Source organism: Pinus tabuliformis, chromosome 2_2 (genome assembly GCF_031772625.1).
Source record: "Pinus tabuliformis cultivar Carrire ecotype Pingquan chromosome 2_2, CPIR1, whole genome shotgun sequence".
Lineage (NCBI taxonomy): Eukaryota > Viridiplantae > Streptophyta > Pinopsida > Pinales > Pinaceae > Pinus > Pinus tabuliformis.
This window is the reverse complement of record NC_142300.1, coordinates 880,687,523-880,759,611: the sequence shown is the minus strand read 5'-3', so window position 1 is coordinate 880,759,611 and position 72,089 is coordinate 880,687,523. Positions and strand designations below refer to the sequence as shown.

Below are 72,089 nucleotides of genomic sequence, written 5' to 3'. Positions count from 1 at the left end.
GACGGGCATAAGTCATCCATATAATAGCACATGGAAGCAGGTCGGAGGTATCAAACCAAAACAAGCACATGGGTGAACCAAAACGAATTTAAAATTTTCTTTGGAGTTCGTCGAATTTCGAACCTTAACACAGAAGCTTTACAACCCTATGACCTAGTCTTAAAATTAACATAGTATTATCAATAGAGAATTGGTGTGAAACTTCTAAGATTTTGAAGAACTTTCTTTTCTGTCAATACTCCATTATGATTCAATCAAGGGAGTCAAACAAAGCATCAAGCACCAAAATGAAGGTGTATAGCGATATGGTATGTTCGTTTCTTAATCATCTTGTAATTTTAAAAGCATGTTGTAGAAGTATGAATGATACAAAAAGTAAAATAGATACAACTAATGCTTCCAACACTTCTCTGAACCACGAGAAGTTAGACCATTGGATTTTCTTGCTAGTCCAACATTCCCAAAATTAAATTACATCTCACTCTCAAAATTCATTTCCAACAAACAATATCTTAAAACAACAAATTATCATATCATACCAAATAACCAACTTTGTGGGGATATGTTGCTCAAACAAGTGAAAGGGTTCTCAAGTCCATGTACTCATTCACATTAGACAAGAACATATACAATCATAGCTAAAAATTGGGACAAAACCAATCAAAATTTATGAAATGAAACAATAGTAAATGCTCATCAGATAAGATGATGGAGAGTATATATTTGTTTCCTTAAGAGATAATAGCTTAGTCGTGATAAAAATTAAAATCACATGCAATTTGAATTTTTCGTTGGTTGAAATTCTTTAAAAATTACATCCATCTTTTTCCTAGCAACTTCTTGAAGGCCATTGATCTTGTCCTTGCAATTCGACAACTACTTGTTGATTACAAATGGACTACGCCTATCTTTGATTTGAGGTAGGTGACTCTTCATGAGGAGCGGAAGAGTCGTCTCATCGCAGTCCATGCCCCTTCTGGCTTTTGTTTTCTCATCCATTTGACCTACAACAACTAAAATGTGCTTGAAACATGTCAAATTTAGTCCCTATTGTTATGTCTATTTCTAAAAGGTAGTTTTTGGCTGCGAAACTGTGCCAAAACCAACTCGACCAATATTTAGGTTCAAGTTGGCCCTCAAACCAGAGGGGGCTCCCTCAAGTGTTACGAGGCCTTTTAATGCTATTCACTATCACTAGACAGCGTCAAGTGAAGCACAATGGCTGGATCTAGGAGTTTGTTATAGGGTGGTTGTTGATGAGTCAAAAATCTTTGTTTACAAACAAATCCCTCTCTTGCAGAGGCCTGATCAAAGTGTCAGTGTTCATCTATGGAAGAATAACATAGTGTAAAAGGTTAATGATGGAGGAATGGAGGAGAAATTAGATAATCAAGTATCCTCCCTGAATACTTAACCATCTAACAAGAGCATATGCGTATAGAAGAATCTCTACTACCGACATTAATACATTTAAGAGATGACAGAAGGAAATAATTTAAGAATGTAGAGGTATTATTCCAAACAAATTGTCCAATTAACTAGTCTCAGTGTAGATAATAACTTTGCAGTGGGTTGTTAGGGAGGTTTATACTCAACCTAGCCTTGCCCAGTGCTTCTAAATTACCCTAAACATACGCAGAAACAGATTATGAAACCACTGGAAAAGACATACATAAGAAACAGATTTTGTCATGAGCTGGAGCTAGAAAACTTTAATTAAAAATTCTGCAATAGAAGTATTTACAAATATGGCAAGGTTTTGGCATCAAAATCCAACCCTTTTACATTTAAAATGATACAATATATAGGAAAAAACAATCCTGAAAATGTTACTAGTCTATAGCAAATAAATTCTAATAATAAACCTAGAAATAAATAAAATATTTGATTTATTGTAGGAAATATGGTGTTGATTGAAAGTGTTGTGCCTCCAAATCTAAGAATTGGCCCACTAATTGTTGATTGATTGCCTTTATTCTTGAAATTGATTGCTCACTTTCTGTCACAAATCTCCCTTAATCTTCTGCCTATTTATCTTTTTCCTTAGAATCTGGAGGTTGTTGAATTTTCTCCCTAAAACTCATTTAATATGCCCATAATCTGTGGTGAGCTCTGGTATTGCACCAAGAATGTTGCAACTACCAAGGGCTCCTCAACTCAAAATATCAACCCAGGGTTCGTACAAACTTAGAGGTGACAGTGTTATATGCACAGTAGATTGGATTCTACTCATGTCGCCCTCAATCATGACATTACATCAAAGTGCTCAGGGACCATTCCTCCTATTGAACTATAGTGAAAGTTTTTTTATGAAAGTGCAATTGAAAACTAATTATAGCTATGAAAGTGGAAATGCCATTTGCTCAACTTGTAGATGCTAATTAATCATTTCATGAAAGGACAAGAGCTAATCTACTTGCAGAAAGAAAGATATTTTATCTTTTATAAGTCATCAAACTAGAAACATAATTGCATGTGTCATCTACCTATTTCACACTTGCTTGAAAATTAGAAACCTAATACTTGTGAGTGAAAAAAACTAATTCTACTTTGTTTTGCAATGAGGAAAAGAAATGGTTGGAGTGGTCTAGGAGCTTCCATGATCATAAAATCACAACTTGGGGTCATTATTCATCTTGACTGAGCTAAGGTTGAAGTGGAGATCAAAACTGGTGAAGAAAAGTGGTGCTGCAGGCCTACTACTGGTGCTGCTACAGGAGGGCTTGTAATGCTACAGGAGGGGTTCCGAGAGGCTTTTTAGGGTGAAAATGATGTCTTGAGGGCATGAAGAGGTGGATGGAGGTTAGAGAGAGTGAAGGAAGGTTGGGTTGAGCCCCCTAGCCAAGCCCAAGACCTCTCATAGGTCTGTCTTGCACCAGGATGAATGCTCACGGTGTCCTAAGTTTACTAGGAAAAGTGATTGTGGAAACAGAGTTTTGGGACAAAATTGAGGGATGGAGAGAGAAGATGGAGGTGGAAGAGGTGACCTCCCCTGCATATCAACACAACCCTGCAACCAGCCACATGCATACATCCATTGATCATTAACAAAGTGATATAAATTATGATGGAAAAGATGAGTTGAATTTAAATAACATCTATTTTATGCCATAACATTACTTTAATCACTAAACTGACTTCTAAGCTACAAAAATAAAATGTGAATAAGAACAACTAACATTCATCTATTTCCAAGAAATCATAAACACAATATTTTTGGACTGAGATTGTGAATCCTTCCAACCATTCTCCCACAAGAGAGGTGATGTAGAAGCTTGCAATCACAGGTTTTTATAGCTTAACCTCTACTGAAATGAAAGAAATCTATGAAATGATTGGAATCAAGATAAAAACACAAATACAAAAGAGGGACCAAAGCCTATGGGTTGGGTCCAAACCCAAGGGTCTCATCCCTTTGAAACTAACTCAAATACATCTTAATAACCAACTTCTCATTATCATAAAGTAAAAGTCTCATACATCACATAAAAGTTAAAAATGACAATGTCAAGTTTTGAGCTCAATAGCTACACCTAGTTGAATCAAAACTTTGAATCCTAATGAGATTTTCATCTTGTTTATTTATAAAAAAGGGTAGTTTATAGCATATCCCTTGAAAATAGGAGTGATTCCCTCCTTAATCTCAAAAATGGCGGATCTGATCCCTCTTGGGCTTCACTTGTAGTAGGAGTTACTCAATTGCCAATGAATTCAAACTAGTGAGAGAGGATGTTGTGATCCCAAGCCGAGTTAGGGAGTTAAGGAGGTGGACAAACCCCCTAGTTTCTCTCCTCGTTGTCTCCATTAAACCCCTGCATAGTAATTGCCTCAAAAATTATTCTTTTTCCTGCAATTAAATTACATTAGTCCACATACTATGAAAAACACATTTTACTCTTCTTACTAAGCATAATATAACAAAAAATGTGAATTAATGTGAGAAAATAATAGTTTTAAGGCTGGAGGATGACACGATGATCTTCAAAATATACCTATTGATGGCTCGTCAATATGGTTGACTGATCTTTTTATAAAATTGATTAATCCCCTGTCCTTTGATAATTCAATTAATTATCTTTCATGTGATGAATCATTTTCGTAAAACTTGAAAATGATTTGGAAATCATTGATTTTTTGTCTCTTTAATTTTCAAAAATAATAATTCTAAGTTTTTGGGAATAAGATATTTTGATGAAAATGTTTCCCAAAAATCTATAAAATAATATTTACATATTTCCATGTCCGCTTCGGATAGCTCAGTTGGCAATGGTCGTGGAAATGAAGTCTTATCAAACTGGAAGTCTTGGGTTCAAATCTTGTGTTATCCCTCCGATCGGTGTGAGGAGTTGGACATGATGAAGATGCAGTCCTACCAAGCTTACAAAAAAAAATCCATATTTCCGTAAAAATAATAATTATTGCCTGTGGTTTTGAAAAACCATATCTTCAATAGAAAAAAATGTCTTTTTTTGACCTATATAATTGTTCTTTTCTTCATGAATTTCATAAATCAAATCCCGAAGAAAAACATGTCTTGTTTTGACTTGTAAAATTGTTCTTTTCTTCACGAATTTCATACATCAAATCCCGAAATATTTCTCTGTAAAACCATCTCTTGTAATACTTCTACATTGTAGCATTTAATTTTATTTGTTTATGAATTCCATAAATGAAGTTTAAAACCACCAAAAACTTATATCTATAGGAAAAAACATTTATTTCTCTGCTTTGTAAAATTTCATTTTCACCTCTGTTAAATTATTCCACTAGGAGAAAACATTTATTTATAGTATTGGAAACTCCATTGTTTGTATTGAAACGTACCTCTGGAACATGTACCCTAATTTTAGCTCAAGCTTTCACCTATAAGCTCATTCTAATAAAATAGGACTATAAAAATCTTCCCTCCATTATCGCCTTCAATGGAGACTTTATAATTTTTTAAATGTCTCACCTCACATTTACAAATTCAAACCAATGTGGTAAATGGTATGTCAACGATATTGCGGGGGGTAGTAGGTGGTAAATGGTTTAGGAGGGGAGGGTCTGCAATACATGATATGGAGACAACTATAAAAGGTGGTAAAATTAAACAACTTTGCGGAGAGGATAGGTTAAAGGTTGGATAGGTAAGGCCCCCGCAAAACATTGATTATTTACTTCACACATCTCGAGGTATTCTAAATTATGGATTTTATAATGTAATTTGGTAGTGGCTTATTGATTTGACTTTCGACCCCTTGGTAATTTATGGTAACAAATGTGGTTCTCGTACTTAGAGATTGCAGCTAACCCAATATTTTTAACATAAGTTTAATATTTTAAATAAATTAATTAATAAAATATATAATTATATAATTATATAATTATATTTTTATAAATTTTATTTATTTAAAATCTAAACTATTATAAATAATACCCAAAAAACTTGTATAAAAACGAGTTTTGCAACTGAGGTTCACATATACTTGAGATTTTGGTTAGGAAACCAATTGGAAAAATTTAGAAGAAAAAAAATTGTAACTTTTCTTGGACAAGAAAAAGTTACAATATCGGCTCCAACTGGGGACTGCTTCCCCCTATGGGATGCCGAAAACCAATAGACTTGTGCCTTGAATCTGTTGGGCATGGAGTCTTGCCATAAGAAAATTAACCAGCTGCACTCTCAAATCTACAATCTGTGGCCTTAAACCTATAAGCTACCAACTAAAACCAAACTATCAATTGTTGCAAGTAAAAGTAAGTACAACGGTGATTAATCCATTGGGCTAGTGGAGTCAATAGTCAACAAATGTTCTTCTTCCCATCTCCTGCAACTTATTGCACTTCAAGCAAACCAAACTACATACTACAACTAGAATCCAAACTGAAACAACTACTGATCTAAACTAAATCAATCCATAAACTGCTGAAAATAAAACCCATTTATAAATTGCACACCAAAACTAAATGATCTACTACACATCGAATCTGAAAATAACTATTTCAATCCCAAACATCCTCTATCTAACTGAGTTGGCAATCTTCATTGTAAGTTGTAGCCATGCTTCCAAAGCAACCATGGGAGGACTAGATTGACTAGGAGACCACCTTTTATGCAGCTAAAAACTTGAAAAATATTTACAATATGATATATTAATTCCATAGGTAACTGATACTTACAGGGGAACTTGGAAAGATGCATCCTTTGTAAACATCTGAGATTTCTGATCAAATCCAAGAGGAAGAAAAATATGTTGTTGAATGCAACCATCAATGAAACTTGATTTATCACATCATTGGATGCAGCTGAAATCTCAAACCATTGAAGTCAGTAACCCTATGGAATCTCCATATAAACAAAGTGGAGCCATTAGGTGAAGGAAATGTAACCAATAATTAATGTCTAGTTCTTGTTCACTAGTAAGGATTATATCTAGTCTTGATCGTTCTTCAGAGAAATATTTCTTCGTTACTTTGCTCCCTGGAAACAGCGCCAAATGTTGTATATGTTTCTTGAAAGCAGTTCTTGGCTATGAAACCACACCGAAAAACCAACTCGGCCAATATTTAGGTTCAAGATGACCCTCGAACCAGAGGGGGCTCACTCAAGTGTTACGAGGCTTTTTTATGTTGTTCACTGTCACTGGACAATAGCCTATGAAGCACAATGGCCAAATATAGGGGTTCGTTATAGGGTGGTTGTTTATGAGTCACAAATTCATGTTTACAAACAAAGGCCTCTCTTGCAGAGGCCTGATCAAAGTGTCAGTGTTTACCAATGGCAGAATAACATAGTGTGAAAGGTTGATGATGGAGGAATGGAGGAGATATTACATAATCAAGTATCCTCCATGAATACTTAATCATCTAACAAGAGAATATGCATATAGAAGAATCTTTATAGCCAACATTAATACATTTAAGAGATGACATAAGGAAATAATTTAATAATGCATAGGTACTAACCCAAACAAATTGTCCAATTAGCTAGTCTTAGTGTAGATGATAACTTTGCAATGGATTGTTAGGGAGGTTGATACTCGACCTATCCATGCTCAGTGCTTCTATATTACCTTAAACATATGCAGAAACAGATTATGAAATCACTGGAAATTATATACATAAGAAACAATTTTTGTCATGAATTGGAGCCAGAAAACTTTAATTAAAACTTATGTAATAAAAATCTTTACAATAATGCCAGGGTTTTGGCATCAAAATCCAACCCTTTTACATTTCAAATGATAAAATATATAGGAAAATCCAATCCTAGAAATGTTACTAGTCTACAGGAAACAAATTCTAATAATAAACCTATAAATAAATACAATATTTGATTTATTACGGGAAATCAGGCGTTGATTGAAAGTCTTGTGCCTCCAAATCTAAGAATTGGCTCACTGATTTCCGATTGATTTCCTTTATTCTTGAAATTGGTTCCTTACTTTTTGTCACAAATCTGCCTTAATATTTTGTTTGTTGATCTTTTTCCTTAGAATCTAGAGGTTGTTGAAGTTGCACCCTAAAACTCGGTTAATATGCCCATAATTTGATTGACTGGTCTATTTTATAGAACTGATTAATCCACTATCCTTTGATAAAATCCTTTAATAATTCAACCATTGTCGTAAAATTTGAAAATGATTTGGAAACCATTGATTTTATGTCACTTTAATTTTCAAAAAAATTAATTCTAAGTTTTTGGGAATAAGATATTTTAATAAAAACATTTCCCAAAAATCTATAAAATCATATTTCCATAATAATAATAATAATAATTTAAAAAAAAATATTGTCTGTGGTTTTGAAAAACCATGTCTTCAATAGAAAGCCATCATTCTTGTTTTGACCTGTAAAATTGTTCTTTTCTTCATGAATTTCATAAGTAAAATCCTGAAATATTTTCTTAAATAATCTTTGCTCTGTAAAACCATCAATGGTTTTAAAAACCAAGTCGTGTAATACTTCTTCATTGTAGAATTTAACTTTATTTGTTTATGAATTCCATAAATGAACTTTAAAACAATTTACATAGACCACCCACCATTTTCATATTTTAATTTTCCCACTTATGGTATACTTATGAATAGATGAAAATTCATAAATAATTTTCATTTCTCTATGAAAACCATTTACTAGTTAGCTTCCCATGGTTTTGAAAACCATTTTTCGACCATGTTTGGTAAACTATGAAAATATATTTTCATTTTCCCCTTTATACTTCTGTAAAAACTTTGGATAAGAAATTATCCAAATTTTCTCTTCACGTGCATTTTCCTCTTTATAATTCCTTTCCTCCTTATAATTATAGCAAAAAACATTTATTTGTCTGCTCTGTAAAATTTCGTTTTCACCTCTATAAAATTATTCCACAAGGAGAAAACATTTATTTATAGCATTGGACACTCCATGGTTTGTATTGAAATGTACCTCATTTTACCTCAAGCTGTCACATATAAGCTCATTCCAGAAAAATACAACTATAAAAATCTTCCTTCCATTATCGCCTTCGATGCAGACTTTAAAAAAATTTAAACTTCCCACCTCACATTTATAAATTCAAACCAATGTGGTAAATGGTATGACAATGGTATTTCTAGGGGGTAGTAGGTGGTAAACGGTTTAGGAGGGGTGGGTGGAGGTGTCGCAATACATGAGATGGAGACAAGTGTAAAAGGTGGTAAAATTAAACAACTCTGCGAAGGGGTAGGATAAAGGTTGGATAGGCAAGGGCCCCCGCAAACGATCAATTATCTACTTCACATATCTCGAGGTATTCTAGATTATGGATACAAGTGTAAAAGGTGGTAAAATTAAATGACTTTGCGAAGGGGTAGGATAAAGGTTGGATAGGCAGGGGCCCTCGCAAACAATCGATTATTTACTTCGCACATCTTGGGGTATTCTAGATTATGTAGTTTATAATGTAATTTGGAAACTACTTATTAATTTGACTTTTGACCCCTGGTAACAAATGTGGTTATCATACTTGGAAATTGTGGCTGACCCAATATTTTTAACATAAGTTCAATATTTTATATTAACAATTTTATAAAAAATATATAATTATATTTTTATAAAATTAAAATTATTTAAAAGTCAAACTATTATAAATAATACCCCATAAAGGTGTATAAAAACCAATTTTTCCACTTGAGAGTCTGGCTAGGAAACCAATTGGCAAAATTCAAAAAAAAATTGTAACTTTTCTTGGACAAGAAAAAGTTACACACCTATCTTTACGTAATTTTTTGAATCAAAAAAATATAATTAGTAGCCCTAAAATATTTAATGTTTTTCTGTACTTAGTGACTAACATATATGATGTACTAGAGATACATTACTGAAAAGTCCATCAATAAAGGAGATGGTCCTGTGATAACTAAAATGCGTGAAACATGTCAAGTTTAGCCTCTAGCTTTACATGATTTGTTGTATGAAGCAATATAATTGGTATGCCCAAACCAAAGTATTCAATGGTTTGGCTCTATTTGATTACCAACATAGCTTTTGTAGTGAATATTCCTTATTGAGAGCTCCATCAATAAAGGAGATGGAAATAGAGAGGTAGAAGGTAGAGAAAACATGCATACATCTTTTTGCAAACTTTTGGTGCACAATATTAGTGATGAATGCTTCCTCGGAAGTAAAATCATTGAAAACTTAAACCCTCAAACTTTAAATCACACTTTATCAAACATAATACATGGTACAATTTGTAAAAAATTGGATTACATTTTGAAACATTAGACACATCACAATGCAGCCTCTAACTAAATGATGTTTTGGCCTTTCCTAGCAGATTTACTAGTCGATTTTCCCATAATCCAGTCAAAAATTGGAGAAATTGTAGTTTTAAGTTGTTGAGTCATACGAGTGCCCCATAAGTTTTCCAAGGCATTGAATCCATTTTTGCAATTAAAACAACAAATTAAACAACAGAACATTGTAATCTCACCAAGAATCGTGTCGCTCAATTTCAGTAAAAAAACTAAAAAGTCACCCTGTTAAACTACACCCAATAGAGTTTTTTTCAACTATATACTACATGTTATATTATAGCTACTTGAAAATTTGCAGAAATATTGATCAAGAGATTCTGGAAGAACTACAGGGGGTGTTGAAAAAATGGTGCGAGACAAAATCCCTATCTCATATGGTTGGTTAGTTTATTTTTTACTCCACTTCATTGAGCTCTTAAGCACAGACCTCTTGGGACTAGTTGAAAAATCATGATGTATGGGCTATATTTCAAGTTCTATAAATGCTACTCTTGTCATTCTCATTCCTAAAGAGTCTAATCCTTCTTGCTTCTCGGATTTTATACCAATTTATTTATGCAATATTATATATAAGATGATCTCAAAATTAATTGCAAATAGAATTAAGCAATCGTTGTCTAATCATATCACGTCGGAAATATTTCAGCTTTTTAGTGAACAGACAGATCCAAGATGTCATGGCTATCTCCCTGTTAGGTCCCTATACTACTAGTGTAACCCCTTATTTTTATTAGTGCAACACCCTTATTGTATTATTGTGCCCATATAGTCCCCATGTTGTTATTATTGTGCCCCATGGAAGCCCACTATTGTTATTGTTGTGCCCCCACAATATTATTGTTATGTATGCTCTGATTGTATAGGGACCCCTTAGACTCTATATAGAAAGGATGCCTTGTCATTTGTAGCATCCAAGTATTGTCCATTTGTGTAATTTAAAGGAGGTTGCCCCCTCGAAGAGGCTGATTTTGAACTCGTTGATCTATCTTTTCTATCTTTTTGTCAGCTGGTTTCATAACATTTGGTATCAGAGCTTTGGATTCTATGGTTTCGCTACTCCAAACAGTTCATCATGGCATTTTCGCAATAATGTTTTTTCTACGATGTTTTAGACGCTGAAATTAAAACCCATTTGAGCCAAAATCTTGATAAACCTCGGATCCGAATTTAGGTCTTTTCTCGCTTAATTTTCAAAGATATGGTCCAAGGAAGTTAGGGTTCTTACAAGCTCCTGAATTACATCCCAAACAGGTGACCTTGGGAAAATCGTCATAAGAAGTTACAGAAAGAGGGTAGACTATAGTTTTTTGTGTATCAGTTTCAGGTCTGAAGGTTGAAACAGTGACATGTGGAACTTCGTACAAGTTCGCTCTACTGAAAAAATATATAATCATGTCATATGGGGAGATTGGGCCTAACTCTTTCTCGGAGAATCCAATTTCGATCAGACTGGTGGCATTGGAAAGAGGACGCAAAGGGCTACTAGATGTCGTAATTTGAGGCCTTGAGGATCCGAAATTTCAGAGATACAATAGATTCAAGATTGAGCTCTTAAAAAAAGAAAAAGAATGGCTCAAATCAAGAAAATAGAAACACCTAGTAAGAAAACTTGGAGGGATTATTTGAAGAATGTGATCAAATATATGATCAATAAGATAAATGGTATAGAAGAAAAAGTGAATGGCAACTTGGAATATTTGAAGAAATACATGGAAGGTTTGAAGGAAGGTGGGACAAAGTCACTACAATAAAGGCTTCCTAATGTCGAAAAGGTAGTAGAGGAAACTCATGATGAGAACAAAAGAAATGTTAACCATGATTTCACAGACTCTAACGTTGGATTGAAGACCCACCATATTCCAAATATAGATATGAGGAAATTTGATGGCAAGGATCCGGTAACTTGGATACTACAAGTGAAGCAATATTTTGGTCTATATGATGTGCAATCGCCACAAAAGGTACATATTGCATCTTTATATTTAGAACCGAATTAGTTTGTATGGTATAGAGGGATTTGTTCTCGTAAACCACTTGTCACCTGGTCAATTTTCACAGAGGAAATGATAGCACATTATGAGGATACAAAGAGAAACACCTTCTTTAGCCAATTGATAAATCTCAAAGAAAAGGGTTCAATGGTAGAGCACATTGAGGACTTCCAAAATTGAATATAAGCGTAAATGATATTCTAAAGAAGCATAGGATTTAAGTCTTCATAGGGACTTTAAATTATAACAGCCAACATGAGGTTGGCCTTTGGGAACTTGATTCATTGGAGAAGGCATACAAGTTGGCAAGAAAAATTGAAAGCAAAATTATGGCAACAAAGAAGCCTACCACTCATAACTATAAAGATGGAAGTGTTGTTGCTCCTAGTCTTTCACCACCTACAAGGTTGACGCCACAACAATTGCAAGAAAAAAGAGCAAAAGAGCTTTGTTACAATTGTGATAGAAAATACACTAAAGTTCATAAGTGTGCTGAGAAGAAATTAATTTACATAGTTAGGGAAGAAGAGCAAGAAAAAGAACAAGAAATGTCAAAAGAAGAGGATATACACCAAGAACCAATCTCAGAGATAGAAGAAATGACTCTGACTATATATTGTAATGCATTGACAGGAATTACCACTCCTCAAACTCTCAAGATAAAATGGAATATCAAGAAGAAAAAGGTAATAGTGTTGATTGATTCAGGTAGTACCCATAATTTTATTCATTGTAAGATAGGCAAGGAATTGAATTTTTTCCTATATCCAGCACCAGATTTTCAAGTAATGGTTGCAAATGGAGGAACCATATATTGCTATGGAAAATGCCATAAATCAAGTTATCCATGGGAGAATATGTAATGAACAGTTCAATGCTTTCCATTCCAATGGGTGGCGCTGATGTTGTACTAGGAGTCCAATGGCTACAATCTTTGGGTACGATAGCTTTTAATTTTTAAGAACTTTTCTTGAATTTATTTTGGGAAGGAAAGGCAGTTGAATTAAGGGGTATCGCAAGGAAACTGGGAAAAATAATCATCTCTAACATCGTGACAAAGCTTCTAAATAAATAATAACATGGTGCAATTGCACAATTATGTTCACTAGAGGTTCCCACATCGAAATCATCTATTTCTCGAGATCTCCAAAAAAAATTGGACAATCATTCCAAGGTATTTGAGACTCCCAAAGGCCTCCCACCTATTTGTGATCATGATCATGCTATTCATTTGATTCCAGGAAGTGTTCCCCCAAACATCAGGCCTTACAAATATCCATATGCCCAAAAGAGTGAAATTGAACGTATGGTTGCAAAAATGCTAGAGGTTGGTATAATTCGACCTAGTCAAAATTCTTTCTCCGCTCCAATGGTATTGGTACACAAGAAGAATGGATCATGGCGCATGTGTCCAGATTATAGGGAGCTCAACAAGCTTAATATTAAAGATAAATTTCTCATTCCTGTCATTGATGAATTATTGGATGAATTACATGGAGTAATTTACTTCACCAAATTGGATCTTCGTTTAAAATATCATCAAATCAGAATGAAAACTAAAGACATTCCAAAACCAACATTTAAAACTCATAAAGGTCATTATGAATTTTTGGTCATGCCTTTTGGCCTTACCAATGCACCTTCTACATTTCAAGATTTGATGAATTCCATTTTCAAACCCTTCCTTAGAAAATTTGTGTTAGTATTTTTTGATGATATACTAATCTACAACAAGTCTTGGAATGATCATGTTCAACATGTTGACAAGGTGATCAAACTATTGGAGTTGGTTTCAATGGATTTTATCACAAGTTTACCCAAGTCCGAAGGAAAGAGTGTCATCATGGTGGTAGTTGATAGACTTACCAGGTATGCACACTTTTGTGCATTATCTCATCCATTTAAAGCCATTACAGTTGCTACTGCATTTATGAAAACAATTCAAAAGCTACATGAAAACCCAAATATTATTGTAAGCGACAGAGATCCCATTTTCACTGGAAATTTTTGGGCAGAGTTATTTTTTTGTCTAGGTACTGAGTTAGCTCATAGCTCATCTTATCATCCTCAATCTGATGGGAAAACTAGGATAGTGAACAAATGTTTTGAAGGATATATTCGTTGTTTTGTATTTGATAAACAAACACAATGGGTCAAGTGGTTGTCTCTGGTTGAATGGTGGTATAACACTCCCTTCCCTACTGCAGCAAAAATGATCCCATTTATGGCACTTTATGGATACCATCCACCGTTCATCACATCATCTTTAAAAGAAAATTCTAACGTTCAAGTAGTGGAAGATCACATCGAGCATCAACAAGAAGTTTTTAAACTCTTAAAAGATAACCTCACTTTGGCGTAGAATAGAATGAAACAACAGGCAAATCAACATCACAACGAAATAAGTTTTGATGTAGGTGACTGGGTATTCCTACAAATACATCCATACAAACAAATGTCCATCAAGCAAGCTAAGAAGGATAATAAATTATCACCAAAGTATTATGGTCCATACAAGGTGTTACAAAAGATTGGTACTATGGCATACAAATTGGAGGTTCCACCGGGAGTGCACTCAGTTTTCCATGTTTCATGCTTAAAGAAGGTTATAAGTGAGAATGTCTCAATTCAAACAATATTGTCAAAACTTGACGAGGAAAGAAAAATCATTTTGGAACCTGAAGCAGTCACAGAAACAAGAAATCAACAACTACGAAATCGATCAATTTCAGAGTATCTCATCAAGTGGAAGAACTTACCCGCTAAAGATTCCACATGGGTGAATGAAAACTTTATACAAAAGCATCCAGAACTACTCAAGTGTTGAAGACAACACTTTTTGAAGGAAAAGGGCATGTTAGGTCCCTATACTACTAGTGTAACCCCTTATAGTTATTACTGCAACCCCCTTATTGTATTATTGTGCCCATATAGTCCTCATGTTGTTATTATTGTGCCCCAGAGAAACCCACTATTGTTATTGTTGTGCCCTTACAATATTATTGTTATGTAGGCTTTGATTGTATTGGGACCCCTTAGACTCCTATATATAGAAAGGATGTCTTGTCATTTGTAGCATCCAAGTATTGTTCATTTGTATAATGTAAAGGAGGTTTCCCCCTCGAAGAGGCTGATTTTGAACTAGTTGATCTATATTTTCTATCTTTTTGTGAGTTGGTTTCATAACACTCCCAAGAGTGTATGCACTCAATCAAATCTAGCAGGCAGGCAGTATGTCCAATGCAAATCGATCTAATTAAGACATATGATAGTGTTGATTGGAAATTACTTAGGCTGATTTTACACAAAATTGGCTTTGCTCACAAGCATATTGATTGGATTATGGCACAGGGTTGCGGGGAGCGCCCCCTCCCCTCCTCAAACCCACTCTCGAAGCATGCTCCGAGCAGGAGCGACCCCAGGAGTGCGCTCCCTAAAAAAAATCAATCCCTGTCAATTTAGGAGTGATATAGGGAGCTATTGAAGATTGGTAACAAGAATTTGGCCCTAGTGTTGATATGCAGTTCATGGTATGGTAAATTCTTAAAGTAAAAGTGACATTCTCCTTTATATTTCATTTTCATCCTTTTACTTAAATTTTTAGCATTATCATGACATGACTCAAGATGTTTGAGAGTGGTTTCGACCTCATTGGATTTCATATGCAGAAAGTAGAATTTCAAATCTCATTCAAAATCTAGCAAACTTATCATTTTTTCAAGATTTCAAGATTGGGGGATCGCAATGTTTCCATTGGATTTTGTCATATACTAGGGTATGGAACTTGTAGTTAATCAAGAGCACCAAGCTCTTTATGTTGGGGGGCTCCCAATAATCAAGAGCGCCTAGGGTACTAGGGTATGGAACTTGTATTTAATCAGGGAAACCAAGGTCATTCGACTATGCAGGAGGAGACTCTCAATAAAACACAAGACAAGAAATTAGAAATTTCTCGTCGCAAGAGGGTCAAGCAGTAGATAATAGATTTACTTGTTTTTTCTAGTTTCCAGTACTTTTTATAACTATTGACTCTTTCATATTTATTATGCTATTTTTTGCAAACAATATATGACAATTTAAGTTTGATGATTGAAGTTGGCATTTATAACTCATAGGTAATGAATTATGAATATGATGCTTCGTGAGAGTTGAAAGTTGAAACATTTCATTTCATGTTAGATATTTTTTGTTATCGTTTGGTTACTTGATAATGGTAATAGTTACAAGTACAAGTTACAACTTTTGTGATCAATGATGATAAATGTTATATATCGAATTTTGAAAGCTTGAAACTTTAAGATTGATGAATCATGAGACTCGATATGTTGTATGTTACTAACTTGTGGGCATGGTTGATGAAGATTATAACTTCTAGATGATTGATGGTATATGGTTCAATCCATGTTTTTATGCTTTTTATATCTAATTCATTATTTTACATGTTTTTGTTGACATATATGCATCAAAATATATAAAAATTCGCCCCTGATTCGCTCCCAAACTGGGAGCTTTTGAAAATGTCGCTCCCCGCTCTCACTCCCAAGTAACCTTGTTATGGCATCATAACCTCTGCAAACCTGGTTTTCCTCATCAATGAGATTCCGACATATTTCTTTAGGATCACCAAGGGTTTACATCAGGTTTGTGCATTATTGCCCTTACTATGCATTTTGGTCATTGTTGGTTTGAGTAGAGGGATCAGTGTTGCCAAGGCACGAGGATCAATTATTGGTTGCAAGGTCTCCCGACTTTCTAGAATCTCACATTTCATGTTTGTAGACGATGTGCTCTTAATTGGGGAAGCTAACATAGTTGAATGGAGTACATTTCACCAGATACTTACAAATTTTGGGTAGCATCGAGGCTTATCATGAACAAAGAGAAGTCTGAATTGATCACTAATTGCTTCGATGTGGAGGTAACATCGGAGACTGCAATTCTATTCAAGGTGAAAGTGATTTCGATGGTCATTGGCTTTAGGTACTTGGGATTTCTTTTGAAGCCAAATAAATACAAATGTCAGGATTGGGATTGGCTCATTAAAAAATTTGAGAAGAAGTTGTCCCTATGGGAAAATAAGTGGCTCATGTGGGGGGATGGTTGATTATGATCAAAGTTGTTCTACAAGGCATATCCATCTACTAGATGCACCTGTTTAGATTACCTAACGTTGTTACTAAAAGGATAGATGTTATAATTGAAAATTTCCTCTAAGAAGGAGTTGGAAAGTCCAAAGGACTTCACTTGGAGTGTCTTGAAATTATATCCAGATATGAGGCAGACGAGGGTTGGGGCATCAGGAACATAGAATGCTTTAATCTTGCTCTTCTTGTTAAAAACCTTTGGAGAGTGTTCAAAGGTGATGGATTATGGCGACAATTCATAAGGATAAATATCTTAACAACCTAAATCTCGAGGATTGGGTTAGTGCAGGAGCTCTAGAAAAGAGAGGCCTTTCATATATGGAGAAGCTTGATGAAGGCTAAGCATTGGCTCTGTGGCAATCTGAGGTGGGAGGTTGGCAAGGGAGACAAGATTTCCATAGGGCTTGATGCAATCAAAGGTATGGAGGGAGCTCATATGCTCTCGACACCCATTATACATTTTCTTAATCTCTCAGGTCACCATTTTCTTAATCAAATAAGTTGTTTTCGGCAATTAATGCTTGTTCCACAAAATTGGTCGCATGTTATAGATCTTAGGCTTCTAATGGCATTTGAGGAAGAATGGGAGGGGTACAGATATTGGCTTCGCCACCCTAGCATTGTGCCATCAGAAAAAGAGGACATTTTGGCTTAGGGAGGGCGTACTTTAGAAGGGAACATTTTGGTTAAAGAAATATACACATATATCACACAAGGCCATGGGAATCCTCTCTTTTTTTAATGGATGGCACAATTGTGGCGATGGGAGGCTCTCATAAAATTAAAGTGTTTTATGGTTGGTGTTACACAACTGGATTCTTCCAGGGGCCAAATAGATGCCCCATGTGTGGTAGGGTAGAAGAAGTAATTTCTCACCTCTTTCTCACTTGTCCAATTGTTGTATCAATCTAGGACAAGGTTCTCATGTTGCTCAAAATTCACACAGATGTGGACATATCCTCTATTAGCATGTCTCTCACAGTGATTCGATGGACAGAATGAGTTCAAGGTGCTCCTTCTTTATATCTTTTGGGGAATATGGCAAAGTCAAAATGTTATCATCTTTGAACATTTTGTCCCTGAAGTGAGGTCCATTAGCTTGAATATTGTGGCATATTTCCAAGAGATTGGTCCTTGGAGACCAAAGTCACATAGGAGAACAATTATTTTCAGGGAAATTGGGTTGTCGTCACCAGTGGGCTACTTTGATGGAGCTTCATCAAAAGGGGTATGTGGGTGTGGGGTGCAAATTGTATTGAACTTTGCCCAGCCCTATCAGTTCTACTAGTTTGGGGGTGATGGTTCCAATAGCAGGGCAAAATTGTTAGCTCTATGGGGTGTGTTGCAGTGCGCTAGTTGGTTGGCTATTGAGGAGCCTCTGGTTGTAGGTGACTCTAAATCAGTCAATGAGTTGGCTCAAGGTCAAATTGATTTCGGTCTACCTTCCCTACATCACTGGAAGCAACTGATCAGAGACTTGTCAATGTCCTTCAAGCTCATCAGCTTCTCCCACATATACATAGCAAAATTTGGTGGCATATCACCTCTCAAAAGGTGGTCGGTCTGCTTCATTAGGCGAATTCTTCTATAAATCCTTCATCGCTAGTTCTCTCTGTAGCTCTAGGAGTTTCAAGATCTGAAGGTTTGCGTCTTTCAACTTCCCTTTTGCAACTTCAATGACCAATCAAGCTTTGGGTTAGTTATTTGGTAGAAGGTGCTCATGGTTCTCTTTTGTTTTTTTCTCACAGGTCTATTCATATATATGTAGTCATTTTATGTTTTTTCTCACAAGTCTATTCATATTATGTAGTCATTTTATGAGAGGCTTTTGGCAATTAGTCCTGTCAGATAGGAATTAGTGTAGTGAAGATTGTAGGAATTTTTGAGGGTTTCCAGTAAGGTTGTCTATGAGATTTCCCTTCTCTTGTTTTCCTTGTTTTTCCTCTCCCCTACAGACTATTGTTTCATATATAAATCAGGAATCACTAGATTGTTGAAAATGTAACAACTTTTGAATTAGGGTAGTGAAGATCACATGCATTTTTCAGGGTTTCTAGTAAGGCTCTCTATGAGATTTCCCTTCTCTTGCTTTCCTTGTTTGTTCTCTCCCCGGCAAACTATTGTTTCATACAGAAATCAAGGATCACTAGAGTGTTGAAAATGTAACAACTTTTGTTTCTTAATGAAAGTTTTGTTGGTTTTTTCTTGTGCAAAAAAAAAAGTACAGAAAGGAAGTACACTTGTAACCCAGAAAGATCAGATGTGGTTCATGGGAAAGTTGAATAGATCATAACTAAGAATAGCATCAGGGACTACATACAACATCTTTGGCATTGGACCTTGGATAAGAACAATCTAGAAACAAGTACATAATGATGTAGTGAAACAAAATATACCTGCGCACAAACCAAACAAAAGTGGAATGTGTTGACAAATCCCTTGTTCTAGAACAATTGCTCAGATGTGATGAAATGTCCCATATTGAAAGTATGCAATATCATGTAGACACGAGCTAATTATTCTTTTATAAATAAATCTCATAATAAGAGGAGATACAGATCCTTGAAAGACCAAAGAAAATATAATAAGTGATCTTAAAGATATTAACTTGAAATAAAGGAAGACAGAGATCAATTCAACAATGCAAGAATACAACTACGTGTACTTGTGAAATCAATATATCCTATTTTTTAGATCAATGACATATTTCAGAGTTGTTAAATTTAGGTTAACATATCCTTTGCTTAGGACAGGGATTTCAATGATCCACATAGCCCGATTTCACTTCAATTCATTTCCATTAGCAATCACATAAGACATTACTACATTCACTAAAGAAAGAACATAGATGATAAATGCAGGAGACAAGTCAAGACAAGATAACATATGAAATTGTCTCGAGCCAGGGAAAAACCCCAAGATGGGGAAAACCCTTGATCAAATCTTCTTATTATCAATTTATCAAATGTTCAACAAAAAGAGAGAGAAAAGAGTACAAAAATGTAAAGTCAAAACAAACTTGCCAATTTGGTCTAACATCGTAACCCTTAGACAAATAGATGGCCTATTCAAAAATTACAATCCTGCCATGACCTGGAGACATATTATTGAAGAGGGTTGATCTAGTTAGGGTTGTTTGTGAATCACTGATGTCCCTTCTATCTGCATTAGAACTCCTCTTAATCGCGGCTTTGCAAGACAATAAAGGTGTTACCCTTCATTGGCCCTTAGGGATAAACTATGACCAAATTAACTTCAAACCTATGGCTCATCTTGAAGCAACATTGTTCTAGAAGGTTGCAGCCTTCCTCCCTTAGACTCTGAATCAACTTGCAACAAAATACAAAATCAAGACACCATGTATACCCTCCTGGGCCACACTACAGCTCATCGATATGTTACAATAAAGAGTTATGACCACTATTCCAAGGGTTACACCCTTTATCCAGGCTGCGGTGTACTCCTATGCCTGTGGTTTAGAGAATAGAGCCAACACTAGGCCTCTCGACCCTCCAACAAGTGACTCCAACCTTCTTGTAGCTACAGCGAGCTCTGTGGCCCTAAATAAGAGATAAATAACACTTAAAACAAGCATAGAATTGCCCACACTTGCCTTAGACATCTCAGCCCGGCTCCTCCAAGGGATCTGCACCAAAATCATCAAGACAATCCTCCCCAAACTCGTGTTTTGGGTCTACCTCGGTCTTGCGTAATTCCAGAGGTAGATATCTAGATGTGATTGCTCTTTTTGATATCTCAAATGAGGTTGGAGGACACCTCTATATATACAAATTGGTGAGGGTTAAGAGATATGACATTTAAGCTTATGTGGAGGTGAGGTTGACCTTGATAATTTGCATATGAGTGCGCATAAATTCAAAAACCCATTTCTCCTTATACAAATTTGATGATCTTGAGGTCAATTTTGGTCCTCTCAAAAAGAGGAATTCAATGTCATACTTATCTTCTTCAAAAGTCTTGTCCAAAGTGGAATTTGGTTGCAGTTGCTAATTTTAACACTCCCTCTCAACTAGGGAGAATCAACCTGTCAATCCATCAATCATCATGTCATCCTATCATCATGAACCATTTTTGCATCTCGTCTCAACTTTGTTGAACACTAATATAGATAATGAAGAAGAATCAATTGAAAGTGAGTCACATGACCTTGCCACTCTTCACTGACAAAAGCCAGTTCACATAACTAAGGGTCGAACACCAATCGGATTTGATCCCATGTGGTCAAATTGATTGACCATCATGCATCCTAGACATACGGAGTACACCAGTACACGATGTGTCCATCGGTAGTGCTATGGTCCCTAACCACTTTTCCCAACTCATTGGCCATATGAGAAGTACTTCCGATGTGTCCCAGACTACATGGGTAGGATGATGTCAGGGAAACAAGAAGGAAAGAATAAATCACACCCTTCTCACAACCACACGTAGGGAAAGGATGAACCACATCCTACAGTCACATGTCACAACCATCGTAGGGAAAGGATAAACCACATCCTACGCGCATGCAAACAACCGAGAGTAGGAAAAGGATGAACCACATCCTACATGCATGCCAACAAACAATCGTAGGAAGGATCCTACACATAGGGAAGGATGAACCACGTCCCACAGAAATGTCAACCATTGATCGTAGGGAATGAGCATCCTACATGTGGGGAAAGGATGAACCGCATCCCACTGACAGGTTCACATGTGACGAAAAGCAAGTGCCTATATGCATCTCTCACCAAGGTATCTACAAGAGAAGGTGAACCACACATCCTACTCATATGCCACAGGAGAAGGTGAACCACTCTTCCTATGCATATCTCATTAATTGTAGGGGAAGGTGAACCACTCACCCTACATACATGACAACCACCATAAGGGAAGGTGAACCACTCACCCTGTACCTAGTGGTACTATAGGGGAAGGTGAAGCACTCACCCTATGGTCGCTCATAGCATCAAGAAATACCCCAGGCCCCCAGGAGCTCCCAGAGCTCAATGTTTAACCAAGATCCTCTTAATAAGGTCTATCCATGACTTCCAACCTCTTCCTGAAGGAAGATCTTACCAAGAGGCTATGTAAGGATGACAGTAATTTGCTCATCCAATCAATAATGATGAAGCTTGGTAGCTCTCCAATGTACTATATCAAAATGGCCCACTGAAGAGTTTTATGTCTTCATAAGCTATACTTGTTGCTATATACATTCAACGTCAATAGTGCTTCCAGAGTAACTGAATCAAGAGATATAGCACTAGATGTGCTCTTTCCATTCATCACATTACCAACCAAGCCAACATCAGAATATTCATGGAATCTTAGATTCCAGCAGTGTACCTCACATTATAGATAATAGAATCACAAAGATATTTCAATAAGCAGCTATCTAATATATGAGGTTCATCCATAGGTCGATTTAGAGTCTTCATAGCAAGGCATATAACTGATTGGGTATCTATCAAGAACACCAAGGATCCCACAATATATACATACATTAGAGGAAAATTCAGCCTAAAAGTGGCCTCTTAAGGAAAAATAATAAAATAATAGGAAAATAATAAAATAAGAGATGAATTTTGAAGGAAAAAAAAAAAAAACAAACAAAAAACAAACAAACTATTTTTCTTAATGTATCTTCATTTTTTTATCAGTGTGGGTCTTCTTAGAAGTATGCATAATGGGTACTCGTTGGATGTGAAATTTAATTCTGCATCCAACAAGTGTCTACACTTGTAATATTCCTAATTAGCTATGGCTAACCGGAATATTCGATTTTGCTCAATTTTTCCTTGTATAGTTATTAATAAATAAAAAAAAGTGAGGAAAGAGGGGACATAACTCACTTTATGAATAAATTCACTCCCTAGTAGCACAACATTGTAACTTAAAAGGGAAGCCAAGGGGGCCCAAGGACCACGTAGAGAAGGGACCCACGTAAACACTTGGAGGGACTGCACAGATGAGAAGGAACACGTGGCAAGAGAGAGGCTACGTTGGAGGAGGTGGCCTTAGGGTTTTGAGAGAGGCCGATGCTATAAAGGAAAGAGGAGCCTCCTCATTTTGATCATTCGATTATGTTGCATTTGAGCTTGTCACTTCGACTTAGAGCACGCTGGCTGTTTAGCCTGTCTGCAGCACTGTTTAGTGCATCGAGTGTCTCCATTCGGAGATCTCACCCTTAGCCCCGGGGGACTTCGAGTGCCTGCTCGGGCAAGGTAGCTTCAGCGGTATTTTGCAAGAGGAGTGATTTCTGGAATTGAGGAGGCGCTGAGCATTTTGATGACTACGCAATCTTGAGAGGGGAGGACACAGTTACTTTTGGTAGGAGCTCCGGATTGGGGTTTTGTGAAGGATTTGAGCTTGGAGATTGAACAAGGAATCAACCCTTGCATATTGGAGGATTTTGGCAGAGTTTCAGGTAGAGTTTTGAAGGATTCTCTTCAGGAGTAGCGCAGAGCCTTGAGGGATTACGTAGATCCCCAAGGGGGTGATTTTTAGGGTCAGTGATTTTAGAAAAGCTTTATGGGCTTTTCTGGATTTATTGAGCAGAGGCTAATTCTAGAGTTTCAGCATTTTCTGAGGAGGGGAACAGCCCCAAATCCTCATTTGATTCCAGCAGCACAGTTGTTCTTCGGCAGTTTGGAAGCAGTTCAGAGAGAGGCCATTTCCTTACCATTTTGAGTGTATTTCTTCATTTGCCTTGTGTAAGTCGAGGTGTTAACTGAATGATCACCTCTTGTACTCTTTCTATTACTCAGTATAATAAAATCGCTTAGCATTTCTCTCTGCATTTCTCCAGTGTCTGCTTATATTCCATGTATATATTATTGTATGTTGCACTACTGTTATTTTTGTTTTATCTCTTTGAGCACCCCGACTACTATATTGCTTGTGTTTGAGGGATACCCCTGATAGGGGATATTACAGTGGTATCAGAGCATAGATCTCGCTCAGCTTGTGGAGCTAGCAGTCTATGACACTGAGGGCGAAGCCCTACATCTATTACAAAGGTAGGAAATACAGAGATATTGAGCGTAGATTGGAAAACACCTACGGAGAGGGACACTGTGTTCGGGTGGTGGACATAGAACAGGAGGAGCCTGTAGTGAACACAGAACAGGAGGAGCCTGTGGTGGACGCAGAGCAGGAGGATCCGATGGCAGATGATGACGAGAAGAAATTTGCGGACATGCTCCTCAAATCAGTGCAGGATCTGTCGACGCAGAGCGAGGTGATAGGGCAGAGATTCACAGCGGTGGAAGCTAGATAGCGTGAGAGCCCAAGGGTTTTCCAGGTTGGAGAGGGATCGGGTGCATCTCACCATTTTCCAGAGCAGGGTGACACTCAGCGTGATACTACTCAGCAGGTGGCCTCACATGCCCCTATACGCTCTACCATGCCCACTTTCCTAAGAGCAGACAAGGGGGGCGGAGCATAGCAGGAGGCAGAGCTCGGTCATATGGACGATCATTTTGCGGAGTACAAGGCCTATGGGCAGGAGTTCAGGGATGCTCTCTCATTCAGAGACTTTGTTCAACTCCAGCGGGATAGTAGACCCTGCGCCCATCACAAAGGATACCGGCATTATCATGATGGAGACACCCACCGCACAGCTAGTAGATTTCACTTGCCTATGTTTGATGGCTCATCAAACAATTCAACAAAGTCTTGGGTGGAGGAGCTGGACATTTATTTCCAACTTAACCAAATATCGGAGACAGAGGCCATCAAGGTGGCAACATTACATTTGGATGGTGAGGCCCAGGACTGGTGGTTCCATGGGTTGGTTACACTCGGACATTCCACAGTGACGACATATGCCGAGTTCACCAGGAGATTGATGGAGAGGTTTGACCGGAGGGATCTGGAACAACACTTTGTTGAGCTGACGAGGCTCAAACAGACCGAGAACCCAGAGACCTACATTGCAGACTTCTTGAGGATTTCAGTGATGGTGCCAGATCTATCAGCAGCACGGAGGATCTACATGTTTGTTGAGGGGTTCGTAGAGCCACTTCGGGGTCTAGTCAGATCCACTAGACCAGCCACACTCCAAGATGCTATTAGTATGACCCGGGACTTACAGGATGCCTTACCCAAGACCCGGACACCTTAACCCTAAAGGCATGCTTTCCAAGCTAAGGGGAAGGATTTGAGGATTCCGCCTCCAAAGGGGAACCCAGGACGAGCACAGATTGATGATGATGCCAGGAGGGAGTTGAAGAAGAATCGGTTGTGCTTTACCTATCAGGAGCCGTGGGCACTGGGACATAGATGTGCTGCTAGCAAAGCAAATTTTATTGAGGTCTTCTCCGAGAGCAGCGGGGAAGAGGATGAGGGGGATGATGTGGAGGTAGGAGATAGTCATGTCATGCAGGATCCTTTGCCACCTCCACCACCACCAACAAGTGGTGCAGCCTTTGCACCTACCAGAGGGGCCCTTGCAGCATTGCAAGGAGTTCCCAAGTATCTGACGCTACGCGTACGGGGGACAGTACGTGGCCAGCGAGTATCAGTTTTGGTTGACAATGGGGCAACCCACAACTTCATCGATGCACAAATGGTTGAGCGGAGAGGTATACAGACAGAGAGCTTCGATGGCTTTTCAGTTTTGGTCCCAGGAGATCAGACCATGGTGTGTGCTCGTTATGTTCCAGAGTTATCAGTGACGATGGGCACCTACACACTGACTGACCACTTTTTCGTGGTCGATATTCCGAACACCAACATGATACTGGGTGTTCAGTGGCTTATCACTCTAGGGAAGGTCACAACAGATTGGAAGGCCCTAGAGATGGAGTGGGATGATGAGAAGACAAGGAGGCATGAGAAGATACGGGGACAGCACACATATCCGCCTCAGACTGTTTCGGCTCATCGGATGGAGGCAGTCTTCCGGAAGGGAGACGTAGAGTGGGCAGTGGAGCTAGTTTGAGCACACCATTGAGCTTGAGCAGGGCATACAGGCAGTGATTACTACCCCCTATAGGCATCCCAAGGCCTATCGGGATGAGATTAAGCGGGCCATTCAGGAGTTGCACCTACCGGAGTGGCCCTTGCAGCATTGCGAGGAGTTCCCAAGTATCTGACGTTGCGCGTACGGGGGACAGTACGTGGCCAGCGAGTATCAGTTTTGGTTGACAATGGGGCAACCTACAACTTCATCGATGCACAAATGGTTTAGCGGAGAGGTATACAGACAGAGAGCTTCGATGGCTTTTCAGTTTTGGTCCCAGGAGATCAGACCATGGTGTGTGCTCGTTATGTTCCAGAGTTATCAGTGACGATGGGCACCTACACACTGACTGACCACTTTTTCGTGGTCGATATTCCGGACACCAACATGACACTGGGTGTTCAGTGGCTTATCACTCTAGGGAAGGTCACGACAGATTGGAAGGCCCTAGAGATGGAGTGGGATGATGAGAAGACAGGGAGGCATGAGAAGATACGGGGACAGCACACATATCCGCCTCAGACTGTTTCGGCTCATCGAATGGAGGCAGTCTTCCGGAAGGGAGACGTAGAGTGGGTAGTGGAGCTACGTGCATCAGAGGTAGGGACTACAGGGCAGACGGTGCACCCAGAGATACAGTCCATCCTTGACCAGTATGCCACAGTGTTTGGGGAGATTCCGCTGGGACAGCCACCGGACCAGGGGTTTGAGCACACCATTGAGCTTGAGCAGGGCATACAGGCAGTGATTACTACCCCCTATAGGCATCCCAAGGCCTATCAGGATGAGATTGAGCAGGCCATTCAGGAGTTGCTGGCTCTTGGGCACATTCGGTCGAGCATGAGTCCTTTTGCTTCTTCCGTGGTGTTGGTGAAGAAGAAGGACAGCACATTGAGGATGTGCATTGACTACAGGGCCCTGAACAAGAAGACCCTGAAGAACAGGTACCCCATACCCAGGATCGATGAGTTGATGGATGAGTTGAGAGGAGCACGGTTCTTCTCAAAGATTGATTTGAGATCTGGGTACCATCAGATTCGCGTGAGGGAGCAGGACATTCCCAAGACCGCCTTCAGGTGTCACTATGGGCACTTTGAGTTTTTGGTGATGCCCTTCGAGCTAACCAACGCCCCAGCTACATTCTAGCCCTGAATGAATCACATCTTCTGCAGTCACTTGAGGAAGTTTGTGTTGGTGTTCTTTGATGACATTCTCATTTACAGCAAGACTTGGGAGGAGCATCTCCAGCACAATGAGACAATGTTGCGCATCTTGGAGGAGCAGCAGTTCTATGCCAAGCTCTCCAAGTGTGAGTTTGGGTTGACGGAGATGTTGTACTTGGGACACATCATAGGGGTAGATGGAGTGAGAGTCCACGAAGAGAAGATCAGGGCCATCAGAGATTCGCCAGAGCCGAGGAACGTGACAGAACTTCGGGGATTCATTGGTATTTGTACTTACTACCGGAAGTTCGTCAAGAGTTTCTCACAGCTTGTTGCACCCCTGATAAATTTGACGAGGAAGGGGGCATTCAGTTGGTCAGATACAGCACAGCGAGCCTTTGACAGGCTCAAGGAGGTTATGAGCAGCTGCCCAGTGCTTGTATTGCCGGATTTTTCACAGCCATTTGTTTTGGAGTGTGATGCGTCGGGAGAGGGGATCGGCGCAGTGTTGATGCAGGGAGGTCACCCTATAGCCTTTGAGAGTCGGAAGCTCCTTCCGCATGAGAGGTTGTATTCTATATACGACAAGGAGATGCTGGCCATTATGCATGCATTGGCCAAATTCCGACAGTATTTAGTGGGTAACAGGTTCAGGGTGAGGACTGATCACAACAGCCTCAGGTTCTTTTTGGAGCAGAAACAGCTACAGGAGAGGCAGCAGAAGTGGATAAGTAAGATCCAAGCGTATGACTTTGACATTGATTATGTCAAGGGTAAGAACAACGTGGTAGCAGTTGCCCTTTCACGTAGACCAGCCACATTGTCTCTTATGAGCTTGGACACAGACTGGAGGGCTCGACTCTTAGTAGAGTACTCCAAGGACAGATTTGCATGTGAGATTCTGGATGGGCAGGTGGCGGATGACAAGTACAGGGTGAGCGATGAGATCATCTACTATAAGGACCAGATCGTCTTGACTGAGGGATCGCAACTCAAGAAGAAGATACTTCAGGCATCACATGATTCACCATTGACCGACCATCAAGGGTTTACCAAAACCTACGGGCCATTAGAGAGAGGTTCTCATGGAAGGGCCTCAAGGAGGACGTACTCCAACATATCCTGGAGTGCGATGTTTGCTAGAGGAACAAGGGGGAGATGAGCCATCTTGCAGGATTATTACAGCCTCTTCCCATTTTGGAGGGGAAATGGAAGAGTATTTTGATGGACTTCATCACAGGGTTGCCCATGGTGCAGGGCAAGGATTGTATCTTTGTCGTCGTTGATCGACTGACAAAGTACGCACATTTTTTTGCCATATCCGCACACTACACAACAGCACAGGTGGCCGAGTTGTTCTTCAGAGAGGTCTTCAGGCTACATGGTCTTCCTAAGACCATCATCAGTGACAGGGACAGTCGTTTCATAGGCGGGTTTATGCGGGAGCTTTTCCGGTTGGTGGGGATGGAGTTGACACCGAGTACCAGTTATCACCCACAGACGGACGGGCAAACGGAGATAGTTAACAAGTGGTTGGAAGGCTACTTGCGTAACTATGTCAGTGGGCAGCAGCGAGCATGGCTGAAGTGGCTGCATCTGGGGGAGTACTGCTACAACACTACACATCACATGTCCATTGGTATGTCACCATTCTATGCTTTGTATGGATATCATCTTTTATCTTTTGCTGACGTGATGTTTGGTGCTAGCAAGGCTCCGAGAGCCAAGATTTGGATCTAAGAGAGTCAGGATATCCTACGAGCTCTCAAGGATAATATGGCTACAGCGCAGAACCAGCAGAAGTTGTATGCTGATAGCTACCACCCACGGATGATGAGGGGCATTTGGTGTTGCAACCAGAGGTTATTATTGATACCAGGGAGAGGCAGCTACAGAGCAGGACAGTCCGGGAATTCTTAGTGAGGTGGAAGAATTTATCGGATGAGGATGCCACTTGGGAGAGTGAGAAAATTTTGCAGCATCCATCACTTCAGTTGCTTGAGGACAAGCAACATTTTGCTAGGGGACACTGTAATATTCCTAATTAGCTATGGCTAATTGGAATATTCGATTTTGCTCAATTTTTTCTTCTATAGTTATTAATAAATATAAAAAAGTGAGGAAAGGGGGGACATAACTCACTTTATGAATAAAGTCACTCTCTAGTAGCACAACATTGTAACTTAAAAGGGGAGCCAAGGGGTCCCAATGACGACGTGGAGAAGGGGCCCACGTAGACACTTGGAGCGACTGCGCAGATGAAAAGGAACAGGTGGCAAGAGAGAGGCTACGATGGAGGAGGTGGCCTTAGGGTTTTGAGAGAGGCCAACGCTATAAAGGAGAGAGGAGCCTCCTCATTTTGATCATTTGATTATGTTGCATTTGAGCTAGTCGCTTCGACTTAGAGCACGCTGGTTGTTTAGCCTATTTGCAACACTGTTTAGTGCATCGAGTGTCTCCGTTCGGAGATCTCACCCTTAGCCCCGGAGGACTTCGAGTGCCTGCTCGAACAAGGTAGTTTCAACAGTATTTTGCAGGAGGAGCAATTTCTGGAGTTGAGGAGGAGCTGAGCATTTCAATGACTGCGCAATCTTGAAAGGGGAGGACGCGGTTACTTTTGGTAGGAGCTCCGTATTGGGGTTTTGTGGAGGATTTGAGCTTGGAGATTGAGCAAGGGATCAGCCTTCACATATTGGAGGATTTTAGCAGAGTTTCGAGTAGAGTTTTGGAGGATTCTCTTCCGGAGTAGCGCAAAGCCTTAAGGGATTGCGTAGATCCCCAAGGGGGTGATTTTCGGGGGTCAACTATTTTAGAAAAGCTTTCTGGGATTTTCTGGGTTTATTGAGCAGACGCTGATTCCAGAGTTTCAGCATTTTCTGAGGAGGGGAACAGCCCCAAATCCTCATTTGATTCCAGCAGTAGCAGCAGCACAACAATTCTCCGGCAGTTTGGACGCAGTTCAGAGAGAGGCCATTTCCTTACCATTCTGAGTGTATTTCTTCACTTGCCTTGTGCAAGTCGAGGTGCTACCTGTCTGATCACCTCTTGTACTCTTTCCATTACTCAGTATAATAAAATGGCTTAGCATTTCTCTCTGCATTTCTCAAGTATCTGCTTATATTCCATGTATACATTATTGTATGTTGCACTACTGTTATTTTTGTTTTATCTCTTTGAGCACCCCGGCTACTATATTGCTTGTGTTTGAGGGATACCCCTGATAGGGGATATTACAACACTTGAAATTTGAGTAAACCTATAAAGAAATACGCCAAAAATACAATTAAAAAAATGGATTTTTTATTTTCCCTCCAAAATAATTACATGTACCTCTTTTTAAATTTAAAGGATTTTGATTGGTTTACATATTATGTACATGAAAATTTCATGGACACCTTTAGGTTGAAATTTCCTCTAATGTACAAACCCGTAGCTTCTCCATCTCATCAGACCTTTAAGTGCAAGGATTAGTGCATCAAGGCTAGGTCTTCTATATTTACTTTTAAAGTCAACTCCCTCTTACATTGATAAACGAGAGAGTCATTAACCTATCATCATCAATAGTTGTATCTTTACAATCCAATCAGCGTGTCTTGTCCATAACTCCCTCTGAATATAGGGAAAGTGACCATGCCAAAACATAATCACTAAGCCACCGATGCCGGTCATTTTTCCTTAGTTCCATGTGTAAAATTCATCAACCATAATTTGTTGCCATGACTTGCCTTTGTCAACAAACATTGGGCAGGAAGAGTCATCGGGACATACTGTCAGGTATTCTATGGCTTCCTCTAAAGCCTTGCTTCATATGATGAGCTTTTCATGTGAGAGACTTTCCACAAGGCACCTGCAACAACAAACTTCTAGGAAGCTTGCCTCAAAATAGAGAGAAAACTTTGAAGAATCATCATGGTCCTTCAACCAGAATGAAGAAATAGTTGCATTATCCTCCTTTGCTAGATGACTGTGACCAACGAATTAAATTACCCAATTCATGATTCATGCATCTATATCTATAAGATCATTTTTCCAGGACACCAAGAACAGGGTCTAAGGCACCTCTGATTTCTTGCTTATCAGGGTTGATACAAGGAACTGCTCCAAAGAGCCATACACTTCTTTCCCCGGCACCAGACTTCTAAAGGTACCCAAAAGGTGCCAACATGAGCTTCCATTGCTTCAGCTGCTAGATAATGAATGACTGCTAATTACCATTGTTACAAATGTCCAAAGTCCTTGCTCCTCCATTTCTCCTGCATTTCACTGCCTAAAATCTCTCTGTTGATTGCTTAACTCATCAAGTTAGGAACTGCTCCAAAGAGCCATGCACTTCTTTTCCTGGCACCAGACTTCTAAAGGTACCCAAAAGGTGCCAACATGAGCTTCCATTGCTTCAGCTGCTAGATAATGAATGACTGCTAATTACCATTGTTACAAATCTCCAAAGCCATTGCTCCTCCATTTCTCCTGCATTTCACTGCCTAAAAACTCTCTGTTGATTGCTCAACTCATCAAGTTCTCTTAGACATTAAAGTCAGAGTTACTGTCTTATTGATTATTGTCATCATCACTCTCAGTGGTGCCTCTAACGTCTCTGTTCAAGTTAATGCATCTGAAGCAACCTGCCGACTATTCTCTGATTTGTTTGAGTCAATGGGAATTACACCTTAAGAGTGATGATGCCTTTTGTTCTTGAAGTTTCTAGTTATTAGCAGTGAACCACAAGGTTTAGGCTTGTTGATGCCTTTTAGGATCCCTTCAAGTTGATGGCCTTGTTCTGCAAACTACTCATTCAATATCATGCCAGCAAACTCTAGAAGATCTTTGTGCTTAGCGAAACTGTATGATCTTCAGAGCTTCCTTATCGCAGGAATTCAATAGTTAGGCCCACAGGTGGACTATCATGAAAACTTTAGGATTACAATTATATAAAAGGTTATTATCACAATGGTGATGTGTCAAAATGATAGTCTTAAGCAACTGTTATAGGGCAATGATGAATTTTCTCTTCCCTTACTACTGTTAAAGGATGCTTGACCTATACTGCTATTGTAGTATCACTGCAAATATTGATGAAGCCCTGTCACAGCTATAATATTGCAACTATCATTTAAGTTTCTTCACTGTAAAGGTTGTATCAAGGATACATATACAGTCATGGTGATGAGCCTTCAATTTTGCCTTCTACCAAAAGTGCACTATAGCTTTCTTCAGGAAATGCTTGTTCAAATTTTAGGCGAATGCCAAGAGAATGACTTCAACAAGTCTCTTACTTTTTATAAGGCAGATACTGCAACAAGTATATGCATGAGCGACAACTGCATAGAATGAAAACAAATGAAATGAAGACTTTTATCGCAAAAGAAGCAGGGCCAAGAGTACTACTTGGATCTGAATCACCTCACTTTCCACGCTGCTTCTCAATCAGAAATTCTGCAATGAAGACCGAGCTTGGAGAATGCCTTTCAATGGCCTGAACCTTCAAGCTCTTTTCAGAATCGGTGCCCTAAACTCTTTGCTACCCAGACAATACAGAAGACTTGTCACAGATCCTTCACAACTGCACAAGAATGATGTCATATATATAGTCTTGCGATGAACCTTCAGAAGTTGAGTTAGATCAAGAGACCTGTAACGATCCTTCAAGACTTGTAGTATATTCTCAAATCCAAACCCACAGAAATTAGTCACAAACTTTGTTCTTCACCTTGCAAAATAGTTGCCCATAAACAAGAGAATTATGCCGTGAATTAAGTCAATAAAATATTTAAACCAAAAAAAAAAAAAAATCGGTGTTCTGTAATTGATGCCCTAATGAGGGTTTGTCAATGAGACTTCTTTCTTCTACCTCAACGATGACCATAACCCAATTGGATTGCTTGATCTTCTTCAGTCTTGGGATATACATGAGGATGTCCTCAAAATACTCGATTATTTACCAGCAAGAGAAAGGAATACTCAGCAAAATATAAGGCTGCAAAATATACATCTCCTTGGTCTAAAAGAAAACAAAGGAAAACTTTTGTTGTGCGTTAGAACCCCGGGACCACAAATATTTAGAGAGAATCGAATTCTGTGTCTTAGACCATTCACTTTGATCAGAATGCTCTGAAATAATGCACTTGGATCTTGACTTGTAATAGGAACTTGGTTCTAGGTATGCTACGGTGAAACTGACCTTCTCCTCTCTGAAACTCTGAGAAACCATAGATCTGCTACTTCAACTGTGGCTATTTCCATACATATTCTTCAAGAGAAGGAGCTCTAAATCAGACCTTGTAGTGACTCGGTTTGGTACAAGGTTTCTTTGATTTTTGATTCACACCAGATCCAAAACAAAGGAATCCATCATTCTGTTGTTGATCAACAAACTTCTCTTAGTGATTTTTTCTCTCTCTCTTGCTTGGGCTTGTCCTCACCTAGGCTCTGAAACCATTTAGGTTAACATGTTATTTGCTTAGGACAGTTACTTCAATGATCCATATAGCCCGATTTCAATTCAATTCATTTCCATTAGCAATCACATAAGACATTATTACATTGACAGTAACTGAAGAAAGAACATAGATGATAAATGCAGGAGACAAGTCAAGACAAGAGAACACATGAAATTGGCTCAAGCCAGGGAAAAACCCCAAGATGGGGAAACCCTTATCAAATCTTCTTATTATCAATTTATCAAATGTTCAGCAGAAAGAGAGAGAAAAAAGTACAATAATTTAAAGTCAAAACAGACTTTCCAATTTGATCTAACATCACAGCCCTTAGACAGATAGATGGCCCATTCAAAAATTGCAATCCTGGCATGAGCTGGAGACATACTACTGAAGAGGGTTGATCTGGTTAGGGTTGCTTGCGAATCATTGATGTCCCTTCTAACTGCATCAGAACTCCTCTTAACTGCGGCTTTGCTTGACAAGAAAGGTGTTACCCTTCACTGGCCCTTACGGCTAAACTATGACCAAATTAACTTCAGACCTGTGGCTCATCTTGAAGCAACAGTCTTCCAAAAGGCTACGGCCTTCCTCCCTTGGACTCTGAATCAACTTGCAGCAAAATACAAAATCAAGACACCCTATATACCCTCCTGGGCCACACTACAGCTCACCGATCTGCTACAATAGAGTTTTGACCACTGTTCCAAGGGTTACACCCTCTGTCCAGGCTGCGGTGTACTCCTTGTGCCTGCGGTTTAGAGAGAAGACCAACACAAAGCCTCTTGGCCCTCCAACAAGTGACTCCAACCTTGCTGTAGCTACAGCAAGCTCTGCGGCCCAGAACAAGAGATAAATAACACTTAAAACAAGCACAGAATTGCCCACACTTGCCTCAAAAATCTCAGCCCAGCTCCTCCAAGGGATCCACACCAAAACCGTCAAGACAATCCTCCCCAAACTTGTGTTTCTAGTCTACCTCAGTCCTGCGTCATTTCAGAGGTAGATATCTAGATGTGATTTGCTCTTTTTGATATCTTAAATGAGGTTGGAGGACACCTCTATATATACAAATTGGTGAGAGGACACCTCTATATATACAAGTTGGTGAGGGTTAAGAGACATGACATTTGGGCTTATGTGGAGGTGAGGCCAACCTTGATAATTTGCATATGGGTGGGCATAAATTCAAAAACCCATTTCTCTTTATCCAAATTTGATGATCTAGTCGATTTTGGTCCTCTCGAAAAGAGAAATTCAATGCCATACTTATCTTCTTCAAAAGACCTGCCCAAAGTGGAATTTGGCCCTAGTGACAAATTTTAACAATAGTCCATTTGACTGGAATAATTTACGCCTAAATTATAACCAACCTCTGTTAACCTAGCAAAATACTACAAGGCATTTTGAAAATCAAAAGCAAAACTTACTTGGATATTTGCTTCCCTTCTCCAAAATGATCAGTAATATTTGTGATTTCTATCCCAAAATGGTGTAGAGGTCAGCAATGTAGCAATATAATTTAATTTCAACCAAAAACTTTTGAAAAAAGATCTAGCTTCCCCCACTACATTTTGTTACAATCTCTGCCTTCAAAAAGTGGGAGCCTCCTGAATTGGATACTAATGTTAATCCCAAATGGACCTTGTCGACATGTGATGAACTACGTAATGTCAGCCGAATATGCATGGGAACACCAGAAACCAGCAAAATGAGAAATGGGCCAAAAGTGAATAGCACGTGATTTTTTCAGTTACAATTATTAAAAATTGATAAAGTCCAGACTCCAAATACATGATGATGGAATACAAAGTCTTTCTACAAAATGAAGTGCAACATTCAGTACTTTGATACAGCTTTAGGAAAATGTACAACATAAAAATAAATTTCTAAAGCCGGGTACATGACCAATCAAAATCTCTGGTGCAATTTGCACAATCCAAGAACTGCGAGGCATTTGAAGCCGGGTACAGAACCAATCAAAATCTCTTGTGCAATTTTCACAATCCAAGAACTGAGAGGCATTGCACACAAATGCTAATTCGCACATACTATAAAATTTAACATAAATTTTCATTCAATGCAATGACAGGAACTCTTTCATGGGTATTCTCTAGTGCTTTAATGGACCCTAGCAGCCACTTGCTGATCAGAAATGGACTACACCCTGCTAGGATTTGAAACAGATGCATCTTCCTGAGGAGAAGCAAAAGGGCCATGTCATCTCAGTCACTCCCTGAATCTCTTTCCTCGTCAACTTGACCTATGATAACTAAATTGCACTTGAAACATGTCAAATTTAGTCCTTATATTTACATAATTTACTGAATCAAGAATTATAATCAGTACTCCCAAAGTATTTAATGTTTAGGTAAATTTGATAACTAACATATTCTAACATATTTTCTGTGCTAGAGATACTTTATTGAGAAGTCCATCAATAAACGAGATGGTAAATTGTAATACGGAGACAGAAGATAAAGAAAAGTAGCATACATCTATCTGAAACCCTTTTGATGCAGAATATTAGTGATAGATGTTTCCTTGGAAGTAAAACCATTGAAAACTCGCAGCCTCAAACTTTGAACTACACTTTATCATACATAAGCCATGATACGATTTGTCAAACTTTGAATTACACTTTACACTGAAGCAAGTTGTTGAAATATTTATTACACGCTGTATTATAACTACTTGAAAATTTTGCAAAAATAGTAACCATGAGCTTCATTTAAGTCCAGCAGCATTACGAAAAGGAACTAAACTCATAACCCTGGATGCCCAGAAGCAGTTTGTGGAAATGTTGAATAGATAATAAGTTAATAACTAAGAACAACGTGAGGAACTGGGTACAGCATCTCTTGCCTTGGACCTTGGACTAGAACGGTCTTAAAAAAGGAAAGTACATAGTTGATCCTGCAGTAAAAGAAGTCAAAGCACCTGCCCACAGATCAAGCACAAGTGGAATTCGTGTTAATGAATCCCTTCCTTCTACTGTAACAAATGCCCGCATACAGTGAAATGCCCTGTACTGAAAGTATGCAAGGCTATGTAGGCACAAGCTGATCATTCTTTTACAAGTAGACCCAATAACAGGAGAAGGGAAACTGATTCTAGAGATACCAGATAAAAGACCTACAGAGAGTTTCTTTAAGTGAAGATACAAAATTGAATAGAGCGAGAGGTTCAACAGTGCAAATATACAACTGCATGTGCTTGTGTTGTGAAATCAGTATATCCTAAGTTTTAGATCCATGACATCTATTAGAGTCCATTTGAGTGGCAAATTTAGTGTTAAATTATAACCAACCTCTGTTGCCTCCCAAAATGTTTCAAAGCATTTCGAAAACCAAAAGCAAAACTTACCTGGATATTCGTTTGCCTTCTCCAAAATGATCACGTACTATTTGTGAATTCTATCCCAAAAGGACGAAGAGGTCGGCATTGTAGCAATATAGTGAATTTCAACAAAAAACTTTTGAGGGGAGATCTAGCTTCCAGGACTGCATTATATTAACATCCCCGCCTATGAAAAGAGGGAAACTCCGGAAATGGGTGCTCATATTAACCCCAAATACCCTTTGTTAACAACATATTTCAGATACCTAATACACAATATGAGCTAAATACATATGACAAGTCGCAAAACCAGCAGACTGAGAATTGGGCCAAGAGTGAATAGCACATGGTTTTCAGTCACAACTATGAAAAATTGATGAAGCCTAAATACATGATGACGAAATACAAAGTCTTTCCGAAAAAATAAATCAATTGGTCCATAATTAAGTGCAACGTTCAGTACTTTGGTACAGCCTTCGGAAAATGTATAGCATACAAATAAAATCCCTAAAGCCGGGTACAGGACAAATCAAAATCTTCTGGTGCAATTTGCACAATCCAAGAACTGAGAGATCTCTTGGTCTCAACATTGCTGACAAATGCCAATTCATACATACTACAAAGATTTAACACAACATTCTCATTCAATGCAATGACAGGTACTATTTCAAGAGAATTCTCTAGTACTTTAATGGAACCTAGCAAATCTCTTGAATACATCAGACAGAGAGCCTTGTTGTTGGTAGCTACGACGTCAGCTGGATCACGATCCAATGCTTCTTCGTACTCTCTGATCGCTGCCGTATAATCTTTTGCAACCAAATGCTGAAGGCCTCTGTTACGGTTTACCATATTTTTAAGCCCTTCCAAGCTTGAGGTAGGTACTTGACCTTGATTAACCATGGCCTCAATTCGAGAAAATGTATTTTTTGCGCCATTCAAATCGCCAAGCTGCATTTGAATCTGACCAAGCTTCGACAACAAGAAGGGATCTGATGGGTTTTTCTGCAGCAGCTTCTCCATCCACTTCATAGCAATATTATATTCCTTTTGGCTTAGATGATAGCCTACAATTGAGCTTATGACAATCTCTTCTCTCCTTCGCCACCGTCCAAGGCTCGTCGAAAGGGCACAAAATTGGTTATCGGTTTTCGATTCTAAGGTCAGCTTCTGATCAAATTCATGTGAAACTTCATCCACATTATTCAACACAATATCAACATCCTTAGCCCCTACCACAGGTAAATCTTCTGTCGACATTTTCTGATCCAGGGTCCCAACATGGCCAGTCTCCGAGTGTGGTTCATCTAGTCTCAAGGACTCAATGGGGATTGCTCCATCACCGACCTGTCCATCGGGAACATTATTCACAGAATTGAAGGGATTGACCGAAGAATCCACAAAACTTCCAGTGCCATCAATCCCCAACGGATTCACTGACACACCCGCATCCCCCTCTGGATTGGCAGGCAAAGGAGATGAAAGGGTTTCTGTATTGGAAGATTCCACGGTCTTGGGGGGTTCAGTAGAATCAAGGGATTGGGTTTTGGGGGATTCAGTGGAATTAAGGGATTGTGTTCCCAGCTCATTTTTTGCGGATTCATTGGATTGGGCACCCACTTTATTTACAGATTGTGATTGGGCGATTTTAATCTCAACAAAATCAAGCAATTCATAGAGACGATCTAGGGTTTCCTTCTTCTTACCAACCCGATAGGGCAGTTGGGCGCGAAGCCATCTCAGTGAAAAAGGGACCATGGAACCAGATTTACCGCTATAAAACAGAGGATGAGATTCATACTTGTATTGAGGGCTGTCGAAGTCCTCCATGGTGGAAAGCTCGTCCATCGCGTCTCCATATCTTCTGAGCTTAGCGAGGGCGAGAACATTGTAGGCAAGATAAGCGAGATGCTCATGCGGTTGCTGAAGAAGAGCAAGCTTGCGGGCAAGGCTCACTTTTTCGAGGATCGGACGCCAGGAGCCCTGCCTGGCGAGGTCCTGAAGATCGGTGATTTGGTAACAGAAATCGTTCAGAGAAGTCGGAAGCCAAAGCAGTGGATCAGAACGGGAAGCTGGGGATTGTCCTGAATTTTGATCTCCCGAATCCATTCTGTGAGGAAGTAATGCCAAAACAATGATTTCGTTGGGTTTTTCTCCCTGAAATTTGTCGAACGAGAAGGTAATTTTGTTCGATGGTTTCTATCGTGCCAATAGTTCTGTTTGACTTCGGAGAATATGCTTCCTTTTAACTGTGTTATAACCATTACCAATTTCTTCTTTACAAAACGTAAAAATAATAATTACGTAAGGGTTAAAATCACAGGTAGAATTAATAACTTCTTTATCGATTTTGCCTTCAAAGTTTCGGAAATTCATGTTATAGTTTGAAAAAATTTAGTAGGGATTTTGGTAAATCTAAATAAAAGCCGTCAACTTCATAATTTTAAGTGTTAATGGGATTTTTTTTGTTTTTGATGAATCCATTTCCCCCATAAAAACAAAACATAATTGGAACCATGCATTTACAAGATTTTTTGAAATTTTTTTACCCAAATTCCATCGATTGCAATTCCTCCATCTCCAACTCCATTCATTTAGTTTCATAATAATTAAATATTTAATAATTTTTAATATTTATACTTTGAAATAATTAATAAATTTTTTCATGTTTTGAGAGACCCTTTGAGTTCAATAGAGAAGACATGTTGTAATGTAATGTCTTGTTCAATCCTATAAACATTTTAACTTGGTCAAATTATATAAAAGTAAAAATTAAAATTAAATATAAAACAAAATTAATAATGTGAAAATATTTTCTCAGTGAAAAATAAAATATAAATAATAAAAATATGTTAAAATAAAAATAACTTCATGGTTGAGAACCTATGGTATTCATGTGAAATATAACTTGTTTAAAAGGGGAATTAAACTAATGTGGATCCATCTTAATTTTGGATTTACCAAGGGTTGAGAGGGGAATCAAATCTCTTTAAATGCAAACCTCTTTTAAAGTGAAAAGAGAATTTGATCCCTATTGACCCTTGGTAGATCTGGAGTTAAGATGGATCTAGGATGGTCATAACATATTTTCATGATAAGTAAATTTTTTAAATATTTTCATGATATGTAATTTTTTTAAAATAATAAATTTGAACGGGACTTGTTTATTTTAGAATAGAGTTTTTTGGAATTTTAATTTTATTATCAATAATTATTAAGTGGATGATATAGATTTAACCTCCATGTTTTGATGGCAACATATTTTTATGATATGTAAATTTGTAAAAAAGTTAAAATTTGAATGGGACTTGTTTATTTTGGAATATAATTTTTAGAATTTTAATTTAATTAGTATTATTAATTATTAAGTGGATGACAGAGATTTAACCTCCACATAATATTTTAAAATATTTTTAATAATATATACAAATCCAAGATTGAAAATTATGACCTTCTAATTACAGAAAATGTTATAAAACAAGTGTCATATGAAGTGAATTATGGTTTTTTTAGCATTGGTATTGATAATCCATATTATTGGACCATATATTATAACAAAGCATGTTTCTAGATTAGGAATCTCCATGGTAAAATAGGAGTACATCTCCATGGATAAGAATATTTTTCCATGTTTTTTCAAATATAGATATGTTTAATTTGTATATTAATTATTTTTAGGCACACATCTTTTCATGATTAACATTGAGTTAATAAGTATGGCATTGTTTGCTAGTGTTTTTCTATGAGGAAACAATGAACTGGTGGTGTTATCCTGCTTGGACTAACCCCCGGTGTGCTTGAAGCTTCAAGACGTGGATGAAGTGAGAGTCTTCATGCTTATCGTGATGATTATGGAGGATTATGGTCCACCCTTAAGGGTATGTAGATACATTTCCAGTGCGAAGGGCCATTAGAGTTTAAAGACAATGTGAATCCCATCCTTGTTGATGACTCCCCTTGTTAAGGGCTGACCCAAATTTGACCCCAAATACAATATTGACTCAAAGAGAAATGCAAACATGGAAAATGGTGGTTACTTTTCAATGGCGTTGGTGAAGAAGGAACACTATAAAGGTATTTTGTCTTTATCTGTCCCCACCATAAATTCTTTTCTTCTGTGTCATTTTTCTTTAGGATATTTCCCTGCTCCTTCGGCCCTTATAGTTCTGGGGGCTTCGAGGAGCGTTGTGGTCAGGTAGCCTTTGCATTATGCCCTCTTGTGACAATTTTCCTTCCCCACAGACTGAGTTGTTAGAGGATGAAATTTTCCAAATATTTATAATAAACCTTGGAGGAAAATCTTCCCCTTTTGGACCAGAAATGCAGACTTTGTTTTTTTCTATAAAACGGGTTATACAACAAAAAAAGGGGAATGCCTATAACATTTCAATGCTTATAGTTTGATGGGAAGGTTCTTCAAGATACTTCCCAACTCAAAGACTAAAACATCTTTAAAAATTTAACCATTATCATGAACTCCAGATTGCATGGGGGAGCTCCTGGTACTTGAAATGCTAATGGACCTTTATCATATAGTACCTCTACCTCCTTGAAAGATGCAGTTCAAGGGAAGGCCTCAGCCCCAACAGATCGGAACCAAAATATTCTGGGGGCCTATATAGTAGAACAAATGGAGAAAGCTCCATCCATGGAAATAAATCTCCTGGAGGTATCTTCCCTTTTCTCTGTTCTTTTGTCAAATGCAGTTATTTGCATATTTAATGGCTTTGGGCCAAAACCTAAAGCTTTAATTCAGTTGATTTTCTCCATATGGATTACGAACTGTGACATATAATTTTACTCAAAAGGTGTTTTCATTGTCCAATTTGAAACTCAGAAGGACCTAGATTATGCTCTAAATGAAGGGCCTTGGTTCAGGGGCAAAGCAGGGTTATTTGTCACTCCATGGTTATTGAGTTTGATGCCAACACTATGGTGGTCTCCACCACGCTGATTTGGGTGAGGCCTCAAAACCTCCCACTTTGTTTTTGGCATCATAAAGCACTTGAAGATATAAGAAACACTTTGGGAAAATTTAAAAAAAAAAAGATCTTGAAAGAACAAAAAATGGCCTCTTCACATATGCCAAAATATGTGTGGAGATTGATCTTAGCAAAGGGCTCCCAGATCATATAAATTTGAAATACAAAAACTTCATGTGGCCTCATGTTCTTGATTATGAGTACACAACATTATGATGTCGTGTATGCTTTCACACAGTCCATTTACATAACTCATGTCCACGGGAAAAGAAGAATCCGAAGAAGAAAAAGAGGCAGTCTAATAGACCAAAAGGGTGGTAGTTTACAGAGCATCTTACTTTTGAGGATGAAGAAGAAGACAACAAGGAAAGTCATCTTGAAAAAGAAGAAATAGATGAGATGGCCCTACAGGGAGACAAACCAAATGAGGTCGTCATAGTTCTATCAGGGGTTGTCAACAACCAATAGAAAGGAACAGATCCTAAAGGCTCTCTGACACTGGATGGTATTGATAAGCCATGGTATTGTAACAAAACATATTTGCATATTGAGAATTTACATGATAAAGTGGGAGTAAATCTACATAGTTAAAAATCTCCATAGTAACATGGAAGTAAATCTACATGGTTAAGAATCTTGCTTCGTGTTTATATTTATACATATGTAATTTAGTTAATATATATATAGCAAATATGCATCAATCCATAATAAGCATCAAAATACTTACTTCATAAGTATTTAATTTATATGGTTGTGTTAATAATAATAATAAAGAAGAAGAAATTATAATTTAGTATTGAATTTTCATGGATAAAAGTCTTGTTGCGCTATTTTTTAATGTATATATGCTTAACTTATATATTAATTTTTTAATTTCAGATTTTTGTAATTCATGTTATTTTTTAAATGTCTTTTCAATTAATCACATCATTTATATATTAATTCTTTTTTAATTAATAATAATACTAATAATTTAAAATAAAGTTCTAATTTACTTAGTTTTTATTATCTTTTTAGTTTTAGCAATTTGAAATGTATTATGAAATAAATGTTTTAATGTTTATTATGAATAGATTCTATCAACATTTCTCAACCATTTAATTTATATAGCTACATTAATATTTATAACAAAGTTAGAAATGAAAATAATAACTATTATTTTTAAGATACACACAACAAAATTACTTTCTGGCTTCTGTGATCTATATTGATTTAAGAACATAATTTTTCGGTAGAAATCACATAGAAGAAATTTTTTCCAACGGGTTTCGAACCATCCAGTGTGGTTCATCGTCAGGACAAGATGAAGAGGCAAATCATGGCAACACAAGATGAAGAGATAGATCATGGCAACAACACAAGATGAAGAGGCAGATCATGGCAACAACTTAAATAGGGATCAATGTAAAGACACTTAGTTGTCAGGACAAGATGAAGAGGCAAATCATGGCAACAACTTAAATAGGGATCAATGTAGAGACACTTAGTTGATATAATGACTATAATAAATGGCTAGTTTACTAATAATATTATTTAATTTATAACATTAATTAATAGGAACTAATTATATCAATTAAATCAAGAAATAGGCTAAGGAACTAAATATTCAAAGAATAAAAATAATCAAACATACAAAGTCAAAACTCAAACAAAGCCTGAAGTCAAAAAATTACCAACCATAAACGGCTATCTATAAAAAAATATTATTTAATTAATAATAGTAAATATTGGGATCCAATTATAATAAATAATAATATAAACCACCAAATTATAGTTGGATCCTAATATTTAATGTTAATAATTCAATAATATTTTTCATAGTTAGCCGTGAAGAAATTTCGGCGTAAATCACATTCAGAAAATCATTGTCGACGCATTTCGAACCAACTAGTGTGGTTCATCGTCAGGACAAGTTGAAAAATTAGATCTATCTTTGCCAGTTAAATACTTTGAGCAGAGCCTCCAACGGCTAACTAGGATAACGTCTAGATTTGACTAGGGACCAAGGTCAAACAAACCAGTGATAAATTAAACGTAAATAAGAGACCTTACCTATATATAAATTAAATGCATAAAGTAAATTTAATTAAATTGGTAGTTTAATAAATTGTTAAAAGTATTAACTATTAATAGATAATTATAAATTATAAATATTAGTATATAACTAATAAATTTTTTAAAATAGGAGGTTAAGTTTAAAGTTAAAAAATAAATAAATATATTAGAATAATATTCAGTTATAAATAAATGAATAAATAAAAATAAAAATAACTAATAAATAAATATAAATAATGATATAAATATAAATATCCCCAGATGCGGGTGACAGCTTGGATGGGACGTGCGTTTAATTGGGGCCGCATGCCAGCCACGCGCCGTCGCAAGGGAAGCACATGGGCGCTGGCCTGTCTGTGGCCGCTAGGGAATGAAATGTTTGCCACTCTCCAGAATCGCTTAAATGCACTGTCCGGCGCTTCAGCTCGCATGGAGGTCGCAGTAATGGCGAACGGGTTTCGAGGTGGCGACAACCATGTCAAAAGCAATGGGGGGTTGGATCTTACTACGTTGGTTCAGGGTATGTTCATGGTTCGTCCCCAGGGTCTGTTTATGCAACCCCTGGAGCTGCGAGCAGCTCCAAGAGGCTATCTTTCCATCCGGGTCAATTCACCGTCGGTCTGTGGTATCCCCTGGTCTGGTTTGTTCCTCAATCACACGCTGTGTATTCTCCATTCGGACCTTGCAATTATGGTCAGGCCTAGACAACGTATGCTCAGTCGTCGCGGCACCTCCCGTGGGGGGTCTTCTCGCCCTCCTGCAGAAGCTTCCTATCCCCATTGCTGCCGTTGCAATTGTCATCGTTCCCGTGATGCCCACCCCCTTCAGTCCAGTCAATTCCTGGACTCAAGTGCTCCTGATTCTGCTTCAACGCCCGCCTTCGGCTCTGCCATTTTCAACTTCAATAGTTCTATGAACCGCCCTAGGATCAGTGCCCATGTCTCGGTTCTCTTCATCGAAGACTCACAGGACGGCAGCGACTCTCTTGATGACCACGGGAAGCGGCCTGCTGAAGACTCAGAGACGGTCATGGAAACGCCTGTGGCTACACCAGAGGAGGTCCCAAATCGCCCTCAGGCTCAGAAGGAGGTGATAGGCACAGGCGAAGACACCAACATGGAAATGACTCCCACTGCAGCGGAGGTGGCGGAATATGGGTGGTGTCGGGTGGTCGAGGAGGAACCGGACGAATAGCGGCGCCATCGTTCCAGGTCTCTACGGCACTTCTGTTTAGCCTTTCGGCCTCTCCAGCTGCTCTGTTTATTTTTTGGTCTCAAGTTCTTGATATGTCGGCAAATTGTCTATGTGTGGGTCTTGGGTACCGGGCTCTTGTTCTTTCGGTGGGTTGTGTCTGTTTTCCCCTGCGTGGGATTATCCTGATATTCTGCTGGCGCCCCTGCAAGGGCTGGTTTATTTTTGGTCTGGTTAAATCCTCGGACATAGTAGTTTCAGTTGTTCCAAGCTGCCATTACAGGCATCTGGTTCTTTCTGTCTTGAAATGATGTAACCGAATTTTTGTTCATGTATATAATAGATTAGTTTTAACAAGGAAAAAAAAATTATAAATATAAATACAAATATCCCCAAAAAAATGGGGGTTATTTAATAAAATAAAGAATAATAGTAAAGATTTTATTTATTAATATTTATCAGGAAAAAATAAAAATAAAGAGCGACATAAATTAAAAAGAAGGAGAAGGTTAGGAAAAGGACCAAAAGAAAACCATAGACCAAGAAGGGGAAACCCTAGGAGGAGGGAAAGGACAAGGCTCCAAGGGGAATAATGAAAGCTCGAAAAGGAAAAAAGGGGGGGAAGGAAAAGAAAGACTAGGAAGAAAGGGCAAGGATCCAACAGCTACTGATCTTCCAGCCATCATCTCTATTGAGATTGCGGGGAAACAGGGTGCTCCATCCATCAGAGGATCAGCGAACATGTAGCTGACCTAAGACATAGGAGAACTAAGTCTTCAGCGTTGGCAGAACATGCTGAGAAGACCAAGCATCCGGTTTGTATAGAGGAGGCCAAGGTTATTGCCAATGTTGCTCAGTTCCATCATCGTAAATTCAGGGAAGCTATTGAAATTGAAAGAAGGCCTAACAATCTCAATAGAGATGACGGCTAGAAGATCAGTAGTTGTTGGATCCCTGCCCTTTCTTCCTAGTCTTTCTTTTCCTTCCCCCCCTTTTTCCTTTTCGAGCTTTCGTTGTTCCCCTTGGAGCCTTGTCCTTTCCCTCCTCCTAGGGTTTCCCCTTCTTGCTCTATGGTTTTCTTTTGGTCCTTTTCCTGACCTTCTCCTTCTTTTTAATTTGTGTCGCTCTTTATTTTTATTTTTTCCTGATAAATATTAATAAATAAAATCTTTACTATTATTCTTTATTTTATTAAATAACCCCATTTTTTGGATATTTATATTTATATTATTATTATTATTATTATTTTATAACTAAATATTAATATATTTATTTATTAGTTATTTTTATTTTTATTTATTTATTTATTTATATATATATATATATATATATAGATATATTTTTAACTTAATATTATTCTCATATATATATATATATATATAAACTTTAAACTTAACCTCCTATTTTAAAAAATTTATTAGTTATATACTAATATTTATAATTTCTATTTATCTATTAATAGTTAATACTTTTAACAATTTATTAAATTACTAATTTAATTAAATTTACTTTATGCATTTAATTTATATAGGTAAGGTCCCTTATTTACGTTTAATTTATAACTGGTTTGTTTGACCCTGGTCCCTAGTCAAATCTAGACATTATCCTAGTTAGCCATTGGAGGCTCTGCTCAAAGTATTTAACTGGCAAAGATAGATCTGATTTTTCAATTTGTCCTGACGATGAACCACATTGGTTGGTTCGAAACACGTCGACAATGATTTTCTGAATGTGTTTTATGCCGAAATTTCTTCTTATAATTGTTATGGATCACAGAAGCCTCAATTCAACCAGTTAGCCGTTTATTATGGTTGGTAAACGGCTAACTATGAAAAATATTATTTAATTAATAACATTAAATATTGAGATCCAACTATAATAAATAATAATATAAACCACCAAATTATAGTTGGATCCCAGTATTTAATGTTAATAATTAAATAATATTTATTAATTAAATAGTATTTTTCATAGTTAGTCGTTTATTATGGTTAGTAATTTTTTGACTTTATACTTTGTTTGAGGTTTGAATTTGTATGTTTGATTATTTTTATTCTTTGAATATTTCGTTCTTTAGCCTATTTCTTAATTTAATTAATATAATTGGTTCCTATTAATTAATGATATAAATTAAATAATATTATTAGTAAACTAATCATTTATTATAATTGTTATATCAACTAAGTGTCTCTACATTGATCTCTATTTAAATTGTTGTTATATCAACTAAGTGTCTCTACATTGATCCCAATTTAAATTGTGGCCATGATCTACCTTTTTATCTTGTCCTGACGATAAACCACACTAAATGGTTCCAAACACGTTAAAGGAAAAAAAAAACTCTAAATCTAATATATTACTAATTAAATAACAATATTTACAAAAAATAATCCTACATTATTTCCGCTCACAACACTTTAGATACATTATTAAGGTTTCACTACCCTGGAGTGAGATACTTTGGAATAATCACTCACAATATTTTGGATACATTATTAAGGTTTCACTACCATGTAGTCAGATGCTTTAGACACTCAGGAAAGGGAAGTAAATGTAAAAAGGTTGAGAGTAAAGTCCAGAGCTTGGAGGTAGATGTAAAATGTTGATGGTAGAGTCTAGAGCTTTTAAGAGAATAGTTTGATATTGGACTTATGAGCTAGGTAATAATTTGAGATATGCCTTATAATTTTAATGTAATAATTTGAGATATGCCTTATAATTTTAATGTAGGTTTGAATTTTGACAATTTTATGGTTTGGAAATATATTTGAGTTGTAATGGTTTTTTTTCCATATTTGATTTTAATATATATATATGAGTTATGATTTTCTGTTATCTTAATATAACTATAGTAAAGGTAATCAAACCATACTTATTTTGCATATACTCTTTCTAAATTATGTGGAGAGAAGATGTTCAGTCATGTTGTTTTAATTTGATATGTACTTGTTTTTATATAGATTCTTGGAACTTGGCAATGATGTAGGAGGAACATGAATTCTTTAGTTTTAAATTTTCTATTAAGAAATCATTGTAACTATGAATTCTCAGTATAAATATTCTATTACGAAATCATTATATTCTATTACGAAATCATTGCAACGTGCATTGATTCTTTGGGAGCAATTGATAGATTTATTGTAAAATGTGGCACGTTGGTGCTCAGTGATGGATTATATAATATATAGTTTATATTATAGTTCATGTGTTTTTAATTATTCTCTGAGTTTTTATAATACATTATTATTATTAAATAAAGTTAATTTTCAGAGCAATTTAAAGTTTAAAATATTATGTATAAATTTTGATATAATTAATTATTAGCATAGTTATATAATTAATTGTTGGTAAATATTTTGAAGTTTTAATTCATGATAAACATCAATTTACTTAATTCATCTCATGTTACCAAGAATTTAAAAAATCATAAAAAAGATCATTTTAATTTTTGATCTATCAAGTTCTAAGAGGGGTCAAATATCTTAAGATGCAAACTTCTTTCCCGAGTGCAAAACTTGAAGAAAGGTTTGCACCTTAAGAACTTTGATTAATCTCATCACTTAGTAGTTCCTTAATTAAGATGGATCTATGTTGGTTCTTAATAATATTATTTATATTATATAAATTTCACATCTATATATATGAAAGTTTGTATAATAAGTTGTTATTATTATTATTTATTTATTGTGTATGTATTAAATAAATTTATTTATTTTTAAAGGAATTTAAAGTTTAAAATATTATATATAAATTTTGATATGATTAATTATTAGTATAGTTATATAAATTAAATTGTTGGTAAATGTTGATAAACATCAGTTCACTTAATTTATCTCATATTACCAAGACTTTACAATATCATAAAAAAGATCATCTCAACTCTTGATCTATCAAGTTCTAAGAGAGATCACATATCTCAAGATGCAAACTTCTTTTCTGAGTGCAAAACTTGACGAAAGTTTTGCACCTTGGCTTAGTAGACCCTTGGTTAAGATGGATCTATGTTGGTTCATAATAATATTATTTATATTATATAAATTTCACATCTATATATATGAAAGTTTGTATGATAAGTTATTATTATTATTATTATTTATTCTGCATGTATTAAATAAAATTATTTTTTAAAGAAATTTAAAGTTTAAAATATTATATATAAATTTTGATATGATTAACTATTAGTATAGTTATATAAATTAAATTGTTGGTAAATGTTGATAGACATCCATTCATGATAAGCACCAAGTCACTTAATTTATCGCATATTACCAAGATTTTAAAAAAATCATTAAAAAAGATCCATCTTAACTCTAGATCTATCAAGTTCTAAGAGGGATCAAATATCTCAAGATGCAAACTTCTTTCTTAGAGAAAAACTTGAGAAAATGTTTGCACCTTTAGAGATTTGGCTCCTCTTATCGCTTAATAGATCATTGGTTAAGATGGATCTATGCTGGTTCTTAATATTATTATTTATATTACTATAAATTTCACATCTCTATATATGAAAGTATTCTCATTTTTAATTTTATTAAAACCTTGATAAAATTCTCTATGGAATATCCAAAAAATAGTTTTAGTAATAGTAAGGATAGAGGGGCCTTAGAGGTCTTTATGAGTTGATCACCAAAATTGAGAATAGAGAATAAAACAAAGCTATGTAAAATATGGCTTCTTGTGGCTAAGGTTTCCCTAACCACTATAGTTTTTTTGTAGGTCCAGGGAGATCCTTTCGAGCTTGTATTGCAGGAGACGCTGCAGATCTAGAGCAAGGCTCCCTCTGCATGGATTGTTGGACGATTTACCCATAGTGTGTGGCCCCGTTGCTTTGTCCTAGTAAACAGAGACCCTAAGGATTTGCAACTAATTTAGTTATTTTTGTCACTGATCGAGACAATTCTTAGTTGGTGCATTTGCATAGTCCCTTTGTTCACCCTACCATGGAGGACGAAGTTGCATTTAGAGTACTGTTGGAGGGTCATAAACATTAGGAGACTACTTCTCCCCCAAAAAAAATTGTGAAGAAATTAGCTAAGATCCCTGTGGTGGAAATTTCTCCTTCAGATCCGTGCAAGAGAACCTTAACTCTCTCAGAAAATTTGTTCGTCGGCAAGTTTATAGGCTTGTGGCTGAATCCAAAATATGTTGAAACGTAGATCACAGAACAATGGGCCCCCAAGCTTCAAGGTCAGGTAACTTTATTTGCAGTAGGGAGGGGTTTTTATGTCTTTTATTTCTCAATAAAATGGAAAGAAATTTGATTTTTAGATGAGGACCATATTTCATGGGGTCTAGAAGCCCCTTTATCACTCCATGGACTTTAGATTTCAATCCAAATTCTAATATTACTATCATGCCAGTGTGGGTCCATCTACCACACCTCCCTTTTCATCTTTGGGGGCTTGATGCATTAAAAGACATTAGAAATGATCCAGGAGGATCCCTTTAGATCAGTTACAAAGGTCATCATCAGTGTTAAGTATCATTGTCAATTTAGTTCGGTGTCGTCAGCTTCAACAATGTTGGTTATGGATCAGGTTGTTCAGGTAATATGGTTTTTCATGGTGTTCAGTTGAGATGGTTTAACACCTAATTGTCAACATGAGTTCATCTACAGTTCCACCAGGATTTGGTTGATGACATGTGTTTGTCGTTCACCTCGCAGGATTTGGTGTCGACATGGATTTTGTCATCCACTCATAGGTTTTGATGTCGACAAGTTTGTCATCATGTGACAAATGTCGCTAATGTCGCTTGGTGACGATTGATTGTAAATGGGTTGATAAACTTTATGTATTAAACCCTAATCTACTTCTAAACCAAAACCTAATGCTAAAACCTAATCTAAGTCTAAAACATAATACATTACAAATAATGGTATTAAAAATCTATACCCAAGTCCTAATCTAACCTATCTAACCTTATTCAAACATTGCAAACCATGTGTTAACACATAAAAAAACCTAACCAAAATCAACCCTCGGGCATATGTTATAAAACATTACAAACATAATGCAATACACAGTGTAGGCCCTAACTGTCACCCTAACCACGGCAGAACCGTGAAGAGGACAGGCCGGATGTGAGAAAGTATGTAAATCGTTGGGTTAACAAACTAACAGGCTTAGGGTTGATCACCAGTTGAAACTACGTTAGAAGTTGTCATGTGAACAGGAAAGCAGCGTGGAGTTAACATTACAGTGGGGTTATCATATACCGCCAGCTCTTAATCATAGCGATTTGAACGGAGATATGTGAACCGTCAGTGAAACTGTCTCCAGAACCGCCGGGGGAGACCACGGAGGTGGCATCTGGTGGTTAGGCCACCAACAGCCACATGCAATGGTTCCAACCTCCACCCGGTTAACCTAACCGCTAGCAGTTTTGACCTTATCCAATGTTTATTTTGGGTTTTTCTGAAGTTTTTGTTAAACAACTATTGCAATGACCATGCCAACCTATCCTAGGTGTCATTAAACTACAAGACCGAAGCTAAACCCTATCTAGAATCAACCAAATTCATCTGCAATTCAAACAAAGGTGGTTTGATGTACCTGCAGGCCATTAAAAGGTAATTTTTCTTCATTGATCAGGAGGAGAGTGGTTTTGGTTTTTTGTATGCAGATTCTAGAGGTCATAGGTAGTTTTGTTTTCAGTGTAACACGAGCATCCGAAGTCGGAATTGGGAACCGTGACAGGTGTTGGAAAGCTAGTTCAGAGAGTTTCCTTTTGACAGTGATCAAAAGTGCCTGCATGAACATTCAGTTTGGTCTTTTCTCTGTGTAATCAAACTCCTTGGTTTCAATCCTAATAAAGTGGTCGCCCATCTTGAAAGTGAACCCGGAGACGTAGTCCATCAGGGACGAACTCCGTAATCAACTTTGTTGTTTGGTATCACTGTGTTTTTACTATTTTAACTTCTATTATGCATATTTCTTGTGTTTAATCAGTTGTCATAAAGTCTTCTTCTCAAGCAGTTTTCTTCGATTTCCGCACTTTCAGTTAACATTCAATTCATTAATGGCTAATCAATTCTACATCAGTTTTAACTTATGATCATTTCAGATCATATAATTTGGTATCAGAGCAGGTCGTGTTTGTATAATTTTCCATTGAATGTTAACCAGGTCAAAGTCGCAACGAGGAGAAGGAATCCTTGAGCAGATCGATCCAGAGATTGGAAAGTGACTAGTCGTTCATAAATCGACCATGTCAGGATCTAATGCAGGTGAAAACACTAAAACTAAGATGAGTGAAGAATGGTTTTAGCAAGCATTCTTCACTATGCAGCAGATGTTGGGAGAACTGTACGAAGACAAGAAGGTGAGGGATGCATCTTCTTCTTCAAAGACATCGAAGAAGGACAAAGGTAAAGGAAAGGTTGATAAACCTCCTTCACCTCCATCATCTCCATCATCGTATTCTTCTTCTTCTTCTTCCAGTGTAGAATCTGAAACAAAAAAGAAACCTAAGAAAACATCTCTTTTGAAACTTGATGTGAAATTTGAGTTACCTATTTATGATGGTGAAATGAATCCTAAAAAGCTAGATAACTGGATTAAGCAGTTAGAAGTGTATTTTCACATTTAGAACTTTTCTAGCGATAAAACTAAAATTCATTTAGTTACACTTAGAATGGGGGGAACAACTTTAATCTGGTGGGAAAGTAAAACTCAAATAGATGTAAAGCGTAAAGGAAAAGTCATCTCTTCATGGTCTAAGTTTTTAAAAGCTCTTAGGAAACAATTCTATCCTTTAGGATACATGCAACAAGTTGTTATTGATTGGCAACATTTGAGGCAAGGTAAAGGGTAGAGTGTTCAGGAGTTTACTCAGCAGTTCAGAAAGAAAGCACTGGCGCTTGGTATTTCATTGGATGCATGCAAAACTTTGTTAAAATACATCGGCAGTTTACATTCATATTTGCATCATACATTATTGATGTTTAATCCCGATGATTTTGATGAAGTGTGTGTTTAGGCCATACATATTGAATCAGGTGGCAGACCATTCAAGTTTTCATCACAATCATCCAAAGAGTTGGAAATCAAAGATTCCAATGACAGTAAGGGGAAGAACAATTCAAAGAGAAAGAAATCAGTGATAGCTCAGAAGGAAAGACCTACTTGTTCTCATTGCCAGAGAATCGGTCATGATGAATCTAAGTGTTGGAAACTTCATCCAGAACTTAAACCCAAAAAGTTCCTTAAGGAGAAGGATGAAAAGAAGGCAATTGCAGCAGTCCAGCAAGATCTAGGTTCAGATTCAGGTGATGAAAGGAGGATAACTACCATGGTTATGACAGGTAAAACTTTTGACACTGGTTCAAGTTCGAAAAATATTGCAACTTCATCAAACATAAATCCTTCAAATGAGGATAAAAGAGTTGAATTGTTTAACATAAGGATAACTTCTAAGCATAAAAAGATAGATACAATGCTTGACAATGGATCACAAGTGAATTTAATATCTGAATATTTAGTTAAAAGTCTGGGTTTGGAAACACGAAATCATCCAAGACCTTACCCATTAGGATGTCTAAATAAATCAACTCAGATAAAAGTCACCAAATAGTGTCGATTAAGATTTTCCATTACAACTAATTACATTGATGAAGTGGAATTAGATGTGGTTCCAATAGACATATGTGGAGTTGTCTTAGGAAGTCCTTATCTTTATGATCGTGATGCAATATTTTACAGGAGAGAACATAAATATCACCTTAAGAAAGATGGGGTTGAATTTATTGTCAGGGCACATCAAAACAAAAATCATTTGAATATTAATGCTAATCAGATGAAGCGATTAATAAGTTCAAATAAAAGATTTGTAATCATGTGTGTAAAGGAGCAATATAACAATCAACATGATGTTTGTTCAGGTTATGAGTCTCAGCTTAAAAATAGTTTGATTAAAGAGATAGAAACTATTCCAGTTCTATGTAAAACCAAACATCTTACTCATAAGTAGGGATTACAACATGAATTACAGTTTGTGTCTAAAGCTCCTCTTCCTAATGTCAGAATGAATCAATTCAGCCCAAGTTTGGAAATAAACAGTTACAGGGATATAGGTCAATATTGGGGAAAACCAGTGTTCAATTTCTCTTGTATTGTGTCGCCATGCCATGTTTCAAACAATTTGGAAACCTCTTTTCAAGTGGAGAGGAAACCTATTTGTTTTCATATCAAAGCCTTTTCTAAAGCAGTGTCAAAGTATCTAAGGGAAACTAATGCATCAGAGGAAAGTGCTAATCAATGGAAACATCATTTAAAAGTGATTCAAACAAATCAACAACTAATTCAATACTTTCAAAGACAAACTAAGTTGCAGCAAATTTCACCTTACAATTTGATAGGTTCATTAAAGCAAGTTCACTTAGTAATCAGGAATCAGGAAAGTATGTCAAGTCAAGTAGTTGGTTTGATGTCAAGAATATCTTTGATTGTCTCTGTCATTCCGCAAAATAGATTGTTAATACATGTTGATGGTATTAAACAATATCCAGTAGAGACTGTTTTCAAAGATGATTATGAATCACTAACTCATGGCTCTTCATGGAAAGAAATCAATTTCCATGTTCATAACATGTTTTTTGCCCATCGTCGCAAGTTGTTCATACTGCAGATGGATGGAATAGGTCACCGAATCAAAATGTGCCATGCTCAACATCATTAGGGTCATCACTTGTAGGTGATTGATTGAATGTATTGTACAGAGAGGGAGCTCTACCCTCATCGAATATTTGTTTATTCAAACTTTTTTGGTCTGAAAGCTTTCAAGTGGAGAGGATTAGTCCAGGAGGATCTTGTCAGATCAGTTACACAAGTCATCATCAGTGTTCAGTGTCATCGTCAATTCAGTTCAATGTTGTCACCTTCGACAGTGTTGGTTATGGATCAGGTTGTTCAGGTAATATGGTTTTTCATGGCGTTCAGTTGAGATGGTTTAGCACTTGGTTGTCAACATGAGTTCATCGACAGTTCCGCCAGGATTTGGTCGACGACACGTGTTTGTTTTTCGTCTTGCAGAATTTGGTGTCAACATGGATTTTGTCGTCCACTCATAGGTTTTGATGTTGACAAGTTTGTCATCATGCGACAAATGTCGCTAATGTCACTTGGTGACGATTGATTGTAAATGGGTTGATATACTTTATGTATTAAACCCTAATCTACATCTAAACCAAAACCTAATGCAAAAACATAATCTAAGTCTAAAACATAATACATTACAAATCATGGTACTAAAAATCTATGTCTAAGTCCTAATCTAACCTATCAGACCTTATTCAAACATTACAAACCATGTGTTAACACATAAAAAAACCTAACCAAAATTAACCCTCGGGCATATGTTATAAAACATTACAAACATAATGCAATACACAGTTCAGGCCCTAACTGTCAACTTAACCGTAGTGGAACCACGAAGGGGACAGGCCACATGTGAGTAAGTATCTAAATCGTCGGGTTAACAAACCAATAGGCTTGGGGTTGACCGCCAGTTGAAACCGCGTTGGAAGTTGTCATGTGAACGGGAAAGTAGCATGGAGTTAACATTACAGCAGGGTTAGCATAGATTGCCAGCTCTTAACCGTAGCGATGTGAACGACGAAATGTGAACCATCAGAGAAATCGTCGCTGGAACTGTCGGGGGAGACGGCAGAGGTGGCATCTAGTGGTTAGGCAGACGACAGTCACATGCAACGTTTCCAACCTCCACCTGGTTAACTTGAACGCCAGCGGTTTTGACCTTATCCAATGTTTATTTTGGTTTTTGTTAAGTTTTTGTTAAACAACTATTGCGATGACCATGCCAACCTAACATAGGTGTCATTAAACTATAAGCCCGAAGCTAAACCCTATCCAGAATTAACCAAATTCATTTGCAATTTAGACAAAGGTGGTTTGATGTACCTGCAGGCCTTTAAAAGGTAGTTTTTCTTCATTGATCAGGAGGAGAGTGGTTTTGGTTTTTTGTATGCAGATTCTAGAGGTCATAGGTAGTTTTTTTTTAGTGTAAAAGGAGCATCCGAGTCAGAATTGGGAAAAGTGACAGGCTTTGGAAAGCTAGTTCAGAGAGCTTCCTTTTGACAGTGATCAGAAGTGCCTATGTGCACATTCAGTCTGGTCTATTCTCTGTGTAATTGAACTCCTTGGTTTCAATCCTAATAAAGCAGTCACCCATCTTGAAAGTGGACCCAGAGACGTAGTCCATCAAGGATGAACTCTGTAATAAACTTTGTTGTCTGGTATTGCTGTGTTTTTACTATTTTCACTTCTGTTATGCATCTTTCTTGTGTTTAATCAGCTACCGTAAAGTCTTCTTCTCAAGCAGTTTTCTTCGATTTTTTCACTTTCAACTAACATTCAATTCATTAATGGCTAATCAATTCTCCATCAGTTTTAACTTATGATCATTTCAGATCAAGAAATAAGCTAAGTTTCTATTTGGATAAAGCATAGCGAAAAGGAGGTCAATTTTCGTATGCTCACATTTGTGTTGAGGTAAACCTCAATGAAGGTTTACTGGAGGCCCTAAAGATAAATCTAGGAGAATGGAGCCATATCCAGGAATTGGACTATGAGAAAATTCCTTTCAAGTGCAATGATTGTCATACTCATGGGAACTTTGCCAAAAACTACCCCCAACGAAAAAAAGATGAGCAGGCCCAAGCCCTTATTTCTAAAGAGGCTAGTTTCCAACTAACACAAAAGCGAAGAAGGAATCAACAAAACAAGGCTACAACCCCAAAGAAATTTGTTGAAGCAGATCCAATGCCAGAACCTTCCTTCAACAAAAATTCTTTTGAGGCTCTTCAAGATCCAGAACAAGATTAAGATACCTCTCTGGATGAAACCACAAATGAGGATTAGGTAAATATAAAAATGTCGATGGAGAATGAAGAGAAATGTTCTTCACTGGTCGCCTCTATAAGTATATAGTCATATTTTGAGGAAAGAGCATTAACATTGACACCCTCCAATCCTACAGAGATGAAGAGGTCTACCCAAAAGCTTTACTAGAAAGTTATGACAGTTAGAGTAGCTCATGCAAAATCATGCATGGGAGGCAGTGATGAAAATCCCTCTCTGATTGAATGTAGTGGAACCAAATCTCATAAGAAGTAGGAAATCCAATAAAGAAAAGTGGGAACACGAAACCGATGCTAACTTGGATTTATGATCCCAAATTCGCATGGAATCTTTGTTCCAAAAGCCTCCAAAATAACACAATGTATTATTTTTTCATACTCTTATACTCGCAATACATAAGAATTTACTCTTGTAAATGTGTAGAAGGACTCAGTTGCAGTACCTATGGAAAATATTGGGATTTGTCTCCCATGAATTTAGTCAGTACCTCATTGGAAGATGGCATGGAAGAAATTACAATGTAATGAATTCATCGTGTTTTTGTTGCAATCAGGTGCATATTTAAAACAATCATTACCCATTTATGTTTAAAAAAAATAGTGAGCATAGAGGGTTTAGATATATTCCAAAAGTAATTATAACCTTTTTTCTTTTAGATTCAATAAAATTTATTATAAAATTAAATTAAATTAAAATATTCATAAGATATTTTGAGTGTGAAATGAATTATGGTTTTTGGGCATGTGCACTTCTTCAGAACAGGAAAATAATGCCTAAAATAGCGTAAGAATTTAGAGTATTTCAATCCACGAATTGGACACCTTGTCCGACACAAAAATGGGCGCAATCAAGTATGTTTATCATAATGCTAAATTTAGCACCTAAAATAACACCAGAAATATAATGCCATAAATAATTTCGGAAATAGCATTGTTAATAACAACTAAAATAGCGCTAGAAATAACATCGGAAAATCACTGGAAATAGCATCAGAAATAATGTCAGTAATAGCATCAGCAATAGCACTGCAATAGCACCGACAATAGCACCAACAGCAACTTTGACAATAACACCGACAATAACACCGAAAATATCAATGACAATAGTGCCATAAATAGCGCCAGAAATATCAACATAAATATAGGCAGAAATGGCATCGACAATAGTGCTAGAAATAGCGCCAAAGATTTCACCAGAAATTGCGTTGGGAATAACGACAGAAATAGCGCCAGGGTTTGCTTCCAATTTGGTTTCCAGTTTTATGTCCAATTTTGCTTCTCATTTTGCTTCCAGTTTTGCTTCTAGTGTGGCTTCCAATTTTGCTTCCATTGTTGCTTCTTTTTTCGCTTCCAAGCGCCGGGAATAGTGCCAGGACTTGCTTCCAATTTGGCTTCCATTTTTGCTTCCCATTTTGCTTCCAAATTTTCTTTATGTTTTCCTTCTAGTTTTGCTTCCCGTTTTTCTTCTAGTGTGGCTTCCAATTTGGCTTCGATTGTTGCTTTTTTTTGCTTCCAAAAATGATTATTGTTTTGCATATAGTTAAATTAATATGTTTTATTTCAATTTAATTAGTTAAATATATAATGTCGCTTAAATAAGTTATATGATTATATAGTAAGTCATATGAATGCATTTGAAATATTTTAAAGGATAACATTTATAAATAATTTTGAGGGAAACATACATCCATCCAAATTAACAACATCATTATACTTATTAAATATCCATCAAAATAAAATCTACAACATCTAATATATATAAACTAACAAGATAATTATTGTAACATGACTATCATTTATAATTAAAACAAGTGAGTCAAATATTTATAATTTAAGTGAATTTGACAACATAGATCTTGATCAGTAAATCAAAACCATCATACGTAATAACAATCAAGATGAAAGTGGGAAGACAAAGAGGTTTCCTGCCACTCAACACTACACCAACTCTTGGGTGATCAAGAAAGCAAATTGAGAAGCACAAACATAGGTGACAACGGATTGAAAAACATATGTTGTAACAACAAATCATTTTATATTTCTTGTCAAATCTTGAAAGTGGGCATCCAAAGAGGTGCTTTTTCCACCCAACACTACACCAACACTTAGGGGATCAAGAAAACAAAATGAGAAGCACAAACATAGGTAGCAATAAATTGAGAAGTAGATGATTTAACAACGAATGTTGTAACAACAGATGCCATTACATGTCAATGTTAAATCTACTGAAAATGTTGTAAGACCCATTACTATTGAAAATGTTGAAACTGTTGTAAAAGTTGATGCTATAATAACTGTTTGTTGAAAATGCAACAAGAAAATCCTAATTTAATTTTGTCATTGAATTAAATTAGAAATAAAATTGTAATTCCACATCACAAGACAACTTGTATGAGTTAACTAAGTTAATTTGACTTAGTTGGCTCAGTTAATTCGAGTTGAGGGTCTAACTTGAGTCATGTAGAGTGTCTCCTACAATATAGGATCTCTGCTTGGGTTTATTTTGAGTTGTAATTAATTAATTCAATTTAACTGATTTAAAGTCAGTTAAACTAGTTCCAACTGATGGAGGAACTAGTAGAAGTTCAGGACGTGAGGTGTTGCTTCATGTGTTCAACTAGTTAACTGATGATTCACTCATAAATAAATCATGCATGTTAGATCTGAGATTTACCTAGTTGATATTGGAGTTCAGGGATAATGTAATATCAGTTGTATAATCATCTGAATTGTACAGGTGGTGCATGCAGTCATAGGAAGGCCTATGAGGATTGCGTAATGGAATTTCCCTAATTAATAGGGGCTTAATTCCCAAGGAAACAACACAAGGAAATAGGGACTTGGGCAAGCCAAAATTTGGTTAAGTATTGGCCAGGCTTGTCTAGGAAGCAGTGAGATATATAGAGATAGCGCAAAGGTTACTCAAGCTTCAGTAAGACTGTAATCTTCTCATATTTTCTGACTAATGCAATATATAGATAGTGGGGGTTTTTATCTGTGGCTTTCCCTAGGAAATCATTATGTAATGTGTTGATTCAATTCTTTCTCTGGTATGCTTCGTGATCGTTTAATTTTTTCCGCTGATGAGTAGAGTAGATTCAAGTTTATTTTTTTAGTAAATTATAATTAGCGGTTTGAATCTACAAGGAATTTCTACATGGTATCATAGCAGAAATCACTCTAAAAGAGGAGAATACGAGTTTGTCTTTAGTAGGTGAAATCGAATTTGTTGTATCATTCTTTAGAGCCAGTAGGATGTTGTTCTATGAATTAAGACTTGAATGTTCTCTTGTGGCTAGTTCAAACTATATTTCTTGGAAGGACATGATGGAGGTAGTGTTGGAAGAAAATGGGATGAAGGAATTCATAGAAAAAGATATTCCTAAGTCTCCAGCAACTGATGTTCAAGATCTGGCAGTGGAGGAATTATGTTGCGAAGGCGAGAAGGATCGTACTAGAAGGAGTTCTAGATCATATTGTCTCGAACCTCCATGGAAAGGAGAATCCATATGTGCAATGTGAAAGGCCTTGACAGACCTGTTTCAGAACAACAGTGACCACAGGAAGCTGGCACCGAAGGATAATCTTAGGAAAATCAAGATAGAGAAGGGTGACACAATACCAAAGTACTTGACCAAGTTCACCCAATGTCGGGATGAGCTTGGAAGTGTTGGTGTTATAATTGTTGAAGATGATTTGGTCAACCTAGCACTTCTAGGACTTCCCAAGAGCTGGCACAACTACCAGGATTCAGTAAATTAGAGGGAGAAGCTACCAGAGTGGGAGCACTTGTGGTCTAACTTGGTGCAAGAAGAGATTCAATGGAACACTAGAGATGGATCCTCATCCAAGCATGATGATGAGGAGAATTGTGCCTTGGATGGAAATGAAAAGAAAGGGAAAGGGAAGTCATCCCATTCCAAATCATATTCTAGTTAGGTAGGAAAGAAGAAGGACTTGTCAAAGATTAAATGTTTTCACTGTCATGAGCGACACTATGCCACGAAGTGTTCGCACAAGAAGCCCTCAGGAGGAGTGACAGGTGAAGCTCTTGCTTCAAAATTCAAGTTGAATTTCACCCTAATTGCTTGCATGGTGACATCGGTGATGGATAGTGTACGGTATCTAGATAGTGGAGCTTCATTCCATATGACCAACAACAAAGAATTATTCAATGACTTGGAGGAGAAGGACCTCCAGATGCACATCGAAATGGGAGATGATGGAAGTTATAGTGCAACTGACATTGGTACTATTAATTTTCAAAGGGATTCTGGTTCTCCTCTCACATTAAAAGATGTCATGTATGTTCCAAGTCTAAAGAAGAATTTGGTTTTAGTTGCTATGTTGGAGGATTGTGGCTACAATGTGATATTTAGCAAAGTAAATACTTTCATTTATCACATAGCCTCAAGACAAATGAAGCGGATTGAAGTTCAAGTGAAGAACCTCTATAAATTGGATGTAAAAAATTGTGTTAAGTAGAGAAGGTGCAGAGCCGAGGCATCGGTGAATTGTGGCATAGAAGATTGGGCCACTTGCACCATGGGAGCTTTGAAGATCATGCAATAGATTTGTACAAGACTTCCCAAGGGTGCACTAGAGCAAAGAGATACATGCAAAGATTGTACATTGGAGAAGTACACCAAATCCACCTTTAGTGATAAGGACAATCGAGCGCAAGCGATCCTTAAAAGAGTTCACTCATATGTGTGTGGACTGTTCTTGACAACCTCCACAACCAAACACGGGTATTATGTAATATTTGTAGATGATTTCTCACGTAAGTGCTATATTTTCTTCACGTAGAAGAAAGATTAGATGTTCTCTAAACAATGTAAACTTTGAAACGAGAACTGATACTGTTACCCGTTTCGTAGAGATAGCAAAAGACTGACTCGATTTTGAAAAGGGGGGATGTAGAACACATATTTTTTTTAAAGCATAGTTTTTGGCACTTTAAATTTTTTTTATGTACATTACGTTTTAGAATGTTAGTAATATGCATGCTGATTTAAAAAAGTGGTGATTCTACATTAGACCATTTTTTGAAAAGACCTATTTTTTGACTTTAAATTTTCTAATGTATGAAATGTAAATAATTATTTTCTAAATTTAACAAATTTTGACACTTTAAATTTTTTATGTCAAATTTTTTATTAAAAAATAAATAAAACAAATATAAAAATATATTAAAAAAAGACAAAAAAAACATAAAATATATATGTATATATCTCTGTGTGTGTGTAAACCATAAAAAAAGTTGGCAAAAAAAATATTAAAAAACTATAAAGTTAACTAAAAATAGAAAATTTTTAAAAAACATTAAAAAAACTACAAAAATAGAAAAATTAAAAATAAAAAACAAACTAGATTAGAAAAAGGAAAAAAGAAAACAAAAGGCTAATAAAAATCTAAAAAACTATTAAAATCAAGATTAAAAACGTTGAAAAAAAACCTAAAAAAAAATATACTCAAAAAAAAAAAAAAAAAAAAAAAAACAATTAAAATTTAATATATATATATATATATAAACCTAAAAACATTTTAAATATTATATATATATATATATATATATATATATATATATATATATGAAACCATCTAAAAATTAAAAAAATAACATATATTTTCAATTTTTAAAAATAAAAAACATTTAAAACTTTAGAAAACATATATTTATAATCAAAACTTAAAAAATATATCTGCACATAGCTCCACCACCTAGGGCCACGCCCCCAGGGGCGGCCGGGCGGTGGCTATCGAATTTCGAGAATCTGATAGCCACCCCCATGGGCGGTCAAGTGGTGGCTATCCAATTCTCGAAATCGGATAGCCACCGCCCGACTGCCTGTGGGGGTGTTAAAGAGAGAATCCATACAGGCTGGTAGAATTTTTTTGTTAATGGAAAAACCTGTGAGCAATTTAGGGAACCGACGTTTCGGACTAGCTAGGTGAGTCCATCATCAGGACAATGAGATCTGAATTATGGGGGTGGCTATCCGATTCTCAGAATCGGATAGCCACTGCCCAGCCACCCCCACGGGCGGCTGAGCTGTGGCCATCTGATTTTGAGAATCAAATAGCCACCCCCCGACCACCCCCACGGGTGGTTGGGCGGTGACTATACGATTCTGAGAATTGGATAGCCACCCCCATGGGCAACCAGGCGATGGCTATTCAATTCCGAGAATTGGATAGCCACCCCCACGGGCATCCGGGAGATGGCTATTTGATTCCGAGAATTGGATAGCCACCCCCAGGGTCGGTCGGGTGATGGCTATTCAATTCTAAGAATCAGATAACCACCCCCACCGGTGGTCAGGCGGTGGCTATCCGATTCTCGAAATTGGATAACCACCCCTTGACTGCCCTTGAGGTGGATATCCGACCCGACCACCCCCACAGGCGGCTAAGTGGTGGCTAAATTCCGAGAATTGGATAGCCACCGCCCATGGGGGTGGCCGGGAAGTGGCTATTCGATTCTCGGAATCAAATAGCCACCACCCGGCTGCTTGTGGCGGGCGACCGAGCGGTGGCTATCCGATTCTGAGAATCAGATAACCACCACTCGGCCACCCCCACATGCGGCTAAGTGGCGGCTATCCAATTCCGAGAATTGGATAGCCACCACCCAACCGCCCACGGGGGTGGCCGAGAAGTGGCTATTCAATTCTCGGAATCAAATAGCCGTTGCCTGGTCGCTTGTGGGGGCGGTGGCTGATAAAATTGTTTTTTTAAATAAAAAATAAATTTTGTTAAATATGTTATCATGCGACAAATGTCACTAATGTTGCTTGGTGACGATTGATTGTAAATGGGTTGATAAACTTTATGTATTAAACCCTAATCTACATCTAAACCAAAACCTAATCTAAGTCTAAAACTTAATACATTACAAATAATGGTATTAAAAATCTATGCCTAAGTCCTAATCTAACCTATCTAACCTTATTCAAACATTACAAACCATGTGTTAACACATAAAAAACCCTAACCAAAATTAACCCTCGGGCATATGTTATAAAACATTGCAAACATAATGCAATACACAGTGTAGGCCCTAACTATGACCCTAACCACTGCAGAATCGTGAAGGGGACAGGTCGCATGTGAGAAAGTATGTAAACCATCGGGTTAACAAACCAACAGGCTTGGAGTTGACCAACAGGTGAAACTATGTCGGAAGTTGTCATGTGAACGGGAAAGCAATGTGGAGTTAACGTTACAGCGGGGTTATCATAGACCGCCAGCTCTTAACCGTAGCGATGTGAACGGAGATATGTGAACCGTCAGTGAAACTATCTCCAGAACTGTCGGGGGAGACCGCGGAGGTGGCATCTGATTCGATTTTCGAAATCAAATAGCCATCGCCTGGCCACTTGTGGGGGTGGTGGCCTATAAAATTGTTTTTTTTTTTTAAATAAAAAATAAATTTTGATATATATATATATATATATAATTTAATTTTTTTTTTAATTATATATATATATATTTTAAAATATATATATTTTAAATATTTTAAATGTTATTTTAAAAAATATCAAAAATATATTTAGTTTTTTTTTTTAATTTAATGTGTTTTTGTTTTTAAATCCAAATTTTAACTCATTGTCAAATCCAAATTTTAAATTTTTTAATATAAAATTTGAAATGTTTTTTTTTTTTTTTTAAATCAAAATATATTGGGTTTTTTTTGTTTTTTAATTTTAAATGTTTTTTGATTTTATTTTTTAATTTGAAAAATGTATTTTTTTTTAAATTGTTTTTTCGGGTTTTTATTTTATTTTTAATTTGAGCATATTTTTGTTTTTTGGGGTTTTTTGAAAATGTTTTTAATCTTAATTTTTGTAGTTTTTTGAAAATGTTTTTAATCTTAATTTTTGTAGTTTTTAAAATTTTTTTTTGTTATTTTTCTATTTTTTTTTTTAATCTAGTTTGTTTTTAATTTAATTTAATTTTTTCAGTTTTCTTAATGCTTTTTTAAAATTTCCTATTTTTATTTTTAATTTTTTTTTTCCATTTTTTTTTTTTTTTTTTTTTTTTTTTTTTTTTATGGTTTACCACATTAAAAAAAAAAAAATTTATTTTTTTGAAAATATGTTTTTCTTATTATTTATTCTTGAAATTTTTTTAATTTTTTAATTCTTATATTTTATAGGTTAATTTTGTTTTTTTACATTTTTATGATTGATTTTTTTTTAATTTTTTATTATTATTATTTTTTAATTTTATGTTTTGTTTTTAATATACATTTTTATTTACGTTTTGGTATTTTTTTTAACTTTTTCTTTGTGGTTTTTTCATTGTTTTTATTTTTAATATTTATTTTTATGTTTTTATTTTTTTTTTGAAATTTTGATGTTTTTCGGAGTCATAACAAAATCTTTTACACCATTATTTCAAAATGTTGGAAATTTACCCAAAAAAAAATGTTATTCCAGCATCAACACTTTTCGTTTTGAGGGTGTTTTTTGTACAATTTTTGCACATAAAAATTCGGTTTTACTGGCATTTTTCTAAAATGTTGGAAATTGACTCTAAAAGAAAATCCATCATTCCATTATTAGCACTTTTCATTTTCAGGTTGTTTGTTGCACAATTTTTGCACAAAAATTGGTTCTCACTGCCATTTTTAAAACATGTTCAAAATTGACCTTAAAAAAAACTATCATTCTAGATATACACTTTTCGTTTTTAGCACTATTTTTCATGTTTTTTTGGAGTTTTTTGGGCAGAGTTCTCGTTTTGAGTTTATAGTTCTCGTTTCAAAATTTACATTGTTTTTAAATTTTGTGAATTTAAAGCACCTGTTGAGAAAGAGACTAGCTGGAAAGTGAAAGCTCTCAAGAGCGATAACGGTGGAGAATATGAGTCGAATGAATTCAAGAATTTTTTTGCATCAGAAGGCATTCGACAGGAGTTAATAGCACCCCATAACCCACAACAAAATGGGTTGGTTGATCCTAATCTTTTAACTTCAAGGATGCATACACAATTGCATATAAAAGAGCATGATAACCAAGTAACATAAACACATGGAAAAGAAACGAAAATCATAAAGCAACCATGAGATCAAATGCATAAAATTATTTGATTATGGAGTTCATCCAGTGTGGGCTACGTCTTCGGGCCCTACTCAAAGTGGGGAGGCCTATTTCATTAAATGGCAGCAAAAATGAATTACAATCAACTTTACATAAATGACCCTTATACCTCGAATTTCTGTCATGGATGAAAAATGCAAAGCTTAGATGCAGAAATAGACATCACCATTGGATTCGTGGCGTGAAATCATGTCAAACAACTATAAACTTGACCATATTCACAGTAAGTGACCTATGGAGCTCCAAGTAATCTTTAGATTCCCTCAAGATGCCCTACAAAAAGATTCTCCCAGGATTCATTTGGAATCTTTCTCGAATTTCGTGCCCACATCGGCGTGGTTCCGACTTGGGCACACTCCTAGTTCCACCTGCAAAACTTAGTTTCGGTCCTTGGTCAGCCATGATTTTGCTCGGTCGAATGAAATGTTGGGTTTTTATATTAATTCGTGGAGGAGTTACCAACATATGAGTCGTTGGCTCGTTGGTGGCAGAGGCAACTATGGTGGGGGTGGGCCAGGTTCAAAACCCACCATTCCCATATTTCATTCATTATTTTATTATAATCGTCGGCATTTGTTGTAGTGTTTTGTTGTTTACTCGATGGTTACGTTGTGGTTTGATTGGCGTATTTAATTTTGGGGCCGCCTGTTGGCAGGCTGACCCACCTTGGTCAGGCGGGTTCGAACCTTGTCAGCCTCCAACACTTGTCTTCTCCGTATTGGCTATGCGGGCCTAGGTCTCCGATGGCCAGAACCATATATAACATATGTTTTTTTAACATATATAACAAACGTCGTTAGCGGTGGCGATTTTTTATTTTTATTTTTTATAACAACATAGTTAAAATTTCGGTGTTAGTCTTTAAGGGTCATTGGGAAAATTAAAGAGGCAAAAAATTCACCCTTTTTAGACCTCCAAATTTCGTGCACTGACCTTTGCTAAATTGTTTCCTCGTTAGTGACTATCACTTGGCCTAGTTTGACAAGAAATTTGATTGACTATATCTTGAGCATACAAACTCAGATTTGAATGTCGTTCATGTTGTTAGAATCAGGGCAACGAGCACTATGAACTAGTCCCGGTTTCACTTCAATATCATGAATTTGATTTTTGAGCTTTTTCAAGGCCACTTCTATTTTTGGAGCCACCTAGATCGTTCCTCCCCACTAATGAACTTTTGGGCCTCCAAAATCTTTATCAGTCAATTGGCAAGTGAGTTAATTGCTCCCTCACTTTCTCATTTTCAATGCATCGGGCCTTACTTGGATGCATTCCTTCGAAACCAATACGAAGGTACTCCACGTCTCCTCGTCGTGAAGTCTTGGTCTTCCTATCAATAATGATGTACTCCGGTAGCTTGTACAAGTATTCAGGTGCAAAATCATCCACTGTAGGAACCTGTCCAACCTCTTCGGTGTCCATGATCAAAGGAGGCTCATAAAGTTTCAAGTTTTCAACGTTCACCAGTAAGTACATATACATGTATGCTAACAAATCGAGACGAAAATCATTGTCTCCAATCTTATCTAATATGGTGAATGGGTCATATTGGATTGGTCTCAACTTATTTCTTTCCCCTTTCATTATGTGTTTCCTGATGTGGAGCCATACGTTTTCCCAACCTGGAATTGGTGATCGACTCAGTCCTTGTCATGTTAGGCTTTGTATTGAGCTTGAATTTTCTCCAGCTGCTCTTGCACTGTCGAGTGAATCATTTGAATTCGCTGAATGAGCTTCTGCGCTTTGTCCCTATCATCTTGCCCACTGGAATCTTTATGACAGTGGATTTCAGCCTAACCTAGCCTTTTTCCTAATGACATGGTATGTTGGGATGTTTATTTCGGTTTTAGAATTGTGGAATTGTCGGATGGATTTTGGAATCTGAGGCGGAGGTTGTCTCAAGGTTCATTCCCAAAGGCCTAGGAATCCTTTGACCGTTTGTTGTCGGTGGCATGGTCTCGCCGGGTTATGACAGTGGATTTCAGCCTAGCCTAGCCTTTTTCCTAATGCCATGGAATGTTGGGATGTTTATTTCGGTTTTAGAATTGTGGAATTGTTGGATGGATTTTGGAATCTGGGGTGGAGGTGGTGTCAAGGTTCATTCCCAAAGGCCTAGGAATCCCTTGACCGGTTTTGCGGGATACAAGGTAAAGCCGGAGGGAGAAGTCTCAGTTTAGGCCTAGTGATCTGAGTTTGGATTGCAGTAAATCTTGAGAGACAAGGAGATGAAAATTTCCTCAAGGGTCATGATGCATTTCAGATGGCATTCCAAGTTTTGTTTAGTTGTGATCGGAGCACTGGTTTTGGTGTGATCACAGTTTGATGAGGGTGGAGGTGGTTTAACCTCTAGATTCCCTTCATTGTTCTTGGATTGGTTGTTTTATGAGATCCTACATTCATGCTTGGAATATGGCATGGGGGTGACTGGCTGAAAGAAAGATTTGGTTCAACCATGTCTGTGGTCGGGTGGTACGTGGAAGTCACATACATGGTCGGATTTGCCTATGATTAATAAAAGCTAAGTTCTCTTACTTTTGCACTGATTTATATGTGGATTTAATGGTTGTCCTATGATGCAGGAGCATCCTACTCAGAAAAACCATTGCATTTTAGTAAGCATAGGGTCTTGTGTTTCAAGGGACTTGATTCCCTAAAGAGTGATTAATTATTTATTTTCATATGTTTTTATGAGGGTTGTATAATAGTGAGGATATTGTAATGAAATCTTCTCGTTAAGAGAGATTTCAAGAATAGTGTGTGAGTTAGAGGAACTAGGAGTTAGTTTCATGATTTTAGGGATTAGATTAGGATATTTAGTATTCAGGTGAAATTATTCAGGCTCTGAACCAAAATTGGTTAACAAAATCCTTTTTTGTATAATTTGTAAGCCTTGAAGGCTTAAAAGTGAGAGTTAGTAGACAGGGAGTGTTGGATTGTGAGCCTATGGGCATTGAAACAAGAAAGGCCAACTGAGGGTAAATCAGGTCATTGAGTTTATGTATATACAGATTTTAATTAGCAAATAGAAGTTTCATATCTTCTGAGTTAATATTGGTTGAGGGTATGTATATGATTTGTTTGTATTTATGGTTATCCGAAGGATTTGTTCGTGTATTTGTGAATAAGGAGGAAATCCCATAATGACTGTGTGTATATATCACAACACTTGTGACTATGCTTGAATATGGTTCTGTAACAGTGGATGTGAGTGTTTTGACATATAAATGAATGTGTATGCAACAATGATAATGGTGGAGAATCAATTGAGAGTTTATTGGGTTTGGTTCAGGAAGTAATGTGAACTTGATTCTGTAAGAAGGGCTATTTGAGGTCAGTGTGATTCCGTTGGAAGGAGTTCAGAAACTAAAAGTGGAGTGGATTCAAAGATCCGTATGCACTGTCAAATGTCGGATAATCAGGTATAGTGGCAAGGCAGAGTAAAGAAATTAGAGAAGTCTCGGCACACTGTTTCTAAGCGGAGAAAGGAGTTGGCAGAGTTGAACTTGGTAACAAGTTGATCTGGAGGTGAGAAGGAAATTTAGTGGAAGCACCAAGTTTGGTGGAAGAATGGAACCATGATGAAGTGAAATTGTGATTAAGTGGATTTCAGAGTAAGTGGAATCTTGAGCAGTGGAATGGTGAGTTGGTGATGGAACTGGGTGATCAGTAACTGTGGAAGTTAGGCATGTACAAATGTCTTGACCATGGCTGAAGTTCCGCACTAAATCCTAGCTGTCGATCTCATTTTCAAACGCTTACATCACATCCAACTACAGGGGTTAAGCTGTTTGGTAATCCATGTGCTAGTTGAAGACCTGCAGGCCGTAGATCTGATGACCTCATATATCCAACAAATATCGGGTCATAAAGTGATCGGACGTTAATCTCATAACGAACCTGAACATGTATAGATTAAGGATTTATAATCCTTATCGGCTCCGTAAGGGTGGTTAAACATCATGCAAGTGGTCTGTGCAATATCGTTGCTGACCGTTGGATCAAGTGTGCCTTGATCAAACGGTGGAGGATCACTGATTAGGTTGGTTGATCGGGTGTAACATCAACCATTGGATTGGGTAGAGGATCAACGACAGAGAATTAATCCGATAAGATTTGTGGGAAAAGCGGAACCGAGAAGTTTATGGACGCGGGTTTATTTTATTTGGGGTTCGGTCTTGTGCGTTCGGAGTGGGATCGACATTCATTGGCGGGTTTCATTGTATTCCGTTGTTTGGTGATTGTTCGGGTTTTTGTTAAAACCCACCAATGTAAATGCTTCTAATTTGTATAGGTGGGCCATAACCCACAAGGCCACATAAGGTTATTATGAAAATTAGGGAAATTGCCTTTAGCGGTTTTTCCTGCATCAAGTGGTATCAGAGCAGGGAAAGGTTTCCTGCGAGTAGAAAGAAGACTTTACGTGCAAAAGGAACAGGTAAATTTTTTTGAAGAAACTCAAGGCAAGAATGAAACAATGAAAGAAAACTCAGCGAAGGAGTAATTGTTGCTGACAGTTAGGGCTTCACCAAGATAACGTTGGGAGATTAAAAGAAAGAATCAAATTCTAAATCTGATTGGCAATAGCTGAATGTTGAAAATTTGCGTAGTGGAAGTATGAAGATCTGCTGAAACAGATTTGCAGGAGTGGTGAGATCTTGAAGACAGGTGATGGTATGCAAGTTTGTTTAATGATTAGCAAAAATTGAATGAGTCAAATTTTGGAGTGGGATTATAGTAGTTAAACTGTAAGAGGGACTTTTGCAAGTTCTTGAAGAGTGGCAGAGTTTGAAGATATAGCTGAAGGCTAGATAAAAGAATAGTCCATTCAAAGTGCAGGTGAATGGGGGACCAAGATCAAACATAGATCTTGAAGGTGAGATGATATGTTTTTATTTTAATTTGATTTGATGATTGGAGAGTTTGTGGTCTTTATATTGATGCACAGGTAGCAACATAAGAAGGTGAGAAGATTGCAACAACCTAGAAGCAAGGAGTGCTTAATTGGTTCTAGAGGAAAGAACCAGAGAGATGCCGAAAGACTGAGCTCAGAGGAGAGAAGCTTAGTGAGGAATATGTAGCAAGAAGGAGACTTGTTACTACAGAGGTATTGTTGCAACTCACAAGAAGATCATAAGGGAAATTCCACAGAGGATGTGGGTAAAATTTCTAGGGAATGAAGGAAGCTGGTAAGAGTTTCTAAGTGAAAGAAGAGGTGGTCAGAACCAAGTATTTCATTGTGAGAGGACAGTTGTGTTCTTAGAAGTGCAGATGATTTGAAGCCTAGAAGGAGCAGAGGAAAATGCTCAAGGAGGTTCCAGATAGAGGACCAAGCACTTGCCAAAAGACCAAGTCCAGAGGAGATCTTGGTGAGGTAAGTGGTAGCAAGGAAGACTTGCTGTTGTAGAGGCTTGCACAACTCATAGTAAAGTGAGTGAGGAACTCATAGAGATGGAAAGGATGATTATTAGTGACAGTCATAGCAGAGGTTCTGAAAGAGATCACAGTAGAGGACAAAAGAAGAAAGATGCCAAGGCAAATGGCATGAGAATGAGTGACGAAAAATATGATAAAGAAATGGCTGAGATAGCAGTTCAACTTGAAGTATTAATGGAGATGTTGCAGAGAAATGAGAAGGACCAGAAATATGGTTATGTCATGAGAAAGAAAGTAAAGTGGCAAAGGCTACAAAAGAATAGGAATCAACAAGAAAATATGCAGTTAATAAAGGAGCTGAGGGAGCTTGAACATAATATAGATGTCAAATTAAAGACAGAGAAGCTCAAAGGAGTTGAGCTACAGCAAAAGGAAAATGCTGGAGAAGGTGTTGAAGTTTTGGTATGTGAACTAGAACATGGACCATTACTTTTTGAAAGTAATGAAGAGACAGAGGAGTTGAATCATATGAATGATTTAAAGCAGCCAGAAGACTTGATGGTTGAAGCATCAAATGAGACCATAAGGTCTTTTGTTTTTAAAACTGATAATTTGTGCAAGGTTGTAGGTTTGGAAGAAGATAGGCAGTCTTTTAAAGTTGTCAAAAACATGGAAGAATACCTTCCAGAAGATGAAAGTT

The 72,089-nt window shown here is 37.0% G+C and overlaps 1 protein-coding gene across 1 annotated transcript; it reads right to left on the bottom strand.

The window, feature by feature from the left end:
* Positions 1-37,215: 37,215 nt before the first annotated feature.
* On the bottom strand, positions 37,216-39,035 carry LOC149195822 (Tetratricopeptide repeat (TPR)-like superfamily protein). Its single transcript, XM_089405427.1, has one exon. It carries the CDS (start codon positions 38,910-38,912, stop codon positions 37,311-37,313), a length of 1,602 nt encoding a protein of 533 aa, XP_089261553.1. The 5' UTR covers positions 38,913-39,035; the 3' UTR covers positions 37,216-37,310.
* Positions 39,036-72,089: the final 33,054 nt, after the last annotated feature.

Coding starts and splice junctions, on each gene's coding strand:
- LOC149195822 (XM_089405427.1), bottom strand. CDS start 38,912: ATGGATTCGGGAGATCAAAATTCAGGACAATCCCCAGCTTCCCGTTCT.